The sequence below is a fragment of the Oncorhynchus gorbuscha genome, linkage group LG19 (genome assembly GCF_021184085.1).
Source record: "Oncorhynchus gorbuscha isolate QuinsamMale2020 ecotype Even-year linkage group LG19, OgorEven_v1.0, whole genome shotgun sequence".
In the NCBI taxonomy this organism is placed as follows: Eukaryota; Metazoa; Chordata; class Actinopteri; order Salmoniformes; family Salmonidae; genus Oncorhynchus; species Oncorhynchus gorbuscha.
Genome location: NC_060191.1, coordinates 18,300,382 through 18,357,000, shown reverse-complemented (window position 1 = coordinate 18,357,000; position 56,619 = coordinate 18,300,382). Strand labels below are relative to the sequence as shown.

Below are 56,619 nucleotides of genomic sequence, written 5' to 3'. Positions count from 1 at the left end.
ATTAACTCAGGAACGGACTAACATACATCACTTTCCCTTTAAGTCCATCTGCTTTCTCTTCTATACTGAACAAAAATATAAATGCAACATGCAAGAATTTCAAATATTTTACAGTTACAGTTAATTTAAGGAAGTATGTCAATTTAAATAAATTCATTAGGCCCTAATTTATGGAATTCACATGACTGGGCAGGGGTGCAGATATAGGTTGGCCTGGGAGAGCATCGGCTCACCCACTTGGCAGCCAGGCCCACACACTGGGGAGCCAGGCCCAGCCAATCAGAATGAGTTTACCCCACAAAAGGGCTTTATTACAGACAGAAATACTCCTCAGCACCCCAACAACCCCTCTCAGACGATCTAACAGGTGAAGAAGTCGGATGTGTAGGTTCTGGGCTGGCGCGGTTACACGTGGTCTGCGATTGTGAGGTTGGTTGGACATTCTGCCAAATTCTCTAAAACAACATTGAAGGTGGCTTATGGTAGAGAAATTAATATTAAATTATCTGGCTACAGCTCTAGTGGACATTCCTGCAGTTAGCATGCCAATTGAGTGCTCTCTCAACTTGAGACCACTGTGGCATTGTGTTTCATGACAAAACTGCACATTCTAGATTGGCCATTAATTGTCCCCTGCGTAAGGTGCACCTGTTTAATGATCATGCCGTTTAATCAGCTTCTTGATATGCCACACCTGTCAGGTGGATGGATTACCTTGGCAAATGAGAAATTCTCAGTAACAGGGATATAAACAAATTTATGCACAACATTTTTTGTGTATGGAACATTTCTGGGATTTTTCATTTCAGCTCATGAATCATGGGACCAATACTTTACACGTTTTATATTTTTGTTTAGTGTAGTTAAGAGGATCAGGAGAATGTCACATCCTTGCTCCTCTCTAATCCGTATCCTCCAATGCCTAGATCTTTAAATAAGGAACACACTCTTAATAGAGGTGAATATAGCCTGGAGGATCATGTAAGCATGGACAACCATCTTGTACACACAGACATGGCACTAGTAGGTCAGGGATATCCAAGAACACTCAGAAAACATGTTCCTGTACAATTACTTGTACATCTAATTCAGGGCACCTGAATGTTTCGCACTTTTATAAGGAGCATAATTCCTTTGTCTCTAGCAGCTGATTTTTGACCCAGGCTAGGAGTTAGAGCACAATGATAATTCACTGATTATCATCTGAACTACTTCGACTGATCATGAACACACACAACAGGTTAAATTGTAGTCCAAAAAACATAGTGTGTAGAGACTAGAGTCTGTTCAAATGGAGTGTGTACTCTGGTGACTACAAGGAAAAGACTCCTCTGGGCAAGTTAAAAAAAACTAATTGAGAGTAAAGGGAGAAATACACATTATTCTCAGCTAGAGTGGCCTCAAGGAGATTTAGTTCAATCCCAGCTTTATCCTCTAGACCCGTCATACTTATCTCTGGGCCTTGAAGCAGTTCCACTGCATTTCTTCATTGTTCCCCTCTAATCAGGGACTGATTTAGACCTGAGACACCAGGTGTCTGCAATTAATTATCAGGTAGAACAGAAAACCAGCAGGAAGTGAATACCTTTGCTCTAGACTCTTTGTCTCTCCAGGTAGCAACTAATGTACATTTAGGGAATTTTCACAAAGTACCTTTTTTTTTTACCAAAGCCATGTTTTTGTATTTTATAAAACCCTTGTATTTTTTAAATCTCATCTCCATGATAAGTGATAAGACTTCTCAAGTTTTCTCTTTTTGACACATGTGTTTTGGGCCCTGTTGTTGTTCATGGTTTTTAAGCTCTGACCATAGAGAGCCCTTGTTTCTCTATGGTGTAGTAGGTCAGGGTGTGACTGGGGGTATTCTAGTTTATTATTTCTATGTGGTGTTCTAGTTTATTTTACTATGTTGATGATTTGTATGATTCCAATTAGAGGCAGCTGGTAATCGTTGTCTCTAATTGGGGATCATATTTAGGCAGCAGTTTTCCCACCTGTGTTTGTGGGATATTATTTTGTGTTTTGTGCATCATGTATTAACGGTTCGTTGTTAGTTTATTGATGTATTTGTTTTGTTCTTGCTAAGTTTCACTTTATAATAAATATGTGGAACTTATCATCCGCTGCGCCTTGGTCCATCTATCCTATCACTGTTAATTGCTTTCTTACTTGGTTTCAGATTCCCATTAGAAAATGACAAGTGTCCAAGGCAATTTATTAACATTGCTCTAGCTTAATTTCCCCCCTGTGCTCGCCTGGACGTGGGTCACTCAGCACTGTCCAGTCTCTCTGCTAATGGGAATCTCAGCAGGGATAACTCCTGTGCATCGCCACCCCTACCAGGGATCATATCACAGAGCTGTCGTCACCTCCGCCAGATGGCTCATGCCCCTATCCTGTCGTGCACTCCATTACACTTCTGTCCCTGTCTGAAACAGGTGAGCCTGTGTGCGTTGGTGTGTCTCCCTGTGTCATCTCCAGACTGTCTCCCTGGCTCATTGTCGAGGAAGTGCTCCTCTCAGTGACTGAGGCTGTGATGGAATGGCTGACGCAGCCTAATTGACCTGAAAAGTGTCAGTGCTACTGCCCTGATTGAAAGGTAGCTGTGTTTGCCAACTGGAGCAAATAGGACAAGGGAGGGCAATGCTCAAGGAACACATATTAAATGTTTTTTTTCTATGAATTGTATGGCATTTGAGACCCTTTTCCAGGATTTTCATAGTTTATATTGTTCAATGGAAACACTCCCATGAAATACTAACTCAGTTCAACTTTCTGATGACGAGGTACGCCCTGCTGAAAAAAACAGCCTACATTTCAAGCTGGTTCATGTTGGTTTAAGCTGGTATATCTGGTCTGACCAGCATGGTCTAGCACAGGGATGGGCAACTGGCCCCCCTTTTGTAGGCCCGCCGATCTATTTCCACACAATGCTATTTTTTAAAAACTTAGTAACTCAGTTAGAATAGTAGAATAGACAGGATGCAATTTCTAAATTTGAATGTGCATCAGCAGTTTGTCTCTTGTCAGTCACTGACAGTCACTCAATTAGCCCATGTCAGCTAACATGTTTTAGTTGGCTAGACTAACTTACTCATCTATCTAAACCTGCAGTAATCAGGGTCAAATTATTGATCGGGGGGCCGCTATTGATTTTGTTAGAGAAACAAAATTTCACATAGGTCCCTCAAAAGGCTGCATGTGTGAGTATGGATGTGGGTACGCAGACCCGCGAGCCACTGCGGCCTCTCATGAGTTCAGATTTTTGGTGACCCCCACCCCCATCAAAGTTGCCCAACCCTTGTCTGGTTAGACTGGCCGACTAGCTGCTCAAGCTGATGATGCTGGTGAGCAGCTCATGCTGGTATGCTGGTGACCAGTTTATGCTGGTGACCAAGCTGGTGTATGCTGGTCCAGCATGGTCTAGCTAGCTGGTCAAGCTAGTCGGGTAAAACAACGGCCATCATTATCATATTTCCCAGCAAGCTCTATTGAAGTTTGATTTTTGTTATTGCATGTACATTGATCGATTCATTAATCTTATGCTGCACAAAGATAAAACGATTCTAATCCAATCTGTTAGTAGGATTTATTGCACCTGTTACTGAAATGGTTGTTCCAGTTTAGATTGTTTAGGTAGTATCATTTATTAATCTTTTTACCCTGGCAGTCATTCTGATTGCAGATTGTGGGTGAATAAAAGTTACAATAATTGTTGGATATGCCCACTCTGGCTGGATTCCAATATGAATTAAACATCGCTTTGCAAACCTGCATAACATGACTGGCAGACCTGAGGTAGCCACTGTATTATATACACTTGAGTGTCCAAAACATTAAGAACTACTGCTCTTTCCATGACATAAACTGACCAGGTGAATCCAGGTGAAAGCTATGATCCCTTATTAATGTCACCTGTGTCCAAAACACATCAAAGGCTAGGCAACAGCAAAAACACAGTGAAGGCTGATGACCAGCCTATGCTATTTTCTTTCAGCAAGGCATAAACACAGCCAGCACTGAGAAATATGACTACACAAGGATGACAACATAGTGAAAACAAACTTGCCTCAGAGCTACACAATACAGCCAATTACCACTGTACTAAAAACCATGCTTAGCGATTGTTCTCAATCTGTCACTCAAAACCAAACCCACATCTTCAATCCACCTTCCCAAAGCCCCACTCCTACACACCCTCAAGAGCTTGACCGAGCAGAGTTAGACTTAGCTGGGGGATAGGGGAAGCAATAGCGGCAGCGCTGGTCTTTCCGGAGAGAAACGGGTGCATGTCATGGTCAAAGCCAATTAATCTGACTCTACTCGCTTGGTGCTGTATGTTGTAGGCCCAGCAATGGAAAATAAGTGCCCTTGCTTTGTTTGTCTCTGTGTCACGCCCTTAACAACCTATTCCCACGTCTCTTTCCCTCGCTCTCTTATTACACTCAATATCGCTTGTTTGATCTCCCATCTGTTTCTCTGTCCTCCCATTGCTCCTTTTCAGACTGAAAAGGCAATATTGACTGTTGCATCTGGTGAGATGGGCATGATGCCAGCTGCATGTCTTCCTCTGTTTATGGAGCTTTGCAGAGCTGGTACCTGAGTCACACGTGGTGACCCTGGATTATGGGTTATTACCACTAAACTACACACACTATGGCATGAGATTATTGTTTTGTTTTTCTGTGTATACTTCTGCCCGAACAGAGCGAAAGCCGAACGTCCATGTTACAGACTGCTTAGACAATCAGGTTTAATCAGTGTGCACTATTGTAAGATTTTAGTCAGCAAAACCACACCAACCTCTGCCCTACTGGTTGTCATCTAGCAGGGTCAGACCTAGTTTACTTTAGGGAGATGGATGGGGAAACAAAATCAGGTTGCTGCTAAAAAGGGGCCATCAATCTGACGACCCCAACAACACAGGGCAGTGATAGTGGAGTTTTATGACAAATAGGGGTTTTAATAGTCCTGTCTAAATTCCTGAACCTGGCCCCTCACACCATCACAACCAACTGATACTTTCCTCCTCATCTCTCCACTTGACATGATATAAACTGATAGGTTTGTCATCCCAAAATTGTGCAACGCAAACCTCATATGTCATAAAGACTATTTAAGCATCAATAATTTTGTCATCAAGAACATCAGCCAATGGGGTTGAATCAGCCACTGTGCAGCCACTGTGTAGGCCTATGTGCCCCCAATAATGCATATTAGTGAATTGTATATCTAATCATTTGAAAATCAATTTAAGGTAAGTGAGTTGTTTCTACCATCTGCAATAATGACTCTTCTATTTTGCGGGGTGGCAGGTAGCCTAGTGGTTAGAGCGTTGGACTAGTAACTGGAAGGTTGTTCTGCCCCTGAACAAGGCAATTAACCCACCGTTTCTTGGCCGTCATTGAAAATAAGAAATTGTTCTTAATTAGGGCTAGGCACCTTTTTTCTCCACTTAATGTCTGAATTATGTGCTCAAAGTAAACTGCCTGTAGCTCAGGCCCTGAAGCCAGGATATGCATATAATTGGTACCATTGGAAAGAAAACACTTAAGTTTGTAGAAATGTTAAAATAATGTAGGAGAATATAACACAACAGATATGGTAGGAGAAAATCCAAAGAAAAACCAACCAGATTTTTTTTTTGAGAGAGAGACCATCCTCTTAGAAATGCAAGAGTAAGAGACAGTACTGTGCAGCCGTCTTCATCAACCTGGCCAAGGCTTTCGACTCTGTCAATCACCATATTCTTATCGGCAGACTCAACAGCCTTGGTTTCTCAAATGACTGCCTCGCCTGGTTCACCAACTACTTCTCCGATAGAGTTCAGTGTGTCAAATCGGAGGGCCTCTTGTCCGGACCTCTGACAGTCTCTATGGGGGTGCCACAGGGTTCCATTTTCGGGCTGACCCTTTTCTCTGTATATATCAATGATGTCGCTCTTGCTGTGAGTGATTCCTTGATCCACCTCTATGCAGACAACACCATTCTGTATACTTCTGCCCCTTCTTTGGGCACTGTGTTAACAAACCTCTAAACGTGCTTCAATGTCATACAACACTCCTTCCGTGGCCTCCAACTGCTCTTAAACGCTAGTAAAACTAAATGCATGCTCTTCAAACGATCGCTGCCCGCACCCGACCGCCCGACTAGCATCACTACTCTGGATAGTTCTGACTTAGAATATGTGGACCTAGGTATCTGGCTAGACTGTAAACTCTCTTTCCAGACTCATATTAAGCATCTCTAATCCAAAATTAAATCTAGAATTTGATTCCTATTTCACAAACAAAGCCTCCTTCACTCACGCTGCCAAACATACCCTCGTAAAACTGACTATCCTACCGATTCTCGATTTTCCTGATGTCATTTACAAAATAGCCTCCAACACTCCACTCAGCAAACTGAATGCAGTCCATCACAGTGCTATCCGTTTTGTCACCAAAGCCCTATATACCACCCACCACTGCGACCTGTATGCTCTCGTCGGCTGGCCCTCGCTACATATTCGTCGCCAGACCCACTTGCTCCAGGTCATCTATAAGTCTTTGCTCATTGCAGTTCTCTGCTGCTAATGACTGGAACGAATTGCAGAAATCGCTGAAGTTAGAGACTTATCTCCCTCACTAACTTTAAGCATCAGCTATCTGAGCAGCTCACCGATCGCTGCAGCCTCCTTACTCCATTTCCTTACTCCATTTGCACACACTGTATACAGATTGTTCTATTGTTATTGACTGTACTTTTGTTTATCCCATGTGTAACTCTGTGTTGTTGTTGCACTGCTTTGTTTTATATTGGCCAGGTCGCAGTTGTAAATGAGAACTTGTTCTCAACTAGCCTGCCTGGTTAAATAAAGGTGAAATAAAATAAATTATAAAAAGATATATTGAAAATTCGCTCCCTGGATGCAATTCCTATGGCTTCCACAGGGTGTCAGCAGTCTATGTTCAAGGTTTAAGGCTTGTAACTTCAAAAACGAATAATGTTTTAGCATAAGGACGCAGTCTTGTAAATTTGTGTTTGCGTGCCATGAAGACATTACACACCTGCTAAAATCAGTTTCCTATTGAACATACTTCTTTCCGTAAGAAATATTATAGTTTAATTACATTTTAGAGTATCTGAGGAGTCAATAGAAATTTATTTTGACATGTTGAAACAAAGTTAGGGGTAGATTTTCAGATTCCTTTCTCTGCAAGTTGAATGAGTGGATTACTCAAATTGATGGCACCAACTAAACAGACTTTTTGAGATCTAAAGAAGGATTTTATCTAACAAAATGACACTATGTTATAGCTGGGACCCTTTGGATGACAAATCAGAGGGAGATTTTCAAAAAGTAAGTTAATATTTAAACGATATATGTGAATTTATTAAACCTGTGCCGGTGGAAAAACATTTTGATGTGGGGCGCCGTCCACAAACAATCGCATGGCATGTTTTCGCTGTAATAGCTACTGTAAATCGGACAGTGCAGTTAGATTAACAAGAATTTAATCTTTCAGCCGATATATTTATATGTACATAAATGTTTAAAATCCATAATATTTATGATTATTTATTTGAATTGTGCGCCCTCCAGTTTCACCAGAAGTTGTCCCGCTAGCAGGACTCCTATCCCTAAGAAGTTTTTAACTGACTTGTCTAGTTAAATAAAGGTTTTAAAAAAAGAGAGAGCCTAGAATATTATTTGTTTTTACTACATTATTATTTTTTCATATTATCAAATATTAGGGTTGCAAGACTTCATTTATGAAATCCACTTTACAAATAATAGCATCTGTATTTACAATTCCAGCTGCTGTCAATACTAAATATGACGTCATCGCTTTACTCTTCGTGACAGCTCGACGCGAGACATTACAGCGCGTGTCCTGTCCTGGGGTCGTTTACCACAGATGTTCTTGCTGTAACATATAGTTGAAGAGGAGGATAGTCATCATTATTAAAGTAACTTCAGCTAACGGTCTGTTTCTCATATTGACCAATCATGCTGCCGGAGGGAACTGAGCCGACAAACTGTACTCTGTGTTACTGTGCTCTGACCAACAAGATTTTGATGGTCGTTTTTATGGTTATCTTGATTTTTGCTATCTTGTTCGGCAATTCGGTGACTTTAGCCGTACTGTGCGGGACTAAGCACTTTCATACGCCCCAGGGATATCTGAAAACGTCGCTAGCGGTGGCTGACTTGACGGTAGGGATATTTGTGGTGCCAGTCTCCGTTTACGCAGAGGTGTCGCTTATGTTGAACAACTCCGCGCCAGAATGGATCGTGAACAATTCACAAGCAACGGCTTTTCACCCGTGCAATTTAATTGGCCCCATTTTCGCTGGCTGCACCTTTGTGTCCATTACGACTATATTTTTCCTTACTATCGAACGGAGCATCGCAGTTTTGAGACCGTTGCACAAAGAATCAGTCATTACGCGCAAACGGACCACTATCCTCATACTCTTCTCATGGGTGGGAAGTTTCTTTCTGGCAGTGTCTCCGATGATTTTCAGCAATGAAATTGCCCTCGAATATAACCTTTGTAGTAGAATGTGCAATTACGCACTAGGCACCATCGACACGTTTCCTTCCCAGGCATGGAACATTCTCCTGCTCTTTCCCGCGTTTGATTTCACACTCCTTGGTGGAACCGTGGTGATAAATATAATTTCATTGTCTAGCATACGCCAGAACTCAAAGCAGAGAAAACATCTGGCTGAAAGCGAATGCCAAAGCGGCTCCAGACCCACTTTCTCAGATATCAAGGCTGCCAAAACAATAGGGACATTAACGCTGGCTTTTACGGCATCCTTCACCCCCATTGCTGTCTTTGTCGTGGGAAATGTTCTTGGAAACGAATGGTGCAACTTTTCGCTTTTTGCTTTTTGGATACTGACTACGAATAGCTGTTGGAATGTTATAATATACAGCGTGAGAGACCAGAAGTTTAGGCTGCGCGCGCACAAGCTTTTGATTCCTTCCCAAATCAATGTCACCAAGACCTCAAAAACTGTGGACATTTTGTCTTAATTTTATTTTGACATATTTGTACATGTCGAAATGACGGACTTATTACATTGTGTTTGGTACCTTTTATCATAACGAAAGAAAAGCAGCCTACAGAGAAATGCTAGGTTATGGTATCTCTGTGATCGATGCTTTACGCACACACATGTTCGGGCAGTGATCATCAACTAGGTTCAGCCGCAGGCAGATTTTTTTTCTTGAACATATGGTTAATTGAACATAATAAAATAAACCGGTACGCCTGGCAACTACTACCATAACCCGTTCAAAGGCACTTACATTTGTTGTCTTGTCCTTTCACCCTCTGAATGACACACATAGACATTTACATTTAAGTCATTTAGCAGACGCTCTTATCCAGAGCGACTTGACAATCCATGTCTCAATTGTCTCAAGGCTTAAAAATCCTTATTTAACTAGTCCCTTCCCCTTCATATACACTGATTTGAAGTGGATTTACTACAGTGACATCAATAAGCTATCATAGCTTTCACCTATATTTACCTGGTCTGTCTATGTCATGGAATGAGGTGTTCTTAATGTTTTTCCTACTCAGTGTATATCTCTCAGATTTGTTTTTGAATACTTTGGAACAGATTCCAAAAATGAAAATCACTTGGAGCTGCTTGCTGGTGTTTTTACAGTCTTTTATGTCCAACAATAAAAAAATCAAATGACATCATAAAAGCATAACACGTTTCCAATATGATGGTATAGCAGCTGTGTCTTAGGTTATGTCATGTTCAGCGCACACTTAGCCATTTTGTGAAATGATTGTTTTGTCAGCTATACTTGACGCGTGTAAACTGTGTGTACTACACTTGTTCAAATATGTGGTATTATTGCCACAATGTGTTCTGTGACTATTAAAAATAAATGCATTTTTTGTTACAAATACAATTTAGGGAGCCTGTTCAGATGGGTGGAAGTTGCACTTTCTATTAACACCATAATCACAAGCGGGAGCTACACCTCACCTCATTCTGACAGGCTACCTTGGGGTAGAGCGGCGTGTGAGGGAGCAGAGGGTCAATCTCACCATTAGCAAGAACATGGCAGCATATGAATTTGTTTTGTGCAGCCATTATAGTAGTTGGATATTAAAATGGTAGCCTAAAATGAATGAATACGATGATGGTGAAGATGTGTAATGCGTCTGTCCTGTTGTAGGTGACCTATAAGCAAGCCGAAGTGTCATCATTGTCACTCTGATTACGCACACACCACACGCGCACGCACGCTCAGGGAGAAAATATTCAAACGTTGTCAGTGGTAATCTTGAGCAGATTTGGGATTTTTGTAAACCTGTCTTTAATTTCGTTTTGAGGATTATGGCTCGGCGGAGCTGCAGTCATGAGTTTCTTCTCTGATATCCAGGCTTGCGCTTGCCACTCTTTGTCGCGGCGGCTGACCATTCACATGAGGGCTATCGCGCAATTTAAAATGCTCGTCGCCCCCCCCCACTAGTGCGCCAGCTGTGCGTTTAAAGATCTCTCCTCATTCCACTTCATAGATCTAGGAGCGTGCGCTTGGGTGGAAACTGTTTTTGGGGAGAAACGCGCGCCTTTTATAACACGACGCTCTAGCACAGGGGTGCATGGGGAAACGGATTTTGAAAATCAACGGAGGGATGCATTTTTTGGGGGATCCATTGTTTGTTAAAATCAATTTGCGGGCATCCCGTGTAGTGCAGCGGTCTAAGGCATCACTACAGACCCGGGTGCGATCCCAGGCTGTGCCACAGCTGGCCTCCCAGTCACAGCCAGCTGTGGCACAGCCTGGGATCGCACCCGGGTCTGTAGTGCTGCCTTAGACCGCTGCACTACTCTCGGGATGCCCGCAAATGGATTTGCTGCACACGGTTGGCCTAGCGTCATCCAGGCTAGGAGAGGGTTTGGAAGGTTAAGATTTCCTTGTCCCATGCCGCTCTTGCGACTCCTGTGGCTGGCATGCACACTGACATGGTCACCAGGTGTACGGTGTTTCCTCCAACACATTGCTGCGGCTGGCTTTCGGGTTAAGCAGGCATTGTGTCAAGAAGCAGTGCGGATTGGCATGGTCGTGTTTCGGAGCACGCATGGCTCTCAACCATAGAGTTGCAGCAATGGGACAAGACTGTAAAAAAAGGTTCAAAAGAAAATTATATATATATATTTTAATATCTCGTGGACCGGATTGAAGTGGCCGGCGGGCTAGATAAGGCCCGCGGGCCGTACTTTCCTCCCTATATATGTTTCTAGACCCCCGAATAGCAAAATAGACAAGGTGGCGATAGCAGAGATTTTGTTGTCCGTCTTCCCATTTGTGGCAAAAACTAAGGATCATCATCTTGAAAACATCATCACCACTGTTAGCTAATTTAAAAGAAAAACAACTGCAAATGTGAATAATAGCTATTGTAAGGAAAGTTTAGGTTATTTGGAGTTTGTCAGCTTCCCCTCTCTTTAGACCCATTGTAAACAAAGACAGGTTATTTATTAATTGTTTGTACTACACCTGGAGTAAGGAAGAAAGTCACAATAAAATGCCACTCTAAAATGCGCAGAGTCTCATGTATTGAGGGAGCGTGCTATTGGCATGCTGACTGCAGTAATGTCCACCAGAGCCGTTGCTAGATAATTTAATGTTAATTTCTCTATGTTTAGGATCTTTTATTTCACCTCATGAAACATGGGAACAACACTTTACAACTTTACATGTTGCATTTATATTTTTGGTTACAACGTTATTTTAGAGAATTTGGCAGTACGTCCAGTCGTCCTCACATCCGCTGATCACGTATAACCACGCCAGCTCAGAACCTCCACATCTGGCTTCTTCACCTGCGGGATTGTCTGAGACCAGCCATCCGGACAGCTGATGAAACTGAGGAGTATTTCTGTCTGTAATAAAGTCCTTTTGTGGCGAAAAACTCATTCTGATTGGCTGGGCTTGGCTCCTCAGTGGGTGGGCCTATGCCCTCCCAGGCCAAGCCATGGCTGCGCCCCTGCCCAGTCATATGAAATCTATAGATTAGGGCCAAATATATTTATTTCAATTTGACAGATTTCCTTATTTGAACTTCAACTAGGTAAAATCATTGAAATCATTGAAATCGTTGCATACATATATTTTTTCAGTATACTGTATATCCTCTTCTCAGAATTACAATGTTACTAAGGCATCTGGACCAATGGTGAAGTTGACAAAGAGAGAGGGAGAGAGACTGCAATACATGTACATACACATGGTGAGGTTGACATTTGTACATCACCACAGAGAGAGGGAGAGAGAGAGAGTGACTGTACTGCAATACATGCACACATGCTCTCTTTCTCACACACATACACACACATTGAAGTTACCTACAATCCTCTTTAGAAAGACACAATAGTTCTATGGAAATAACCTATGATTATGGGTCCCTCAGTAGCTAACAGGCAACATGGCGCTGACATACCTCAGACTTCTGGCATTATTGCTTTTGTTGTTTACTTGACTTCAATAAAAGCTTTTAAAATGTAAAGTGCAAAACAAATGATGGGAAGAATTGTCCTTTCTTCAGCTGAGTGAATAAGATTGACCTTAATCTAAGAGAGTCCAAAGGCATTTGTCTTCCCTCTCTCATGTCATTATTTTGTTTTCCCACTCTTCCTTCATTATCCATGACTATAACTAGCCTAGCTAACTAACCTAACCACGGTGAGCTTCATGTTGATACTGGAAAAATAAGAACAAACTGGTTATCAAGAAGTAGCCTCAAGTGATTATAGCAGGCCATAAAGTGATTATAGCAGGCCATAAAGTGATTATAGCAGGCCATAAAGTGATTATAGCAGGCCATAGCAGGCTTCTACATTATTCACACGAGCTAAAAAGGGTAACAGTTCAAAAAGATAAATTGAGCTTCCTGTCAAGCACTTTCACAGCCTATCACATACAGTGTCACTGTGGGGTGAAGTTCACTTGGACAACAATTATGTGAAAAGTAGGCTTACTGGGTGACAAAAACAAACAATAAGAACGCAGATCCATTTTCATTACTCTCATAACCTCAGAGCAAATGAAAGGAGCACATCCAGTCATAGGGTATTTCCCTGTCTTCATTCGACACTCCTAAATGACAAAACACTGTTAGCATTTCAAGGGACTTGGGTGTATGTGTCCAGTGCTTCTAAAAAAACAATGTACTATATGTTCCCCTGTTTCTCTCTATTTACTAACGTAATTGCCTCGATATGAACATCTGAGAAGCAAGATGCCATGACTAAGGGGTGTAAGTTGATGTTGCTGTCTTTCTCAGCAAGTTGTTATGAAATATTAATGATATTGATTCGGTTGCCCCCTTTTTGACGTGTTTGATTTAGCGTGTGGTCTCCTCCAGCGTTACTTACAGTATATTCAGCAGACGGTTGTTGTGATTGTCATTTCTATCTTGTAGGCTACATCAAGTCCATAACGTTAACCAAGTGTTTCCAACCAGTAAACCACGTAACAGTAGAACTTCATGACATTCCCAAGTTCTCTGAATAAACCCATACAACCTCTGAGATTCTTATGTAACATCACAGTAATAACATCTACAGTAGGTTGCCATGGAAAATAATAGAAGAAGAGAAGTTGCTTTAAGAAGTACATCAAATCTATGGCTAAAAGGATTGTAGTGTTTTTTTTCTGTGCATGTGGGAGGGCTTTTCAGGTGGATTAAGAGTTAGTTCTTTACAGCTCCTCAGTAAACATCTATTGTGGGGGAACCAGGGAGTATTAAGTACTTCCCAGAGATACATTTTGTAATCTCCATAAAAACCGAAGGGCTTATTGAATCGAAACCCGGAACAGTGTGTCCAGCAGGATAAGTCAGAAATATAATTCTTATGCTACATAACATAGGATTCATGTATTCATCAAAATACTATTTACAGAAGGAGACCAGATGTTTTAAACTGCGTTCATGTAAACATGTCCAGGGCCTGAGTATGCAGTTTATTTGGACCTGCTTGAAGCAACAGAACTCCTGTGACTGGTATGAGTGATATGTTCATTATCTCTACCTGCCAGCAATTTCAAAGGCTAAAATGTGGATAGTGGACTTGACGAGAGAAAATATAAACTCAGTTCATTCCATTATCTATTCCCATCATACTCTTCTCTGATGATTTCCCCTCTCTTGTCTCATTATGCAACCCCGCTGAGGGAATGTGGCAGTAAAAAGGTCTTCAATCTGAAGTTGGCATGAACGTATCTAGCATGACTCTGGATCCGTCATGAAAATTCCAATTAGCTAACCAGTCTGCCCCCACGCGCACACACCCAGGGCAGAAGCCATTGTGCATCTTTTCAAGTTGGTAAGCATCAGGAGCCTCCCTACTCACCCACCACTTCCTTTGAAGAAGAGCAGGAGTTGTTTACTAGTTTACTCCTAAACCCTTGTTCTTCACACTTTATATGATAATGTTTCCTATCAGACACTTTCTCAACGTTGGTTTCAGCAGTCACAATAGATCCCACAGAATTAGATAACTGTCTATGTTTCTGGGTGTGACTGGGTATAATGTTCATATACAGAGGTGTCATGCCCATAAGGGGCACAGGGGTACCTCAGATGTGTCCTGTTTCAATAAAAAAACAATGTAAGTGTTTTTCTGTAATACTACTAGCTACCTAGCATTTTATGAAGTTCGGTTTCCATTTTGGGCTAGCTAAAGCCATCTGCCAACCTCATAACTAGCTACCAAGAAGCCATTTCAGGCTATCAATCAAGTTACAGTAGCTAGCTTGTCCAACTACAGATAACTGACAAAATAAAGGAAACACTAACAAAGTATTTGAATAGGGTGTTGGGCCACCAGAACAGCTTCAGTGCACTTTGGCATAGATTCTAGAACTGTCTGGAACTTTATTGGAGGGATGCGACGCCATTCTTCCACGAGAAATTCCATCATTTGGTGTTTTGTTGATGGTGGTGGAAAACGCTGTCTCAGGCGCTGCTACAGAATCTCCCTTAAGTGTTTAATTGGGTTGAGATCTGGTGACTGAGACCACAATGGCATATGGTTTACATTGTTTTCATGCTCATCAAACCATTCAGTGACCATTTGTGCCCTGTGGATTGAGGCATTGTCATCCTATGGGCACAGAGCCATGGTAGCCAAAATAATAGCAAAAATAATGGCCTGCCCAACATTTTTATGCATGACCCTAAGCATGATGGGATGTTAATTGCTTAATTAACTCAGGAACCACACATGTGGAAGCACCTGCTTTCAATATATATTGTAACTCTCATTTACTCAAGTGTTTCCATTATTTTGGCAGTTACCTGTATCTTGGCTGGCATGCCTGCTGGCAAGGTTGGTAGACTTTAGAAAAGCAAGCAATTTCTAAATGTACTGGACAAGACTCACATTTCCTTCAATCTTTTACCCAGATTTGATCAGAGATGCAGAGAAGCATATTAAGTGTCTTAAATAAACACCAGTCAGTAGGATACAGACATCTCAAGAGAAATGGCAAATGGTAGTCACAACAGATACCGTAAAAAAGTATCTGTGACCAACCGATGCATATCTGTATTCCCAGTCATCTAAAATCCATAGATTAGGGCCTAATGAATTTATATGAACTGTAACTCAGTAAAACAATTTTAATTGTTGCATGTTGCATTTATATTTTCGTTCATTACGGAATGGATCGAGAGCTTGGATGGACCTATATTTCCTGCAATATGGAATTAGGCTTTTGACTAGACAGGGAACCTTGTCAAGTCCCGTAGGGTTCAGCACACAATTTTAATTGAATCGAAATATGTTATGCATCACAGCAATTAATTTAGTTTGACAATCCCGTCAAATACAAATCTGCATCTAGACAATAAATGGTTATATAAAAGGTAAAATTGGCATCATGTTGATGCATTTAAATTGTACCTCTAGACCACAGGTCAACATCTCTTGGATTAGTGTGCCTATTTGACTTAAATTGTGTCAACGATGTTAATTGTTATTCTATCAGTCTTGGAAAGATGAGCAGGTTTCCATAGCAACAGACCATAATGCGACCAATTAATGACGCTTGATCATTAGCATTCTAGTTGGGGACTTGGTAACTCTCTTGAACTCTTGGTTCTCTCCTCTGAAGTATTACAGGACCAGATGCTTTGTACCAGCAGCAGTGCCACTACACCAATCGTTCTAGGTTCACACAGTTCAGTTAGCCTTGAACCATGACACTGACATTCTAGCAATACTTAGTTAGACAAGAAAAGTGGCATCTACTGGAAGAAACATCTTTCCTAAGCATATTATAGGCCACCCTTCAGACTGCAAGTCACTTCCTTTACAACAAAGTCATCATTCCTACATTATTAAACAAGCTGTTTAACAGGACACATCGGCACAATGCAGGAAGTCAAACAGCGAGGCGACAATCAAGTTGGTTTAATTCTGACCCACTGGGCACTCACACACACTGGTTGAATAAACATTTCCAAATAATTTCAACGAAATGACGCTGAACCCATGTGGAACAGACGTCTGTGCCCAGTGGGGAGAATCTTCAATTGGATGAGACCAAAGTGTTCTCTCTCCGAAAGAGACAGTATTATAGAGAACTGACTGGCCATCACACACTGGTATCTTGGTTCAAAAGAAAAGGTTTTTGATATGAGTCCTGCCTGTGTGCATGTTTGTATTTTGGCCATCACAGGCTTGGCGACAAAAAACATACATAAATTGTGACGATGCTCGCTTATCTTTGGTGAAGGTTTAAACCAACCTATCAAATATCCTTTAATCCTGATGTCTCTCTTCTAGTCGCGTTTGCCCTTTCACTGTCTCTCCCGTTAGAAGTACAAGGCACTTCTCAAAACATGGCACTTGTCCAGGACTTCACTGGGTTGCTTCAAGTGAATGATACCAACTTCATTTTATCAGTAGTCCATTGACTGCATCAAGATTGACGTTTCATCCTACCATGGCAATCTAACGAATGGCCACAGGTATTTGCATGTACAGTGCCTTGCGAAAGTATTCGCCCCCCTTGAACTTTGCGACCTTTTGCCACATTTCAGGCTTCAAACAAAGATATAAAACTGTATTTTTTTGTGAAGAATCAACAACAAGTGGGACACAATCATGAAGTGGAATGACATTTATTGGATATTTCAAACTTTAACAAATCAAAAACTGAAATATTGGGCGTGCAAAATTATTCAGCCCCCTTAAGTTAATACTTTGTAGTGCCACCTTTTGCTGCGATTACAGCTGTAAGTGGCTTGGGGTATGTCTATCAGTTTTGCACATCGAGAGACTGAATTTTTTCCCATTCCTCCTTGCAAAACAGCTCGAGCTCAGTGAGGTTGGATGGAGAGCATTTGTGAACAGCAGTTTTCAGTTCTTTCCACAGATTCTCGATTGGATTCAGGTCTGGACTTTGACTTGGCCATTCTAACACCTGGATAGGTTTATTTTTGAACCATTCCATTGTAGATTTTGCTTTATGTTTTGGATCATTGTCTTGTTGGAAGACAAATCTCCGTCCCAGCCTCAGGTCTTTTGCAGACTCCATCAGGTTCTTCCAGAATTGTCCTGTATTTGGCTCCATCCATCTTCCCATCAATTTTAACCATCTTCCCTGTCCCTGCTGAAGAAAAGCATGCCCAAACCATGATGCTGCCACCACCATGTTTGACAGTGGGGATGGTGTGTTCAGGGTGATGAGCTGTGTTGCTTTTACGCCAAACATAACGTTTTGCATTGTTGCCAAAAAGTTCAATTTTGGTTTCATCTGACCAGAGCACCTTCTTCCACATGTTTGGTGTGTCTCCCAGGTGGCTTGTGGCAAACTTTAAACAACACTTTTTATGGATATCTTTAAGAAATGGCTTTCTTCTTGCCACTCTTCCATAAAGGCCAGATTTGTGCAATATACGACTGATTGTTGTCCTATGGACAGAGTGTCCCACCTCAGCTGTAGATCTCTGCAGTTCATCCAGAGTGATCATGGGCCCCTTGGCTGCATCTCTGATCAGTCTTCTCCTTGTATGAGTTGAAAGTTTAGAGGGACGGCCAGGTCTTTGTAGATTTGCAGTGGTCTGATACTCCTTCCATTTCAATATTATCGCTTGCACAGTGCTCCTTGGGATGTTTAAAGCTTGGGAAATCTTTTTGTATCCAAATCCGGCTTTAAACTTCTTCACAACAGTATCTCAGACCTGCCTGGTGTGTTCCTTGTTCTTCATGATGCTCTCTGCGCTTTTAACGGACCTCTGAGACTATCACAGTGCAGGTGCATTTATACAGAGACTTGATTACACACAGGTGGATTGTATTTATCATCATTAGTCATTTAGGTCAACATTGGATCATTCAGAGATCCTCACTGAACTTCTGGAGAGTTTGCTGCACTGAAAGTAAAGGGGCGGAATAATTTTGCACGCCCAATTTTTCAGTTTTTGATTTGTTAAAAAAGTTTGAAATATCCAATAAATGTCATTCCACTTCATGATTGTGTCCCAATTGTTGTTGATTCTTCACAAAATACAGTTTTATATCTTTATGTTTGAAGCATGAAATGTGGCAAAAGGTCGCAAAGTTCAAGGGGGCCGAATACTTTCGCAAGGCACTGTATAAGAACCAGCCTTAAGCGGACAGAAGTAGCACAGAGGGTTGCTTGGGAACAAAAAACCCAATGAATCGTTGGAAGGCTCAGCTCTTTGCAACATTGAGAACAGGCAGAAAAAGTGGGATGGGAGGACTTTCCCTTCTGTTAAGGGCAGAAGAGCTAGGGTAGCCTAGTCTGAAGAGGGCATCATCAGGGTCTGGAACACACTGACTGTAAGGATTCATAACGGAGGAAAATACATACTATGATAAATAAAATAATCAAACTAACCTGGGTGAATGACCCAGCCCTCTCTGTGACAATCTTTAAGGTGAAGCCTTAGCATTTCCTGGTTTTGAAGAACAAAACCAAATAAGTACATGAAAAGAAAAGGGCCATTTTGAACTGTTTAACTCCACAACCTGGCATCTGGTCCAGATCAAAACAATCAACTGGAGGTGGACATTTTCTGGTAAACTAAGCACTATGATAATTATACACTTGCATCCTACTTTGGCTGTAAATGGTTATCAGGAGCAACAGTACCATATCATTTTGTGCTGGTAAAAGCTATGTTGTGAATGTATAGAGCTTGTGCCGCAAATATGGACAGTGATATTCACACTTAAGTCAAATAAAAGCTCTATATTTTCTTAAATGTCATCATAATTCACAATGATATACATAACTGTTATTATGGTTGTGACATCTTTATTTAAGAGCTTTAAAAAGAGAAAACACTTAGACCATCAACATGGCTACACGACTTATTACTGAAAATATTACATATATCAGGGCAGCAGTTCAGTCTCCAGTACTGTAGTTATTGCTTTGCAATAATCTCCGTCTGTGGTCCTCAGCTGTCTAGTCTACAACAGGGAATAACACAGGTGAACTGGTTTAGATGGCAGAGGCATGTTTTAAATCAGAATCCTTTTCTGGGGAGTGCTGATGTCATAGATGGAAGAGTCTCTTGAAATCCACTGTTGTAGATAGGTCTACTTAGAAACCAACATACGAGAGCGGGACTTTGGGAAATCGGATGTTAAAATCTGGTATAAATGACAATAGGGCTAAAGATAAGGTCCCACCATGTAGGTCAATAGGTCTTCTTCCAGGAGCGGAAATAGAGCTGGATGGGGATCAGTGGGTTTCTTTTCTGTAGGCTGGGATGGAACACATCAAAGTCTACCCGCCGCACCCTTTGAAGGTAGTCTTCCAGCACCACCTAGAACAGCAGCCAGAGAGAGGGAAACAGCATCCACAGCATGTGTCTGTCAGTCCTTATTCTCTACATGTGGAAGCTAGCGTGAGCGTCATCTCAGGGCTCAGGAATGTGCTTCCTCTTTACCCTAGATACACAAAGCCAGCCCGGCCTAAAACATATGATATGATTCAGCATCTGAGAGGAAAGAGCCTTTAGGGTGTCAGAACAGATTAACATAGTTATAGCACCAGTAGCAATAGAGCATCATATTTGTGGAAATTGTCCTGGATGGAGAGGATAAAAGAGGACCACAGAATTGAGTGGATTAATGCTCTCTCTTTCTCTAATTACCATCATACCATTGCTGGTTAGAGCACTCAAATGTTGTGACATCCACCCTTCAAAACATAACACATGACGCGGGGCATTTGTCTATCTCTAATTCTTCACCTGGGCCTCATTCTCAAGCCTCTGGTTAATATGTTCTGCCCTTCCTTTCTTGCGCTCTTTCATGCCCCTTCTCTGTGGGAATCAGACTGCTTTTGAGAGTGCCAGTGGTAAGAGCCCATAATGCAGTCCCTTGGTGGTCTGTCAGGTGCGATTTAAATTGGAGCAGTAAAAGGTGTGTCTGGCCTGATGGGGAGCGTGCTGTGATGAGAGGGAGATTAGGCTAGACGTACAGCCATGTGAGGATATTGGGAGATGGCTGAGGAAGAGAAAGGATCATTCAAGATGGCTGCTCCTCCTTACCTAAGTTCAGATGAACATGACTGGAGGATTCATTAAAAAACAAATGACAAGAGAACTTAAGAGAAACTAACACGCAGACCTGGTCTCTTCCCTGGTGCCAGGACTAAAGAAGCCCCGTAGTTCAGTCTTGTCTTTGGTCAACGTTTTAGTAAATATGACCCTTTTCATGACGTTACGTCAGTCACAGTGACCACAACATAACCCAATCGTTCTTATAATAATAACAACAACCCACTGTCTGGAGGAAGGCAGGGAAAGCGGAAGCTGGTATGTTCTTGCTGAAGGATCTGGCCTGTGGAGACAAAAAGGTTCAAACTGAGTAAAATGACTAACAGGCTAATAAAGCTATAATCCGTTTAACAGAGATGGACGTGCATATAAAACACCAGTAGCTACTAAATTTCAGACTACTTCAGCTTCTCTTTTAAATTCCTTTTGTGTACAAACAAGCCTTAATTAACTTGAAGCTCACAATAAAACAAAGTTACAAGTATTCATCAACATTATGATTATGTATGTGTTGTACAGGTAAAAAAGGCATTGTAGTAGCCATTCGAGAAAACGACTGAACCCACATGAGAATACACTATCAGAGCTCTCCAAATGTAGAAATGTAATTGAATCAAATCAAGCAGTAAATCTGTTCGGCAAGAACAGCCCACCAAATAACATTGGAGGAATAGAATGTATGCACACATGACTGTAAGTCGCTTTGGATAAAAGCGTCTGCTAAATGGCATATATTATTATTATTATTATTAGGAACACTGTCCTTATGTCATGAGGTTACGTACGTGTTGTAGGTGTACGTGGGCTTGGCTGGCAATGTCATATACCACATCTCTCACATTCTGTTCCCGGCTTCCTCGGATGAAGTCCTCCTGGGAGGCTCTGTGCTGGTGGTGGTGACACACACACACACACACACACACACACACACAGGAGAGATTTGTTCAAACCACTATTCTAGCCAAGCCAACCAATTGTTCATGCTGATAGCATATGGCCTCTAATGGGGCGAACAAAGTGAAGCTCTCGATAATTATCTTCATTATTCACAGTATGTATAGCGATTGTCAGACCTGTTCTCTCTCCTTTAAAATTTGTTATGGCCTCAGGCTGCCCTGAGGTGTTTACAGCACTGTGGCCGTCAACCCCATGATAGATAGAGTACAAGTCGGATAGTTTGACAGCAAAAAATATATATAAAACGGTTAATCGTAATCTTATTCCACAAATAAGGAGTTTAGTTTGATATAAACTCAGCAAAAAATAAAATAAAAAGTCCTCTTCAGGATCCTGTCTTTCAAAGATAATTCATAAAAATCCAAAAAACTTCACAGATCTTCATTGTAAAGGCTTTAAACACTATTTCCCATGCTTGTTTAATGAACCATAAAAAATTAATGAACAAGCACCCGTGGAACGGTCGTTAAGACACTAAGAGCTTACAGACGGTAGGCAATTAAGGTCACAGTTACACTAAAGAGGCCTTTCTACTGACTCTGAAAAACAACAAAGAAAGATGCCCAGGGTCCCTGCTCATCTGCGTGAAAGTGCCTTAGGCATGCTGCAAGAAGGCTTGAGGACTGCAGATGTGGCCAGGGCAATAAATTGCAATGTCCGCATTGTGAGACGCCTAAGACAGCACTACAGGGAGACAGGACGGACAGCTGATCGCAGTGGCAGACCACGTGTAACACCTGCACAGCATCAGTACATTCAAACATCACACCTGCGGGACAGGTACAGGATGGCAACAACAACTGCATGAGTTACACCAGGAACGCACAATCCCTCCATCAGTGCTCAGACTGTGCGCAATAGGCTGAGAGAGGCTGGACTGAGGGCTTGTAGGCCTGTTGTAAAACAGGTCCTCAACAGACGTCACCGGCAACAAAATCGTCTATGGGCACAAACCCAGTCACTGGACTAGAGAGGCCAGGCAAAAAAAGTGCTCTTCACTGACAAGTCGCGGTTTTGTCTCACCAGGGGTGATGTTCGGAGTCGTGTTTTTCGTCGAAGGAATGAGCATTACACCGATGCCTCCTGTACTCTGAAGCGGGATCGATTTGGAGGTGGAGGGTCCGCCATGATCTGGGTCGGTGTGTCACAGCATCATCGGACTGAACTTGTTGTCATTGCAGGCAATCTCAACGCTGTGCATTACAGGGAAGACATCCTCCTACTCTTCTTGCAGGCTCATCCTGACATTACCCTCCTGCATGACAATGGCACCAGCCATACTGCTCTTTCTGTGAGTGATTTCCTGCAAGACAGGAATGTCAGTGTTCTGCCATTGCCAGCGAAGAGCCCGGATCTCAATCCCATTGAGCACATCTGGGACCTGTTGAATCGGAGGGTGAGGGCTAGGGCCTTTCCCCCCAGAAATGTCTGGGAACTTGCAGGTGCCTTGGTGGAAGAGTGGGGTAACATCTCACAGCAAGAACTGGCAAATCTGGTGCAGTCCATGAGGAGGAGATGCACTGGAGTACTTAATGCAGCTAGTGGCCACACCAGATTAGAGGTCGACCGATTAATCGGAATGGCCGATTTTATTAGGGCCGATTTGAAGTTTTCATAATCGGACATCGGTATTTTTGGACACCGATTTGGCAGATTTAAAGATTTTTTTTTACACCTTTATTTAACTAGGCATGTCGGTTAAGAACACATTCATATTTTCAATGACGGCCTAGGAACGGTGTGTTAACTGCCTTGTTCAGGGGCAGAACGACAGATTTAGATCTTGTCACCTTGTAATTGTCATTATTACAAATATAATAATATTTTATTTATATATATATGAAAATTAAATCGACATCTGCTTTTTTTTGGGGGGGGGGGGTCCTCCAATAATCGGTATCGAAAAATCATAATCGGTCGACCTCTACACCAGATACTGACTTACTTTTGATTTTGACCCCCCTTTGTTCAGGGACACATTATTCAATTTCTGTTAGTCACATGTCTGTGGAACTTATTCAGTTGTCTCAGTTGTTGAATCTTGTTCTGTTCATACAAATATTTACACACAAGTTTGCTGAAAATAAACTCAGTTGACAGTGAGAGGGCATTTCTTTTTTGGCTGAGTTTAGTTTAACAATACTATGAGGACAATGAGATTTTGTATTGCCCAAAAGCACAAGGCGGTCGGTGTCTGTAGACATGCTGCTACACACATTAGCTTGACAAACTAAACAATCAAGTCAGGTAACATCAATACTATTTGAATAAAATGAAGCTTGGAATTGCAAGTTATTAGCTAGGCTAGAAGCTGTTGTCAAGCAATGGGAGCAAAACACGGACATACAGAGGGTCCACAGCCAAATCCTGTATAAATGTAACATCACCACGAACAGAGGCTGAAGTAGTTAAACCCCTGGACACCAACAGTCCCTTCCGCTTACGACCAGAGCAATGAACTTATGACTGGATTAAAATAATTGGAAAATTGCAAAGCACTCACTGTCCCTTAATGACACAGGAAGTGGAGAAAACCCACCAGGCTTTAGCAAGCTTCAATTGAGCTCAGGACTAGACCTTTATGTTACAGTAGCACCCCAGGTGTCAAAACAATAGTGATCAGCAAATGACCTGGAGGTCTCAATAAACCTGAAGAGGTCACTATTGTCACACACACTGGACTAGTAGCGGTAAAAACATCTCCCGATGTCACATCATAAATCAGCTGCACACGGTCCCCTGTCACTCCAGCTGTGGCTCAGAGGCCTTGTCGACAGATGATCAGACAAAGCCTAGAATTTGACTTGTAACTACAGCCAGTGCATTTGTTATGGGGTTTCATTAGAACTGTGCCTCTGGCATACTTCATTTGGAGTAGTGACACACTCCCGCACTGTGTTGATAATGCCAAACCGGTCTAGCAGGAATATAATGTCACAAAGGCCCGTGTGTGTGTGTGTCTGGAATGGCAGTGTAGCATCCATCTGTACAAAACGTCACCAGCAGGAAAGTCATCATTTTGATACCTCTGCTGCAGATATGATCACTCACCAGCATGCAGATGTCCATAGGTAGGTAGACTTTGCGTCTGCTGCTGTGGTAGGGCGTGGCTCTTAGGCACGTCACGATCCCCTGGGCCTTACCAATGTGGCTGGCAGCATGATCAGCATGGACATCTTTCACACCTGGACAAACACACACACAAAGGGAATCAGGGAAGACAGAAAAATAAATAAAAGTTAAATCATTGCACCACTTAAAACAAATTACTAAACATGCGCTGTCTAGGTACAAGAAGAATTTGTCTTCTAGTTTACCTCAGAAACCTAGTTACCGTTTTTGATTGACTAGGACCATGCTAAAACCTTAAGCAGACACTGTTCTCTTGTATACATAATTTATAACAATGAAGCGCACACATTTGATATCAATAACTGGGAAATGCTTTCATGCGGAGTGCCCTGTACTTGAAATAGGTTGAGGCTTTGAGTCAGACATCTCTTCTAGTCAATTAGACTGGAACAAGTGTGACAGGTTCCTTGGCAGAGGGGGGCAAAAATAATGACATTCCACAAGAAGATGCGAACAAGTCACAGAAATGCAGGTATTTGAAATGCAGAAATGATGCAAGTTAATTAATCGCTCAAGTGAATACAGCTTGACCAGCTTCTAAGTCTTCCTCTCATAAAACAATCTGCATGTTCAAGTAATCATTATTTTGTATACAGTGCATTCAGGAAAGTTTATAGACCCCTTGATTTCTCACATTTTGTTACGTTACAGCTTTATTATAAAATTAAATGTCCCCCCCTCAAATTACACACAATACCCCATACTAACAAGTCAAAAACAGGTTTTTAGAAATATTTGCAAATATATTAAAAATAAATGTACATAAGTATTCAGACCCTTTACTCAGTACTTTGTTGAAGCACCTTTGGCACCAATCACAGCCTCGAATCTTCCTGGGTATGACACTACAAGCTTGGCACACCTGTATTTGGGGAGTTTCTCCCATTCTTCTCTGAAGATCCTCAAGCTCTGTTAGGTTGGATTGGGAGCGTCTCTCCAGAGATGTTTGATCGGGTTCAAGTCCGGGCTCTGGCTGGGCTAGTCAAGGACATTCGGAGACTTCTCCCGAAGCCACTCCTACATTGTCTCGGCTGTGTGCTTAGGGTCGTTGTCCTGTAGGAAGGTGAACTTCACCACAGTCTGAGGTCCTGAGTACACTGGAGCAGGTTTTCATAAAGGATGTCTCTGTACTTTGCTCTGTCCGTCTTTCCCTCAATCCTAACTAGTCTCCCAGTTCCTGCTGCTGAAAACATCCACACAACATGATGCTGCCACCACCATGCTTCACTGTAGGGATGGTGCCTGGTTTCCTCCAGGTGTGATTCTTGGCATTCAGGCCAAAGAATACAACCTTGGTTTCATCAGACAAGAGAATCTTGTTTCTCATGGTCAGAGTACTTGAGGTGCCTTTTGGGAAAGTCCAAGCGGGCTGTCATGTTCCTTTTACTGGATGAGTGGCTTCCATCTGGCCCCTCTACCATGAAGGCCTGATTGGTGGAGTGTTGCAGAGAGGGTTGTCCTTCTGGAAGGTTCTCCCATTTCCACAGAGGAGCTCTGTCAGAGTGACCATAAGGTTCTTGATCACCTCCCTAACGAAGGCCCTTCTCCTCCATTTCCATTTGCTCCGTTTGGCCTGGCGGGACAGCTCTAGGAAGAGTCTTGGTGGTTCCAAACTTCTTCCATTTAAGAATGATGGAGGCCACTGTGTTCTTGGGGACCTTCAATGCTGCAGAAATACGTTGGTACCCTTCCCCCAGATCTGTGCCTCAACACAATCCTGTCTCGGAGCTCTACGGAGAATTAATTCAACCTCACGGCCTGGATTTTGCTCTGACATGCCCTGTCAACGATGGGACCTTTTTATAGACAGGTGTGTGCCTTTCCAAATCATGTCCAATCAATTGAATTTACCACAGGTGAACTCCAACCAAGTTGTAGAAATATCTCAAGGATGATCATTGGAAACAGGATGCACCTGAGGTCAATTTCAAGTCTCATAGCAAAGGGTCTGAATACTTATGTAAATAAGGTATTTCTGTTTTTATTTTTAACAAATTAGCAAACAATTCTAAAAACCTGTTTTCACTTTGTCATTATGGGGTATTGTGTGGAGATTGATGAGGAAAATGTTTTATTTAATCAATTTTAAAACAAGGCTGTAACGTAACAAAATGTGGAAAAAGTCAAGGGGTCTGAACTTTCCGAATGCACTGTACACACACAGTATAATATGACTGTTCCTGTCAAGGTTCTTCCAAATAGGGAAGGAGCAGAGTCATTGTCATCCATTTCTTTGGCTCTATGGAATCTATTGAGAATGTGTTTAATGTAGAGTGGAAATGGGTCGTTTCTGTTGTCCAGCCTTTCAGCAAAAATCTACAGGAGATCAGTGGCTATATTGATTCATTCTGATGGCATTTCCGTTGTGCAATTATACACGACGAGCTCTGCAACGCCAGGCAGACAAGGTATTATTAGACAAGACACAATTACAAAGTTCCCGGCAATGTTCCATTCGCTGGCTGCAATTCTCATCTTTCTCAATTTAGTCAAATGTGCTGCATTTGCAAGCAGGATTCTCATCATTTCTAAGAGGTACTTGAACACTGGGAAGTTAATTGTGAATATAAATTAGATGGTTTTTTCCCCCCTCGGGAACAGAGCAATGCACATGCTGTACACTCTTCAGTCAGTGGAGTCGAGCACAAAACACAGATACACCTGCTCACCTAAACTCTCCAGAAGAAGGTACAGTAGTGAGGACTGGGTATTCTCTGAATAGGCCTCCAACTCCTGGAGGTTTCTATAAGCTCTGTCTTCCATGTCTTTCTCCTGTTGGCAACAGTAGAGACATACTTCAAATAAATTAAACAGAACTAGAATTGAACCCACCCAAATCCATGACCTAAAATGCAACATTTGCTTACTCTCTCAGAGATTATTCTAAGCATCCACCTCTTTGTCAGGTAGTGTTTCTTCACCGCCTGCAAAAGGAGATATTTAAAACAGCTTTTCCAATGCATTTGATATGTACTATGTTTAATGGTATGCAAAGTCCAAACGTTATACTGTAGACTGCGTTAGCCTGCAGATGTATTCATGAAAATAAAAACAGAAGATATCTACTCCAGACTGACCCTCCATAGTTCTGCACTGACAGGCTGCACTGGGGGGTCGTCCCTGTAGATTTCCTCCACTGTAGTCTTCCAGAACTGCATCCGCATCAGACCTATGGTCTTCTGGGAAACAGAGTCCTTCACCTTGGAGAGAAACAAAAAAGCAAGTCTTTTCTCAATTCCTTTCAGAAGACATATTCATTGAATAAGTTTATACTGTTAGGCATACAGATTTGCATGAAAAATGCCTTGATTTACTAGACCATTCCCTCACTGTTATCCTTGTTCATATCTAGGTCTATAAATTGATGTATTATTCTAGACATAAACAGCATTATCTTCAACAGCAGGATGCCTGAACATCAACACTTAGCTCTGGACATGTATTGGACATATGACCACCCCGAGGATTATAGTATCATCATTTCCAATATGTGCATATTCATACAGTGCCTTCAGAAAGTATTTACACCCCTCAACTCTTTACACATTTTGTGTTACTGCTTGAATTTAAAATGGATTAAATTTAGATTTTTTTTATGTCACTGGCTTATACACAATAACCCATGATGTCAAAGTGGAACTGCTTTTCTAAATGTTTACAAATTAATAAAAAATAAAAACCTGAAATGTATTGAGTCAATAAGCATTCAACCCATTTGTTATGGCAAGCCAAAATAAATTCAGGATTAAAGATGTAATAATCAAGTCACATAATAAGTTGCATGGACTCAATCTGTGTGCAATAATAGTGTTTAACATGATTTTTGAATGACTACTTCATCTCTGTACCCCACACATACAATTATCTGTAAGGTCCCTTAGTCGAGTAGTGAATTTCAAACAAAGATTCAACCACAAAGACCAGGGAGGTCTTCCAATGCCTCGCAAAGGGCACCTGTTGGTAGATGGCAACAACAACAGAAATATACAGGCATCATTCCTAACTCAGTTGCCGGAAAGGAAGGAAACCGCTCAGGGATTTCATCATGAGGCCAATGGTGACTAAAACAGTTAGAGTTTAATGGCTGTGATAAGAGAAAATGGAGGATGGATCAACATTGTAGTTATCCCACAATACTAACCTAATTGACAGAGTGAAAAGAAGGACGCCTGTACAGAACACATATTCCAAAACATGCATCCTGTTTTCAATAAGTAAAACTGCAAAAATGTGGCAAAGAAATTAACTTTGTGTCCTGAATAAAAAGCATTATGTTTGGGGATTTCCAACACAACACATCAATGAGTACCACTCTTCCTATTTTCAAGCATGGTGATGGCTGTGTCATGTTATGGGTTTGCTTGTCATTGGCAAAGACTAGGGAGTTTTGGGGAATAAAAATGAACATAGAGCTAAGCACAGGCAAAATCCTAGAGGAAAAACTGGTTCAGTCTGCTTTCCAACAGACAGTGGAAGACAAATTCACCTTTCAGCAGAAAAATAACCTAAAACACAAGGTCAAATCTACACTGGAGTTGCTCACCAAGAAGACAGTGAAATGTTCCTGAGTATCAAGTTACAGTTTTGACTTAAAACTGCTTGAAAATATATGGCAAGACTTGTCTAGCAATAATCAACAACCAATTTAATGGAGCATGAAGAATTTTGAAAATAATAAAATGGCCAATGTTGCACAATCCAGGTGTTCAACTCTCTTAAGAGACTTACCCAGAAAGACTCACAGTTGTAATTGCTGCCAAAGGTGCTTCTACAAAGTATTGACTCAGGGGTGTGAATACTTATGTAAATTAGATATTTCTGTATTTAAATTTAAATACATTTGCAAAAATGTCTTCACTTTGTCATTATGCAGTATTGTGTTCAGATGGGTGAGGAAAAAAATATATATAATTATCCATTTTGAATTAAGGTTGTAACACAAAATGTGGAACAAGTCAAGGGGTATGAACACTTTCTGAAGGCACTCAGTGCTGAACTTTCTGGAATACCTGCCTGAGCCAGCTCGACATTGAAGGCCCTCAGGGCCAGTGAGGAGCGCCGGGCATCCTCAGGGAGAAGCAGGGAGGACACAAAACCGTCATAGTCCCGAGACCTGGGGAAACAAGGCAGTGGAATTATTTGAAACAAGTCAAGTGTAATGCTAATGGTGGACTAACTTCTTCACAATGAAAACGTTAGATGCAGTAACACATGTAACAAAAACAAATTACTAGCCAGGGTTGGGGTCAATTCCATTTCAATTCAGTATATGCACTGACATTCCAATTCTCTTCAATGCATTTCAACGAGGAACAATTGGAATTTAAATGCATTTGGTTAACTTTCTAAATGAACAGGAATTGAACCCAACCATGCAACTAGCTGTACAATGTAGCCAGTCAGAGGGGCCCATGCAATTTGTGCTTAGAAGGATGCTTGCTAGTCATACCATTTAGCCATATTTAGCTAGCTAGCAAACTGGCTTACTTACCTCACAATATCGATACAGTATTTTTCGTTATGCCGAGATTCTGCAGTAGAGTTTGTTGAAGCTCGTATACATTTTACTTCGGTAGGTCGTTGAATACAAATAGCGTGTGGCAATATATTTCTTTGGAGTGAGTGAAACACCGAACATTTTGTGGTTAATAATCCATGCTTTGCACTAATGCCAGATGCCATGTTCATAACATACCCTTCAACTTTCACCCTTACCTTGTGTCACAACAAAAGTATTCCTCCCTAGTTCATGTGTTCCGCTTTATGTTGTACTTTTAATTAAATACAGAACACTCGTTTTAGGTAAAGTATTTATCTCAAGGAAGACAATTAGTTGTAATTTAGCGAACAATATGTAGCAGCTACAACTGTGAATTTCAGAGTTGCATTTATAGTAGACCTTTGCAGCAGGCAAAGTAAACAGAACTTGACGTGCTCTTGTTCTGGACAACGTCATATATAAGGGTCATATGACTTCCCTCGCTATGATTATGGGAGTTTAAAAGTAGAGTGAGCCAGTTACACACTGTAAATTTCGATGCTGTCATATGGCAACAGTTTCAATTAATTGTCACTTTGCATTGGTCCTGATATGGCATGGTATTTGGCTTTCGGAATGCAACAATATTGGGTAAGGGCCGTCGTGTCTAGTTCGGAAGCAAAACGTTCACAATCAGACTCAGAAGTGAACAAGCGCTAGCCTGCTCGCTAGCTAGATTGCTTGGGCTGCTGTCTCAAGGAGGCAGACCGGAATCTTGTTAGGACAGCCTGTGAGGACACCGCACCCATCTGACGTGATGGTCCCGTGTAGTTCAGTTGGCAGAGCATGGAGCTTGCAATGTCATGGTTGTAGTTTCTATTTCCAATGGTGACCAGTATGAAAATGTATTGAGTAAAATGCATCAGGTTAAATTATTCCCTGCCTATGTTCTGCCAGGTTTTTTGGGATTAATAAACGAATTCATTAATATTTTGATCAGTTAAAGTCAGGCACTTGCTTGATTTATGTTTATCTAGTGCAGTGGCAACAGTAAAGAGCGAAGTCATTCTTGTCTGACAACCGTATGTTTTCCCTGTGTGACTTTACTAGGCTGTGTGAATAGGCTATTTAATTAACGCAAACATGTTCAGTCAAATGAAGAAGTCTTTCGTACACTTAGCGTCACTGCAAGCTGAGGACCTATCTGAAATAAACGTATCCAGTTGAAGTTGGAAGTTTACATACACTTAGGTTGGAGTCATTAAAACTTGTTTTTCAACCACCCCAGTCTTGTTAACACACTAGTTATGCCAAGTCTGCCAGGCAGCCGTCAAACCGTTCCTGATGCGTTCTGTCTCCTAAAGGTGAACTTACTTTGGTACAAAAAGTGCAAATCAATCACAGAACAGCAAAGAACCTTGTGAGGATGCTGGAGGAAACGGGTACAAAAGTATCTATATCCACAGTAAAACGAGTCATATATCGACTAACCTGAAAGGCTGCTCAGCAAGGAAGAAGCCATAAAAAAAACTCCATGAAAAAGCCAGACTATAGTTTGCAACATTACATGGAGAAATGTCCTCTTGTCTGATGAAACAAAAATAGAACTGTTTGGCCATAATGACCATCATTATGTTTGGAGGAAAAAGGGGGAGGCTTGCAAGCAAAAGAACTCCATCCCAACTGTGAAGTACAGGGGTGGCAGCATCATGGTGTGGGGGTGCTTTGCTGCAGGATGAAATGGTGCACTTCCCAAAATAGATGGCATCATGAGGTAGGAAAATTGTGGATATAATGAAGCAACATCTCAAGACATCATCAGTCAGGAAGTTAAAGCTTTGGTCTCAAATGGGCCTTCCAAATGAACAATGACCCCAAGCATACTTCCAAAGTTGTGGCAAAATGGCTTAAGGACAACAAAGTCAATTTGTTGGAGTGGCCATCACAAAGCCCTGACCTCAATCCTATAGACAATTTGTGGGCAGAACTGTAAAAGTGTGTTCGAGCAAGGAGGCCAACAAACCTGACTCAGCTCTGTCAGGAGGAATGGGCCAAAATTCACCAAATTTATTGTGGGAAGCTTGTGGAAGGCTACCCAAAATTACCAATACTAATTGAGTGTATGTAAACTTCTGACCCACTGGGAATGTGGTGAAAGAAATAAAAGCTGAAAACATTCTCCCTACTATTATTCTGACACTTCACATTCTTAAAATAAAGTGATCCTAACTGACCTAAGACAGGGAATTTTTACTTGGATTAAATGTTAGGAATTGTGAAAACTGAGTTTAAATGTATTTGGCTAAGGTGTATGTAAACTTCTGACTTCAACTGTACATTGTACTTGTCATTGCTAATGTGAAATATGAGCATTTTTTTATGCTCCTCCCATATGCTTTACAAATGTTATATTATCTAAAGTACACATGTAATTTCATTGAGGCAGAGATGTTTCTTCTCGGCATTTAAGCACAACTCATCTTGAAGGTTCCGGTAGTTGCATTTCATCAACACTAGAGGGCAGTGTTGTATAGTCCTGTGCTTGTATCTCAAATTATGTAAATCAAATCCTAGTAATAGATTCTCAACTCAAGTTTGTCTGGTTTTACAGACCCTGTCTTTACTTTGTTACTACCACCCCTCCAGCGTTTCTCTCATCTTATCAAGTAGCATAAGCTGCCATATGTTGTCTAATGGTATAGAAGACCCATTCTCATTGAAAAGCAAGTCTAGGACGCAGGTGATGTGGTCTATGTGCCCTATTTATATGCTTTCCGTTTTAGTTTAATTTTACGTCTTTCAGTTTTGTACACCAAGCTTTAAATGGCTAAAAATACAATATTTTTGGTTATGGAAAATATATTTCACAGCGGTTTAAATGGTACAGTGATACTATACTTGTTTGTTTTATTACTGAGACTGAAATAAGGTGCGATTTATGCGTAGTGCATCTTTATTAACACGTATCATGAGCGTTGAGACGTACCAAGGATGGTTGGAAGTGGCCCGAGGCTTTTTCTTATTTTTTTTCTTCACATGACTAACAATCTATGGACACATTTACCCACTGATAATAAGTCAATTGTTTGTGAGATGAAAGTGTTTTGGACAAAACTCAAATGTGTGACCGGTGCTTTTACTTTAAAGAAACAAGTTCTAAACAGTTTTGCTGCAGATCTTGATTTCTTTGAATGCAGTTTGTCTATTTTTCTTAACGTTTAATGCAATATGAATTCAAGACAAGTGTATCATTAATAAATAAAGTTGAAACAACCAGGTATCTCCGTACTCCTACGGCCATAACCATGGACCCTCGCACTCCCACCGTCATGTCCGAGACTGCCAGCCCGTTGTCCATGGCAACGTCGCCCACCAGCAACCACACTGGGGTGCCCGCAGCTGAGTCAAATTCTTCATCTCTGACGTCCCTGGCACAACCCGATGGGTCACAGGTCAGTGGAGGAAATCGACATTTTGAAAATACCCCTACAATTACCCCATTTGAATTCTTTATGGCAAAATGTACTTTTTTTTTCTTCCATATCTGTTCAACAGTTTTAAACACCATTTTAAACACCATACCATTACAATATTAGGCTTTTGTCATGAAAAGATTTCCTCCCTGCCACAGGTCACATTGCAGTGGTCCACGACCCACTGAGGACGGTGTCTGTGCTGGAGCCCAGGGGGTGCGGGGTGAACCAGCGGGAGGCGGTGGAGGAAACGGCTAACGCCGCCAGGTGTCTCTATGCCCAGAATGGAGGGTTCTTTGGTACTAGGAATGGGAGTGTTTGGGGAATGTAGTCAGTGACGGGGTGCAAGTGAGGGACAGTCGAGGGGAGCAGAATGCCCAGTTTTGCATCAGGAGGGACGTTACACTGTTTTTTGGGTAAGAGCTGCCGGGTCTTGTAAAATTTCCTTCTCAATCTCTCTACTCAATTTGAGCTCCATTTGTGGTTGTAATAGCTAACATAAATTTGCACTTCATGAAATTTTCTAGACAAATGCTGTCAAGGCTTGTAGTTGAGTTTGTGGAACATTGATCCTGTTATCATAAAATATGAAGTTCTTATGTTTATAACCCTATCGCGTAATATGACGCCTACTTTGGAACATAACCAATTAGATTAGGACGGGACTCCCTGTTCCCTGGAGAAGTGTTGTGTTGACCTGTCAGTCATTCTGTGTAGAGTAATGGCTCTAACTTGGAATGTTCCTGTTAACCAGATAAGGGTGTTTACGTTCATGCATGTTTGATGGGAAAAATAAGAGCAGTGAAAAAAGCAGTGGTCCCTGAACCAATAAAACCAGCCACCTGGAACAGACGGCTGCTTGGTTGTTGTGGCGTGGCTGATGTAATATTGTATGGGCAGACTCACCAAAGCATTCAATGTGTCCAATGTGCCCCCACATCTCACCCCCCCATAGATTTTCATAGACCAGAGCCTGAGGGCTGTCAACACTAAGATATGTAACTGTCACAAACTGAAGTATAAACATTTCTTGTGGAAGCCAACAAAGCTAGCCAGGCGAAAAAATAAATACATTTTTTTTTAACCTTTATTTAACTAGGCAAGTCATTTAAAAAAGAACAAATTCTTACTTTCAATGACAGCCTAGGAACAGTGGCCTAACTGCCTGTTCAGGGGCAGAACAATAGATTTGTACCTTGTCAGCTCGGGGATTTGAACTTGCAACCTTTCAGTTACTAGTCCAACGCTCTAACCACTAGGCTACCCTGATGTGTACGGAGATTTAGAATGCACTTGAGCTTTTGGCTGCCTTTTAGAAATGTTTTATCTCACTAGATTGCTGAGTGTACCCTTTTTAACATGAGTATCGAAGTATGTGCTCTCAAGAGCACATTGTTCCACAGTTGGTTATTCCTTTCTTGAGATGGCACTGGAGGATGTTATTTACTTTTTCCTCATTTTTGTCCCTGATTTTCCCTCTTTACATCCCTGTTTCTCTACTTCTTTCCCTCAAGTTATCGCTCTGATGAGGCCAACCCCATTGTGCAGTAGGACAGTGGGGTGGTGTGGCTGCTCCGAGACAGCCAGGTCTACATTAACCAGAGCATAGATGCTGAGTGTGCAAGGAGACAGGTAGCTACTGAAGGATACTGAGGATGTCTTCAATTTAGCCATACTTACTTAAAATGCTAGAGGTATGTAGATAGTTAGTATTGACATCTTTTAATATTACTTTAGGTAAAGTCTCCCATTAAGTGCAGATCTAGCATCGGCTTCCTCAACCATTAGATTAGGAAGTAAAAAGCAGGACTGGCTTTTGGTTAGCACTTAGCGGTAACTTTGTCCTAGACTTTATGTAGAAATCTGTTTTTGGCTTCACATCACTCATATAACATGGCCATTTAAAACATAGTTGTCATAATACACAATAAAAAATACATTTAGAAATATGAAGAGACATTTCCTGTGGCACAATTCACTAATGCGTATGGTGAAACACTGTTTGCCCATTCTGGCTAAGTAAAAACAACAATGATGTATTCTATCAAATTCAGCCAGAATGCTTCAATTACATTTTCACGCAGAGAACTTCCACCATGACAGCTGTTGGTCATGATGAGGAGGGGAAACTGATCCTGTCTTTTATTTAACTAGGCAAGTCAGTTAAGAACAAATTCTTAATTTTAATGACAGCCTAGGAACAGTGGGTTAACTGCCTGTTCTGGGGCAGAATGACATATTTGTACCTTGCCAGCTCAGAGATTTGAACTTGCAACCTTCCGGTTACTAGTTCAACGCTCTAACCACTAGACTACCCTGCCTGTTCCACATAGATGGACAGACGGACCACAGAGGGTAAAAATATAAAAGAGATGGGGGGGGTTACCGGTGTAACTGGTTGAGGGGGAAGTGGAAAGAGGATTGTGGGAGGCAAAGGGAATGCAGTGGGAGGGAGAGAAAATGCGTGGTCAAAGTGAAACAATGCAGGTTGGACAATGCAGGTTTGATAGGAGACAGAAGTGGGGTCATTTAGGCATATGAAAGAGATAGGGCTAAGTAATAAGGCTCTGATCAATTCTATTGATCTGGCTTTCTCTGCACCGGTGCAATGAACAAATGACCTCATTGACCTAGAGATTCATGAGTTTGTTAAAGAAATGGCTTTGAAAAGACCACAAGGGGACATGTCTGTTCATGTCCATGGCCTCTCCACTCAATATCAGGCCATATAAAGTCAATAAATCGTATCTAGTCAGCACAGTCTCTAGGTGCATATCAGTCCAACCACTGACCTTCTCCAATTGCTTCAGAAATCTTTATGGATTTGTTTTGCATTAAATGCATGTACCTTTCTCCTATATGGCCTTATGGTACTGTACTACTAGTGGTGTTGTACCAACTGTTCATTCCTCTCTAGCATGACTCTTTGGGAGTTGGCACATTTTCTGAAAGGTCAGGGGGTCATCAACGCCATCAACCTGGATGGGGGTGGTTCCTCCACTTACGTGGCAAATGGCTCATTGACCAGCTACCCCTCAGACCACTGGTAAGCCAAACAGAGAGCTTAGGTCACATGTTCATTGCAATAACATTACAAGGTTTATGTAGCTGCTTTTTGTGGCTTTTATTTTAGTCAAATGTTGTTGCTGTTTGACACACTGCAATTTCTATTCATGATATTCATTCTCTCACCTGCTTTCTTTGTCTCCATGTTCCCCATCTCGCCTATCGGTTTCCTCCTTCAGTGTCTCAGACCCCATGTGGTGCTGCCCTCGGCGGGTCTCCACCATCCTGTGTGTCCTCCAGCCCCAGTGCCAGCCTGAGGACTGCAGCAGTCACGGGATGTACATCGATGGGCACCGCCAATGCCAGGAGGGCTGGAATGGGACTGGCTGTGACAACCTGGTGTGCCAACCGCCCGCCTGCGGTGCTCACGGTGTCTGTACACAGGATGAGTGATGACTGGTGAGGAGTGGGTACAGTTGTTCTCTCTTGTGTTCTGAACAAGCTCTGAGGTCACAATGAAATGCCTCTTGCCTCTTTCTTTATCTATTCTTTCTCCTCTTATCTCATCTCTCTCCTGGTGCAGATGGCTGTGCGTGTGATGCTGGATGGAGAGGGGCGAACTGCGGCCAAGGTAATCAGCCGCTCTCTCTCTCTTTCTGGCTTGGTTTGTTTACACAACAAGTCTGTAATTTCTCCTGGTGTGAAACATGTTGCTTGTCCCCAGGACCCTATGATTTGTGAAGAATGTACTCTGTCGAGCTTTGGCAATTACGATTGGTAGTTATAAAGTCCACATTCCAGGGCAGTACTTTAACACCTCCTAGCCCTCACATTTTCTTTCACTCACTGCACCCTCTCCCAACCCCATGGTCCTATAATACACTCCTTACTTTCCTGACCAAACCTGTATTCTACCTAAAACTTTATACAGTGAGGTCATGTCCTCATATCCTGTAATACTCCCTACAAAATCTACAGTATCTGACCGTCCACCGATAACAGCTTACTTGTGTCTTAACTTATTTTATCTCTCTCTAAGTGTGTGATTTGGGTTTCTATGGTGGACGGCTGCACTAACGGGGTCGTGTCACCCTGTTTACGGTGGCTGCAGCTGCCCCATTGGTTTCCATGGTGAGTCCTGTGAACAAGGTGTGTTTATACATGGGTGTGTGTACTGCTAGTAGTAGTAGTGTGGCAGGATAAGTGTGTAAGCCTGCTTGATTGGTGTACACCTAACAACCTTTTATGATCCTCCAAAGCAAATTCGTAATCCCCTCTCAATCTCTAATTTCTCTTTCCCATTCCCCGACATTCCCTCACCTGTTTCGATAATGGCACCTTGGCGCACTTCCAATGTTATGCCTTATTCCCAGTCTCACAAGGATAACGGTGATCAACAAAAGCTTTCCCAGTGGTCCGGCTAGAACATTCCCTCTCTGTACGAGTTTTGCCAATAGTCTCGCTTCAAATCTCTGAATGAACAGCTGGAACGCATTAGCCCTAATAGGCTAAGCCTACGTTACATCACTTCCTTGGTCCTCTGATGACCAAATCCTGGACTGAATACCTTTTGCTTTGGAGATTAAATGAAGCTTTTGTTGAAGTCGTATTGTCTGTCAGAGCCTTTTCACTCTTCATGTACACCATTGCTGTAGTTCCCATGAATTATGGACTAGTTATACATGTATGTGACAATTACATATGGTGAACAGTATCTTCAAATCCCTTAGAAGGTCTAGGAAACCAAAACATTGGTACTAACCCCTGATGTTGCAAGCTAGAGCAGTGGTTTTCAAGAAGGAAGTTTCTTAACTTTAAAGCTTTATTGTATTTTCCAGTGACATCTCATCCTCTTTCCTTGGTGTCTCTTACATCCCTTCCTGTGTTCCCCTCCCCACACAGTGGTATGAGGCCACCCGTAACACCCGCGCCTGCTCTGAGCACTTTTAGTTGCAGTAAACGGATCACAACATACTGCATAAAGAGGTTACAAGCCTCTTCATGATGTCTGCACCTCAATCTCTAAAGAGTACTAATAGTTTCCTAGTTGTCATCCTGTAAAGTGTCTTGTACAGTTTGTGGACCACTTCATTCAAAGCCTGCTAGCATAGGTTTTCTGTTTTATTGGTTCCCCATTATTACATGGTACAGAGATTCAGGATATGTTTCAGTTGGCTGTACGTAGTCTAGGGCCGCCCCCAACAACAACAAAAATATAGTTTGACCGACGTCGTCTGTTCCCTCGACCAATCGATTGGTTCGATATTTTTAAACGTGTATTTTTCCATATAGACACATCCTATGTATTTTGATCAAATCAACCGTTTGCATTGAGCTTGTCTGACACTTTAAGCTCACTGTTTGATTAAATAAGACGCAAATGACTCTAGAGGGAGCCAGAGATCTAGATAACCAGAAGAAAAACCTTAACCTGACCCAACCATCCCTCTCCTGATGGCTTTTTCAGATTCTGCCTTTGTTCTCCTGAAGTTGCCGGTAATAGGCTGCACGAGGAGTCGGCAACCTTTTTTTCATGTGGAATGCCAATTTATCTTACCATATCTACCGATCTGTGTGCCAGTTATGGTTTTCATATGCACATTTATAATAACGTTTTATTTCAATCATTGTCATGTGGTTAATCAAAATTATATCTAAATTAAAATGATACAAACCTTAAAAGTAATTTCTATTGCCATTGGTCAACTATGTAAAAATAGCCTACATAAAGCCAACAAACAAAAACATTGCAGCCTGCCGGTAGAAAATATCCTATAAATGATATTGGCTATGCATGGCTTTTCTGCAATGAACTTGAAACATTGTATTAATTTGGGTCTGGTCTGAAGCTTGCTCTAGCAAACTTGCAACATTGTATAAAATATTCTGGGCCCTCTGTTTCAGGCTCCTGTGAGCTCTGGACAGACACAGCTGTAGGCTATTTGTGCAAGTGATAGGAAGCAGTGCTTGACTTGGACAGGAGCTCACTGGAGCTGAGTACCGACACCTCAAATTTCCTACTGCTTGAGCTCCAGCACCCAGAATGAGACCAGGACCTATTTCAGTCCTCCAAGTCAACCACTGATGAGAAGTAATCGGGTAGGCCTATTCAATGACGTTTCCACTGGATCAGAGCATGACATTTTTCCATTCACACTGAGTTGTATTCAGAAGGGAGAGAGCTGGAAATATTTTTGAAATATATTGAGGGACTATAGTCATTCTCAATGCATATAAAAAATACTTTGTTTGCTTGCTGTTCGAGGTGAAAACATTACTTTGAGAAGCTCCACAGCTTAACCACCACAGTGGTGGTTAAGCCAATCAGAAATACTATCAGATCCCCAAATGGGCACAATTATATGCTTAAAGTTGTCCGCAGGCCAGGTAGCCTATAGGTCTACTTCTAAGCGTAATCAGGTGCACGTCCTTACTCAACATTGACAGGAGCGCTCCAAAAAAAAGACAGTGACTAAATTGACGGAACTCGTAAATGGGTTGAAATAAACCAAAACTTGTTCCTCACAAGTGTTGCATAGGTTGTGCGCTCTGCAAACAATGTGTCCACTCCGACAATGAGAACGCTAAAAGGAATAATATATTGAATGCATCAACAGAAATAACCCAGCCGAACAAACATTGTAGATGAGCAATTAATGGCAAATGTACAAATGGTGATCTATGTAATAAGGAATTGATATACACTAACAATCAAACACAAACGATTCACACAATGAAGTTATGAAACAATGAATGTGCACAAATTGGTGGAAGAGCGCATTCTGGAGAGAGAAGCGCATCTGGGTGCTTCGTGGTCAATCCGAAGTCTGCATTGGCCATGCAGTATCTACGGAGATACGGCCTCTGCAGAAGTCAGGGCATTCATACTACTTCCACTTCGCGGTGAGTTTGTGTTTAGACAGGATGTAACACTCCCATCAACCGTCAACCAATCATGTCAATGTGGAGCTATACAGAGCCCTCCATATTGTTACATTTGTCAGGTACGTGGCCTCTGCGTGCCCTCCGGAGGCACCGTAAATTGCCTCACACCCTCCATACGGAGTCTCCGACCACATTTTCGGATCAAACATAAATGGATTTAGTCTAAGCCACCTTTTTGTCTAGTCTTAGTCGACCAACAGCCTGTCGACTAATTGGGGTCAGCCCTAATGTGGTCGTCCTGTGTGTCTAGTGTTATGTTTTTTCGTTGTAGTACAAATCAGGAAGGTTTATCTCTGAGATGATCTCAACTGTCCCAGCACACCCAGACTCATTTCCCTTCCATGTATTACCTCATTTCATCTCTTCCCCTCTCTTGTTCCTGTCTGTCATTTTACCTCCCTCCTTGTTCGTTACTTGTTGGCCTTGCTTTCTCAATTCAAAGGGCTTTATTGGCATGGGAAACATGTTAACATTGCCAAAGAAAGTGAAATAGATCATCAAAAATAAACACTGAACATTACATTCTCAAAAATTCCAAAGGAATAGACATTTCAAATGTCATATGGCTACATGCAGTTGTAACGATGTGCAAATTTGGTGAAGTACAAAAGGGGCCTTACTCAATAGCAAGGCTATGCCCACATAGTCAAAGCTTTCCTTCATTTTGGGTCAGTCACGGGGGTCAGGTATTTTGCCACCAGGTATTCTGCCATTCTAGTTTGTGCTTTTTATTTTTTATGACTTGACACATTGGAAATGTATTCTTGTTTTCTCATGTGGTTGGGTCTGATTGTGTTGGACCAACTTGCTTAGTGGACTCGTGTTAATTTCTCTGTAGGTGATTGCTTTGTTATGGAAGGTTTGGGAATCACTCACTGTCGGTCTCCCCCTCCCTTACTCTGCTGGTTGTGTCACAATGTAGGGCATAGCAGCGATATGTTCATGAGCTCTCGTCAACTCTGATGTATGACAGGCACGTGCAGACTGTCATCTCACTCCTCAGCACACTGCATTGTTTATCTCAGTGCATCACACAGAGATAGTGGATCACACTATCTCTGCTATTTACTCTAGTTCTATGTTGGTGGTGTTTTTATGTGTGGGGGTTGGAACATATCAACGCAACACTACACTGACTCATTCCCTCTGACTTTCTCGTGTGTTATAACTCACCCCCTCCCGCAGTCCTTCATCCCATGTCCTCGAAGGTTGATCCCCCCTTTCAGTCTCAATGTAGCCCAGCACAGTGCTCCTTATCAGGATGATGAGCTGACTGGCCCTCACCATCTACTGACTGCCTGGCTGCCACTCACAGCACACGCGCAGGAGTTTAAAATATTTAGACCCCTGTGAAAGAGGTGGGGGGGCTTAGTCTGGTCATGTTGGGATGTATGTCACAACCTAGAGTAACCCTAAAACATCCCCAGTCCTCTACATATGTACATTTACATTTACATTTAAGTCATTTAGCAGACGCTCTTATCCAGAGCGACTTACAAATTGGTGCATTCACCTTATGACATCCAGTGGAACAACCACTTTACAATAGTGCATCTAAATATTTTAAGGGGGGGGGGGTGAGAAGGATTACTTTATCCTATCCTAGGTATTCCTTAAAGAGGTGGGGTTTCAGGTGTCTCCGGAAGGTGGTGATTGACTCCGCTGTCCTGGCGTCGTGAGGGAGTTTGTTCCACCATTGGGGAGCCAGAGCAGCGAACAGTTTTGACTGGGCTGAGCGGGAACTGTACTTCCTCAGTGGTAGGGAGGCGAGCAGGCCAGAGGTGGATGAACGCAGTGCCCTTATTTGGGTGTAGGGCCTGATCAGAGCCTGGAGGTACTGAGGTGCCGTTCCCCTCACAGCTCCGTAGGCAAGCACCATGATCTTATAGCGGATGCGAGCTTCAACTGGAAGCCAGTGGAGAGAGCGGAGGAGCGGGGTGACGTGAGAGAACTTGGGAAGGTTGAACACTAGACGGGCTGCGGCGTTCTGGATGAGTTGTAGGGGTTTAATGGCACAGGCAGGGAGCCCAGCCAACAGCGAGTTGCAGTAATCCAGACGGGAGATGACAAGTGCCTGGATTAGGACCTGCGCCGCTTCCTGTGTGAGGCAGGGTCGTACTCTGCGGATGTTGTAGAGCATGAACCTACAGGAACGGGCCACCGCCTTGATGTTAGTTGAGAACGACAGGGTGTTGTCCAGGATCACGCCAAGGTTCTTAGCGCTCTGGGAGGAGGACACAATGGAGTTGTCAACCGTGATGGCGAGATCATGGAACGGGCAGTCCTTCCCCGGGAGGAAGAGCAGCTCCGTCTTGCCGAAGTTCAGCTTGAGGTGGTGATCCGTCATCCACACTGATATGTCTGCCAGACATGCAGAGATGCAATTCGCCACCTGGTCATCAGAAGGGGGAAAGGAGAAGATTAATTGTGTGTCGTCTGCATAGCAATGATAGGAGAGACCATGTGAGGTTATGACAGAGCCAAGTGACTTGGTGTATAGCGAGAATAGGAGAGGGCCTAGAACAGAGCCCTGGGGGACACCAGTGGTGAGAGCGCGTGGTGAGGAGACAAATTCTCGCCACGCCACCTGGTAGGAGCGACCTGTCAGGTAGGACGCAATCCAAGCGTGGGCCGCGCCGGAGATGCCCAACTCGGAGAGGGTGGAGAGGAGGATCTGATGGTTCACAGTATCGAAGGCAGCCGATAGGTCTAGAAGGATGAGAGCAGAGGAGAGAGAGTTAGCTTTAGCGGTGCGGAGCGCCTCCGTGATACAGAGAAGAGCAGTCTCAGTTGAATGACTAGTCTTGAAACCTGACTGATTTGGATCAAGAAGGTCATTCTGAGAGAGATAGCGGGAGAGCTGACCAAGGACGGCACGTTCAAGAGTTTTGGAGAGAAAAGAAAGAAGGGATACTGGTCTGTAGTTGTTGACATCGGAGGGATCTGTATATGTATATATGTATATGTCAAGTTTAATTTCTTAATAGCTTGTTTACACTAGTATGTAAATGTACAGTGCCTTCAGAAAGTATTCATACCCCTTAACTTATTCCATATTTTGTTGTTATAGCCTGACTTCAAACAGGGTTGAATATATTTTTTGGGGTGACCCATCTACACCCAATCCCCCATAATGACAAAGTGAAAACTTGTTTTTAGACATTTTTGCAAAAAATGTTTTTGTTAAATACAGAAATATTTCATTTACATAAGTATTCACACCTGTGAGTCAATACTTTGTAGAAGCATCTTAGTCTCTAAGCTTTCCACACCTGGATTGTACAACATTTGCCATTTTAATTTCAAAAGTGTAAGTCAGCCACATTCACCGTCTTCTTCATAAGCAACTCCTGTGTAGAATTGGCATTGTGTTTTAGGTTATTGTCCTGTTGAAAGGAGAATTCATCTTCCAAGTGGTGCTGCGGTCTAAGACACTGTGTTTCAGTGCAAGAGGTGACACTACAGTCCCTGGTTAGAATCAAGGGTGTATCACATCCAGCTGTGATTGGGAGTCCCATAGGGTGGTGCGTAATTGGTCCACTGGTTTGGCCAGGGCAGGCCGTCGTTGAAAATAAGAATTTGTTCTTAACTGACTTGCCTAGTTTAATTGAAAAAATATATCTCACTCTACCGGTCAAAAGTTTTAGAACGTCTACTCATTCAAGGGCTTTCCTTTATTTGTACTATTTTCTACATTGTAGAATAATAGTGAAGACATCAAAACTATGAAAAAACACATACGGAATCATGTAGTAACCAAAAGTGCCACACAAATCAAAATATATTTGAGATGCTTCAAATAGCCACCCTTTGCCTTGACAGCTTTGCACACTCTTGGCATTCTCTCAACCAGCTTCATCTGGAATGCTTTTCCAATCGTCTTGAAGGAGTTCCCACATATGCTGAGCACTTGTTGACTGCTTTTCCTTCACTCTGTTGTCCAACTCATCAATCTCAACTTGGTTGAGGTCGGGGGATTGTGGAGGCCAGGTCATCTGATGCAGCTCTCCTTCTTGGTAAAATAGCCCTTACACCGCCAGGAGGTGTGTCATTGTCCTGTTGAAAAACAAATGATAGTCCCATTAAGGCCAAACCAGATGGGATGGAGTATCGCTGTGGTAGCCATGCTGGTTAAGTGTGTCTTGAATTTGAAATAAATCAGTGTCACCAGCAAAACACCATCACACCATAACACCTCCTCCCATGCTTTACTGTGGTAAAATACACATGCAGAGATCGTCCGTTCACCCACACCGCGTTTCACAAAGACACAGCGATTGGAACCAAAAATCTCCCATTTGGACTCCAGACCAAAGGACAGATTTTCACCAGTAATGTCCATTGCTCGTGTTTATTGGCCCAAGCAAGTCTCTTATTCTTATTGGTGTCCTTTAGTAGTGGTTTCTTTGCAGCAATTTGACCATGAAGCCCTTGTTCACAGTCTCCTTTGAACAGTTGTTGTTGAGATGTCTGTTACTTGAACTCTGTGAAGCATTTATTTGGGCTGCAATTTCTGAGGCTGGTAAGTCTAATGAATGTAACCTCTGCAGCAGGGGTAACTCTGGGTCTTCCATTCCTTTGGCGGTCCTCATGGCGCTTGACGGTTTTTGCGACTGCACTTGAAATTTTTCATACTGACTGACCTTCATGTCTTAAAGTAATGATGGGACTGTCATTTCTCTTCGCTTATTTGAGCTGGACTTGGTATTTTACCAAATAGGGCTATCTTCTATATACCCCCCTTGTCACAACACAACTGATTGGCTCAAATGCATTGAGAAGGAAAGAAATTCCACAAATGACATTTTAACAAGACAGCTGTTAATTGAAATGCATTCCAAGTGACTACCTCATGAAGCTGGTTGAGAGAAAGCTTTTCGCGTTCTTGGCAGTCAAGGCAAAGGCTGGCTATTTTGAAGAATCTCAAATATAAAATATATTTTGAATTAACACTTATTTTTGGTTACTACATGATTCCGCATGTGTTACTTCATACTTTTGATGTCTTCACTTTTCTACAATGTAGAAAATAATAAAAAGATCAAGAAAAACCGTTGAATGAGTAGCAGTTCTAAAACTTTTGACTGATATTTGAGAAAGAAAATTGTCTGGTGGAAAGCAGGGTTTTTGCCTGTGCTAAGCTCCATTCTGTTTTATTTTTTTATTCCTGAACAAGTCCCCCTATTACAAGCATACCATTAAATTCATGCAGCCACATGTATGCTTAAATGGAGTGGTACTCAATGTGTTGTATTGGATTTGCCCCAAACATAACTATATTCAATACAAAAGTTAATTGCTTTTCCACATATTCTGCAGTATTACTTTAGTGCCATGTTGCAAACAGGATGCATGTTTTGGAATAGTTTTATTCTGTACAGGCTTCATTCTTCTCACTCTGTCATTTAGATTAGTATTGTGGAGTAACTACAATGTTGTTGATCCATCCTCAGTTTTCTCCTATCACAGCCATTCAACTCAACTGTGAGTTGGCCTCATGGTGAAATTCCTTAGCGGTTTCTTTCCTCTCCGGTAACTTAGGAAGGCAGCTGTATAATTGTAGACTGGGTATATTGATACGCAATCCAAAGTATAATTAATAGCTTCACCATGCTCAATGGGATATTCAATATGTACCTACCAATAGGTGCCCTTTGCGAGGCATTAGAAAACCTCTCCGGTCTTTGTGGGTGAATCTGTTTGAAATTCACTGCTCAACTGAGGGACCAATTATCTGTATGTGTTGAGGTAGTCATTCAAAAATCATGTTAAACACTTATTGCACAGAGTGGAGCTGTGAGGGGAACGGCACCTCAGTACCTCCAGGCTCTGATCAGGCCCTACACCCAAACAAGGGCACTGCGTTCATCCACCTCTGGCCTGCTCGCCTCCCTACCACTGAGGAAGTACAGCTCCCGCTCAGCCCAGTCAAAACTGTTCGCTGCTCTGGCCCCCCAATGGTGGAACAAACTCCCTCACGACGCCAGGACAGCGGAGTCAATCACCACCTTCCGGAGACACCTGAAACCCCACCTCTTTAAGGAATACCTAGGATAGGATAAGTAATCCTTCTCACCCCCCTTTAAGATTTAGATGCACTATTGTAAAGTGACTGTTCCACTCGATGTCATAAGGTGAATGCACCAATTTGTAAGTCGCTCTGGATAAGAGCGTCTGCTAAATGACTTAAATGTCAAATGTAAATGAGTGAGTCCATGCAACGTATGTGACTTGTTAAGCAAAACTTTACTTCTGACCTTTAGGCTTGCCATAACAACGGGGTCAAATACTTATTGACTTTAAATTTGTAACAATTTCAAGAAGCGTCATTTCACTTTGAAATTGTGTGTGTGTAGGCCAGTTACCATCTAATTGTCATCCATTTTAAATCCAGGCTGTAACACAACACTGTGTAAAAGGTTAAGTGGCTTGTATTTGCTTGAGGCCATGTTGAGGAATAACAAATTGTCGCATTTGTACTTTGATGGCTGTTTTTTTTTTTTTTACATCCTCTTTGCATTTTAGTCATTTTCTCTGTCCTCCATTTAAGCTGAGAGTCACAGCTAGTGCATTCAAACAAGGAAGCTGAAGTGACCATCTATAGTTGGTATGATAATGTGAGCATCGTAGTGGTGTGTGAGGATGAGACTTTAGACATGGAGAGTGGTTTCTGTAATTGCTGTTTATACTGTTTCCACAGCTGGCCATTGTCTTGCTAATCAGATGTTTGCAACATGGAGAGAGGAGACACACGAATCCAAGCCTTATCTCTGAGTAAGTGCCAAAGGTCATATCAGCTGAACCCCCTCCCTGCTGTTAACCACCTACAAATCAATCTAACTGCCCTCCTCGCATGCACAGCCACGCTCCCTCCTTTGAATCCCTCTGTCGCTCTCCTATTGTAAATCAATGCAGGTGGCCATTGTGCAAAACACAACCATGCTATTTTTCACAGCTTGGCTCTGACAGAAATTCATAGTCATTTAATCGATCATATGTTATGCCTCGATGGTGTGACTAACAGCATGTCCACTGCTATGTTTGATGTTTTAATACTTGAATGGACAAACAGTGCAGGGGCCATACGCATTTAACCCCTTACCTTTCATACGCTAGTGAGGGATTGTTTTGAGTTGCTATGGTTTCTGCCAAATGCTCTGTGGAGGGTTTTTCTCCACAATTGGAGTGGGAGGTTCAAGTTTGTTTATTCATTACTCATCTTTCTCTGCCTTATCGCTCTTCAATTCCTCCTCCCACAAATGTTCCTTTTTGGGGAACATATCAATGAATCCTCTTCTGATGATGATAATAAAAGTGGGTTGGATTTGGATTGAATATGTACATTTTCCAAGCGCTCTACATGCCGCAAATACACCACTTCCAATGCTTAGCTCCCAACGTTTTCCATTTCCCATCTCCCCTGTTCTCGCTTCTCATCCCTCATCTCTCCCCAGGCAGCGCTTGCTCATTGTCACTGGCCTGTTGACCTTTCTGCTATTGGTCAGCCTGGTGGGTCACCTGATCAAGATGTGTCCGGGGTCCGCGGCTCACCACCCCGGCCGTGTGGACAACTCCTACGTTTCTCCGACAGAGATCAATGGTGGTGTGTGCGGTTCAGGGGTCTGAGGGAAAGGGTCGCAGCCCAACAGAGGAGTATTCGAGATGGAGGACTGACTCCCAGGATGAACTGTGGTCGTGTGCGCGCTGAGGGAGGGTGATGGGGGACGGGTGGGAGTGAGCCTACCCTGTTAGGACTGTCTGGAGAAGCTCTCTCTAACATACTGTAAAGAGGGGAGAAAGGTTTAGATAGAGAATGGTTTGCAATCAATAAAGGAGAGGAAGAGATGGAGCCAGGGATAGAGAAGGGCATAAAGAGGTCAGGGAGGGGGGAGGGAGGGAGGGAGGGGAGGGAGGGAGGGAGGGAGGGAGGGAGGGAGGGAGGGAGGGAGGGAGGGAGGGAGGGAGGGAGGGAGGGAGGGCGAGCTGACAAGGGCCTCGGATGTTTCACACTCTATCCCTATTTGAAAGAGGGCTATTTGTATTTTCCCTCCGGCTCATCACTCACCATCTCGTTATCCAGAGTGGATGTAAAGAAAGAGAAACAGCCTGAAAAGAAAGGCATAAAGTAAAATGAGGAAGAAAATAACTTCTTTCACCCTTTGTACTTTTTTATACTAAATTACTTATATTGTCTTCCACTATAGATTTTTCTAAGTGACAAAAAAGAAACAATATGCCAACATATTTGATTGTGTCTAATATCAACAGTAGACCATTTGTTTACCCACTAGGATGTATGTGTCCCTATAAGAATAGGTAGTTTAAGGGGACATAAACAGAGAAGAGGATTCTGGTCCTTTTATTGTTGGCCACCCTGATGTTTGCAATCCTGTTCCACAAACATGGGATGGATTTATTCACCTGTTGCCATGAGAACAAACAAGTTAAGAACTTTGAACCCTAGCCAGGAAATCCCCAACGCTCCAATCCACTGAACATTGTATTTATGGAGTCCACTTGATCAAATGATTCAATGTGACTGCACCGGGGTTCACTGGGATTGTTTTTAAGATTTCCAAACTATTTTTTTCTGTCTGAAGTCATGTTTCCACCAGCCCTGTGAAGCACCTATTTTTGTAACCGTTCAGATAAACTGTTGAAATCCTGTTTAAATTATGTCTGGGTGCCAAGTGTGCTTCTGGTTCAGCCAAAATTGTCTTAGGCAGCAGCCGTAGGGGTTTTGAATGCAGAAATAAGCATGTACCCAAACTAGTTTGACAGTTAAAAAAAAAACTTTGTCTGACAGAGTAAGTTTGTTGACCGCTCCTTGACCCCAATCTCAATTATTTAACAGAAAGCTCATTCTCGTTATTTTTCAGTTGAGTCCTCTCACAGAGACAAGGAAATTCTTTATGGCCTTTATTTATTTTCCATATGAGAATTGTGTGGCGGCTTGGTGAGGTAGGGGGACGATGAGACTATTGGGGTAGTATATGATCATAGTGGGGGGTGTAAGGGAATGGTGTGATTATGTTGGGAGAGTGGGGATGTAAAGAGGGATGATCAACTTTAATAAAACTGTGTGTATGTATATATATACATATATATGTCACATGCACGGTTTCAATTCACCATGTTAAATATCAGAGAAAATACAAATTAGCCTGTTCTGTAAAAACAATTACGTGTGTGTGTATATATATATATGTACACACATACACACATCAGGTTAGGATTCACTGAGACATTCCAGTGGTGGTTATATTACAAGGCTGTGGGAGAACATTTTATGGGAAATGTGTTTGATGGTGTTGTTACATGTGTATGTAACATGCAGGTTACCAGATTGTGGTCTATATGGAGGCTGTTAGGGAGTTGGGTTGTCCCACTGAGACGGCTAATGACTTGTGCTCAAAAACATTGAAAGGACTTTATACAGTGATAATGACTCACTGTGTGCTAGCGATGCTGTTGTGTTTGTATAGTTACCTATCTTGACTCGCACTTCCTTGAACTGGTGAAGAGAATGGTGGAATTTCATTTGCGCTCTCACCATTAAACTTCAGGCAAGGCAAAATGCAAATCAAGGTTGTTGCTTGAGTAGAAGTTTGTTTCAATACATTTGCCTGTTGGAGAGTTGCGAGACTGGTTTTGTTTGGTAAATTGTAGACGTTTTATGCTGCTTCTGAGCTAGATGGCCAACAAGAGGTACCCGGCCTCACTACCCTGGAACATATAGGTGGCAGGTAGCCTAATGGTTGGAGCATTGGGCCATTAATCGAAAGTTCCCTAGTTCAAATCTACGAGCCATCAAGGTGAAAAATCAGTCTGTGCCCTTGAGCAAGGCACTTAACCGTAATTGCTCCAGGGTCACCCTGGCTGTCCAGGGTCACCCTGAGGGTGTCTTGGGAAGATTAGGGATATGCAAAAAACACATTTCCAATTCACACGTGTATTTACTTGAATAAATATAAGCACCCACTGAATGATCATTTCATTACATACGGCTTGTGATTAATGGGCCTTTTGCTTGAGTTGTTTTTTTTTGTACGCTTTTGCTGTAATAGTCTTGGCATATTATAAAAAACAATTTTCTGTTGTTCAGTTGTAGCCTAGCGTGGGTAGTTGTCTGTGTTAACTAGCCAGAGTCCGAGCCAGGCTGCGGAACACCGGTAGCGTTTGCCGGCCAAGAGTATTTACCAACTCTGAACAGCGTGTCGGACATAATTTGCAAACCGATTCTACATGTAGAATCATGCTAAATTTCGTCAGAGGTCCACCAGTGGGTGGTCCCTAAAACATACCGAATTTAGCATAATGCCAAATAATTGGGGGTTGATTTAGTCTAGTTTTGAGCAAATGTATATTATCTCTTTTTGTTTTACTCAGGCAAGGAAATAATTGTTTAGTTCCCATCCCATAAGGGACAGGAATTGCCACTTCAATATTTATACGTTTGATAATATGTTAATATTTGTCAAGGAATGTATTTGATGCACTTGAGTCACATATAGTGTTAATCACAAACTAAAGTCAATTAACTAAAACTGGTGTAAATGTTTCTCCTGCTTGTGCCTCCTTTACAGTCATCGCTGTGAATGACAACTCACATATCTTGTCTACTTGAAACATATTGCCGTTAATATGCAAATGCAAGAATTGAGAACAACAAACTGCAGTTTAAGGTGGTTGGCATGTCACTGCTGAGTTTGTGAAGATTGTTTTTCACCAATAAAGCAATTTTTTTCAGTATCAATGTCTTGTCTGGGATAGGTTGGTGCTATTTAGGACTTCATTCATACACCTCATACACCAGTGGTTTATTTTGGTGGACAAAGTAGCCATGTCCGTAGTCTGCCTCCACAACCGTAATTAACTCATTTGATTTATTTTTAGCGTCTCGTGAGTCCATTACATGTTGGTGCTCAACAGTCAAGGTTATTTTCCATGGGAGTGACGTGACTTGATGGCCCACCCAATCACTTGCTGACTCGCACATGTCTGCCCTGCCTTCATCTGTCCTGTTCAGCTGATGCAATTCTTAAGAGTGATGTCACTCTCCCTCCCTGCATCTCTTTGCTCCTTATCCTGCTTGTTCCCTGTCAACCTCTTTTCCTCTCTCTGTTGTCCTATCATGTTCTTACTCCCGCTTATCTCCATTCATGACATACCTTTCCCACATTACCTAGAGTGTTCGTGACTGTTCTTCAAAACAATCATTTAAGCATTCTTTGTAAATATTGAATTTCTGTGTGCCTTAGCTTGAGCGAGTATGTTTGTCTTTTAAGGTAGACAGACTGGCAGAAAAGGTTGCCCTCCCACTTGTCTGTCTTGTATTGGTTAACAGGCAAACAAGTGAAGTTTAACTGTCACACCCTGGGTCAATGTTAATCAAACAGAACCAGACGCAAATGTCATGTTTCACCTAATCATCGATCCTATCACAGGTTATTGTGGGTGTCAAACATACTGTAGGTTATGGGCGTCTGTTGTATATTTTTGTCCATTCAAAAGGGACTGCAAGAAAAACAATGTTTGAACCTATTTCACCAGTTTTGATTTTTGATTTTTTTTTTACCCATAGTTCCATATGAATCTTTCCTAGTGATGTGATTTTACTTGACATAATAGTTGTTGAGGGCTGGAAATGTCACCCTCTGCCTATCAATGGACAGAAAGTGTCAATCCAACCATAGAATGTGGCTGTATGAAGTAGCCTACCACACTTAAATGAGACCTTAACTTTGCAGTGAATGCATGCATGCTCCTGTGTTTTCACAGCCTTCTCTTTACCCCACAGCTTGAATACACAGCTGTTTTTTTCCCCAAATTCCCAAAACTCTTTCACAGGACCTTTGACATAGGTTTCCTTTTGTTGATTTTGATTATTATTATTATTTTTTTCTATTTCTGAACTGTCCCTCAAGGAATAGCTGCCCGTTGAATGTACTTTAACTGGACTACTCTGAGAAGATTATGTGATGTTCTTTTCTGTCACATGCACAGTTTCAATTCACGTTAAATACGTTTATGTTAAATATCAGAGAAAATACTAATTAGTCTGTTCTGTAAAAAAATGTACGTTATTGATTTATTAAACCGCTGAAATGACAAGTCTTCAGTGAACTGTCACCTAGTAGGTATTGCCCACTTTGAAACAAACATTAACAACATTATGTAAAGATGTGGTGTCTTCAAGTGAAAGGGAACATGTATTGTTTTTGTATAAATTGACGATGGCCCATTTAAATTACACCATTTTGTTGTTGTTGTTAAAAGCACTTGATTTATTGACAGGATGAGGTATCAGAGAAAGTCTACTTGATGTTCGGCAGATTGACATTACCTAAACCTGATGGTAATTTAAAAATTTTATTTAAAAAAAATTCACTCTTAATCCTTATTTGTTTCCTGTTTCTGAATAACGCAAATGTTTGACTTCCATAATGTAAACATTTGAATGTTCTTAATAGAAACACCATAGTAGGTTTTAATTTGTTTATCCAAGTTAAATTGGAACTCAAGTTATGGAGGTCAAGAACACACTCAGGTTGATTTTGAGTGATGTAACACTGTTGTGGCAAAAAGGAAATGGAGTTGAGCTGAAAGCCACATCTTCAGTGTTGCAATAGTAGCCAACTAAAACAGCACCGGTGTGGCCTTTGTTTTTGGGCCTGGAAAATGACAGAAATGGCTGGTTAGATTTTTCTTTACATGGACACGTATGACTGATTCACACTTTGATAATCTCACCTCTGAAAGGTGTGTGTGTGTGTGGGGGGGGGGGGGGGGGGGGGGGGGGGGTTGATTTGCCTTCCAGGAAGAGTTTGTCCCGCTGCTCGGTGCTTACACAAACACACGACTGTGCCCTATGGTCCAGTGTAGAGAAACCAGACTGCCCTAATGGAAGAGGGCAGGGTGGCTGTGGCATAAGACAACACATACTCAGTTTATGGCCTCCACATTTTTATGATGGCCTCATCCTACCCACCTCTCAGCTCTCTGACAAGAGACTTCCTCATTTCAACATGGATCTTTGTTTTGTCGGTTAGTATATATTTAGAAACACTATTTCAATCTACATACTTGCCATGTTATTTTTCTTGCCGCCTCAAACTACTTGGTATTGGTATTTCTTACATATTAGTTGTGGATGGCTGACTGAGACATGTCGTAACTTCTTATGTCTGTCTATAGGCCCACTGTGAAATGTTGTTCCATTTTCACCCCAATTGAATACTTGGCCAGCAGTCCAGGGGCAGATTGCACCAGTTGGGTGTAAAAAATAAAGTTGGTATAAAATGCTAGGTTGCACCAGGCAAAAATAAGATTAGTCGTAGCTAAATCCGATGTAAACAATGTGCCTTCATGTGCCTTCACGTCATTATGGTTGGTCAGTCATGGCAGATCAAAACAATGATTTATATAAAGCCTGGATTGATAACGCGATTGAGAGGCTTGGAAGCCACCTGTCGGCCATATTGGCACTCCGGATTAGGAGCAGTCCTCCATAGGATGAATGGAATTCTACACTATTTCAATTAAATGTTTTGAGGGACTCGGGGACTGACAAAATTACATGCATTTAACTATTTGTTGTTTGTTATAGTGGGGACAGTAACAGTACTCTCAACAACAAAAAATGCTTTAAGGAAAATGTCTTTGCTCACAATATCATTTAAAAGTATTAAGGTGTCTATAATAGAAAACGAATGTAGACATGAATAAACGCATTTGTATAGCTTCCAAAATATGTTTTAGAATTGAGTGCCTCGATGGCTGCGAGTATGGTTCAATGCAGCGCCCCCTGTTAGTCATCCAGGGTTTAAACACATCATTGATTCTAAACTTTGCAACGTATGTTCGTCACATCACAAAGCCTACCACTACGCATGCAAATTTTTCTCAACCACAACTGGATGGATAATTACTCTGGGAATGAATATCACTGAATGACGGGAATATTCGAGTAAAGTAGGCTAATTGCCATTGATCATATTGTTACAGAAACAATCCCAGTCATCCAACCGTTTTAAATAGCGATAGGTGTGTGTGATCAGCTATAATTTCGGCATGACATTTTTTTATTTAACCTTTTAACTAGGCACGTCAGTTAATAACACATTCTTATTTACAATGGCAGACAAACTCGGGCGACGATGGGACAATTGTGCGCCGCCCTATGGGACTCCCAATTACGGCCGGATGTGATGCAGCCTGGATTCGAACCAGGGAGTGCAGATGTGAACAGCAAAGGACGGATATGCAGTGCCTTAGACCGCTGCGCCACTCGGTAGCCCCAACTGCGCTTTTTTGATACAATTGTGGGGACTCGTCTTGATAAATCAATCAGTACTTTTTTTGTGTTTTCACAGAATGTCCGTTTTGGATAGCCTACACGGCTGGGGAAATGTTAACCAAATTGAGGTGAGTGTTTTTTTAGCCTCAAAAACGATTAGCTATTGGTATTTTATTACATGTTAGTTGTGTATGGTTTACTTAAGAAATTAACAAAGACACTTATATGTCTGTCTTTTTGCCCACTGTGAAATGCAGACCCATTTTCACCCTAATGGAATACCGGGCCAACAATCCAGCACATTTTACATCGGACGTAGAGTTACGACCCATTTACCACCAACTGGTGCAACCAGCCCCAGGGGGTCCTTTGTCCGAAGTGTCCTTAATCTGGTTTATGTATGGGGGTTGGTGTACCATTGGATCAGGCCCCTTTTCCCAATTTGCACCGCTTGAGGGAAGGGGTGCTTTGTTGTACCCCCTCACCGGGTGACCGACACTCTGTATTGAGTGCATTGTCATCTTTTTGTCCCCTCTTTCTTTGTCTGGATCCTTTTTGTTTGTGAAGCCAATGGCCCATTCTGTCCCGATAGAGGAGACATACATACATCTCATTTTTGTGATTGCAAAAAAAAAAACTTGGTGTAATGTTACAATAATGAAACATATAGATTTTATGTTTCCTTTTTCGGGAGGGGGCCGAGCTGTTATTGCTTTGTAACATGGTCCCACACTCCTGTACTTTTTTTTGGTCAATTCTAATGCATGGGTGCTGAATAGTGTTTTGGTACTTTTGATAATGCCACCTTCACATTATTAGAGCATTTGACTGTCACTGGGCTACAGGGCGATGTTTTATTGAGCGAAGGAAATAATATTATAGGATGGCTTCATTTACCTTTTATGGACAGTTATATAACAGGGTTATAACGCATATTATAATATTGCTAATTTATAGCCTGTTATCCATAAAGCTTGATAAATTAAGCTGGGAAATAGTAAAAAAATACATTAGGAAACATATGGGCTCTATTTTACCCATCATAGGAAATAAGGGTGCTTTGTCAAATATGTTGACAAGTTTGAAGAAAGACTAAAAATCAATCCCAAAAACTTGTGGGCTGGGTTTAGCCCAGGCTTGTCTTTCTCTGGGGTGGTCACGTGCGTTGGTGACTGTTTGTCAGAGTCAACGGCAGTGTATGATTGGCTTACATATTTAATACAGGGCCCTCCCATAGGCTGTTGAAAACTACGTCTCTCGGATCAGCTGTTAGAGCGCCTCAACAATAACAAAGGGAACAGTTGGGACCTCGGAAAGGCTCGGACAAAGTAACGAACTGTGTAGCTCCGAATACAAAGGTCCATGTACTTAATTTCTTCTGCGAAGAAAACTTTTTTATATATATTTTCTAAAAGATACAATCTACCTCAAAGTCTTAAGGATTTAATCACTAAATATCCGTCCTTTGCTGTTCACATCTTTTCTTGCCGCAGGTGAGTTTTTTTGGGGGTCTCTTTGTTGTCTGTTGTTCAAAGAACACGCAGTAATCTTTTGCAATTCAATTGTAGGCCATTGTTGACATGACATTATTTTCACGAGAACGGTTTAGCACAAACACAGCCTATTTTCGCTGTTTTTATGCACCAACAATGTTTTGTGTACCAAAAATAAGATTCTCGGCCTATTTTTGCCAAATAACAGGCAGACGGCAGTCTGCTGAAAATGTATTAACATGGCAAGGTCTATATGTCTCCCGAT

The 56,619-nt window shown here is 41.9% G+C and overlaps 2 protein-coding genes and 1 pseudogene across 7 annotated transcripts in view; 2 read left to right on the top strand and 1 right to left on the bottom strand.

Annotated features, from left to right (window-relative positions):
- Positions 1 to 19,298: 19,298 nt before the first annotated feature.
- Positions 19,299 to 30,568, bottom strand: LOC124005350 (NADH dehydrogenase (ubiquinone) complex I, assembly factor 6-like). Of its 5 annotated transcripts, none has more exons than XM_046314514.1 (10): positions 30,375 to 30,568; positions 30,151 to 30,270; positions 29,669 to 29,772; positions 27,737 to 27,859; positions 27,527 to 27,583; positions 27,329 to 27,431; positions 24,579 to 24,712; positions 21,356 to 21,457; positions 20,797 to 20,853; positions 19,299 to 19,832 (listed from the first exon to the last, which is right to left on the bottom strand). In XM_046314514.1, exons 3-10 carry the CDS (start codon positions 29,687 to 29,689, stop codon positions 19,704 to 19,706), a joined length of 726 nt encoding a protein of 241 aa, XP_046170470.1. In that variant the 5' UTR covers positions 29,690 to 29,772; positions 30,151 to 30,270; positions 30,375 to 30,568; the 3' UTR covers positions 19,299 to 19,703. The 5 variants fall into 5 exon arrangements, with proteins under 5 accessions (XP_046170470.1, XP_046170471.1, XP_046170467.1 ...); XM_046314515.1 differs by having other exon boundaries at positions 29,673 to 29,772; positions 30,375 to 30,393; XM_046314511.1 differs by lacking the exon at positions 30,375 to 30,568 and having other exon boundaries at positions 19,299 to 19,473; positions 19,696 to 19,832; positions 29,673 to 29,772; positions 30,151 to 30,368.
- Positions 30,569 to 30,774: 206 nt separating this feature from the next.
- On the top strand, positions 30,775 to 48,411 carry LOC124006033 (annotated as a pseudogene).
- A 6,104-nt stretch (positions 48,412 to 54,515) lies between these two features.
- The window catches only part of LOC124005387 (tumor protein p53-inducible nuclear protein 1-like), a 12,726-nt gene continuing 10,622 nt past the window's right edge, over positions 54,516 to 56,619 (top strand). Inside the window, exons 1-3 of one of the 2 annotated variants that reach the window (XM_046314591.1) lie at positions 54,516 to 54,608; positions 54,706 to 54,855; positions 54,938 to 54,989. The gene's annotated coding sequence lies outside the window, so the exon portion shown is untranslated. Of the gene's footprint in view, positions 54,609 to 54,705; positions 54,856 to 54,937; positions 54,990 to 56,058; positions 56,355 to 56,619 lie in introns of those variants that run through there. The other variant, XM_046314590.1, reaches the window with a different exon arrangement.

Bases quoted from the DNA above. Each gene is read 5' to 3' on its own strand.
- LOC124005350 (XM_046314510.1), bottom strand. From the start codon at position 30,347: ATGAACATGGCATCTGGCATTAGTGCAAAGCATGGATTATTAACCACA. The intron at 27,860-29,672 runs GCAGGTATTCCA...TTTCTCTCCAAG, and splicing joins TCAATGTCGAGCTGGCTCAG to GTGAAGGACTCTGTTTCCCA. The intron at 19,833-20,796 runs GTGGGTTGTTGT...CTGCTGTTCTAG, and splicing joins TCCCTGCCTTCCTCCAGACA to GTGGTGCTGGAAGACTACCT.